Source organism: Vicugna pacos, chromosome X (assembly GCF_048564905.1).
Source record: "Vicugna pacos chromosome X, VicPac4, whole genome shotgun sequence".
NCBI classification, from domain to species: domain Eukaryota; kingdom Metazoa; phylum Chordata; class Mammalia; order Artiodactyla; family Camelidae; genus Vicugna; species Vicugna pacos.
In genome coordinates this window covers 16203349-16275437 of record NC_133023.1, presented here as the reverse complement: position 1 = coordinate 16275437, position 72089 = coordinate 16203349, and the positions used below count along the sequence as shown (strand labels likewise).

The following is a 72089-nucleotide window of genomic DNA, read 5'->3' as shown; positions in this document are numbered from 1 at the left end:
AGCATTTCCATAAATTGGTGATGAGTCACAGCATTTGCACGTATATGCTGAACAGTTTTAACAACTGTATCCATGATGCTTTTCATAGGGTCTGTTTCAGAGGACTGAGCACAAATATTTTCGGTGTGTATCATACAGAGATATGAAGTCACCAGAAAAACATCGGTCTCTTGTTTTTAAAATTCCAACAGATCGAGAATTTTGACCTAACAGCTGAAGCACCATCCGTTGTGATATATTTTTTTCATATCTAACTGAATTTCTTCTTTAACAAATGTAAAAGATTTAAGAATATCTATGTCACAGTTTTTTAGGCTATGAATTGGTACTTTTTGCAAATATGGCAGTCCTTTGAGACAAAACTTACCCAAAATATCAACTAGGCAGTGTCTAGTATTACATGAATCACCTAAAGCTATAGAAAAGTACTTGCACTTTTTCCATAACTGAAATAATTTCTTTTACTATCACCATCTAAAACATTTTTCTTTTATGTGCAAGAATCCAAGCCATTATAAAGCTGGCCAAAGTTACAAGTTCAGAGCCTGTTACCATTTTTTAAAACAATTTTCATTGGACATTTCATTTTGAATGTAGGCAGCTAATTTTATTGATTCTTTTTTGACTGTTCTCATCAAATTCACTCCGTGCTTGCTGAAAATGTTCCTTACTGTTATCAACTTTATTATCTTTAAACAATTTTTACACAACAAACAGCTTTTTAAATTTTGGTCTGCTGCAGCAGATTACATGAAAGTACAACATATGTCCTTCCAATCTCTGTTTTTTCCTCTTCTGGTATAGTGCTAGTATCCACATCTCCACTCAATTCTGCCTCAGTACTATGCTTTCATTTTAAATTTAAAAGTTAGTCCGTACTAGTACTTAAAAATAGTTTAATTATAATTTAAAGCATAAGAAGTATTTTAATTTAGTTACCAATTACAATGCACATAGGTATCACTGTAAATGGTGCTGTCTGTATAAAGTGTTCAAATAAACACTTTTCAGTGTTAAATTAATGCATAGAAAAAAATAATTTGAATTGATTCAACTGGTTGACACTAACTAGAAAGATGATGAGTTTACATGTAATATTGGAAACAACTCACAAATTACAGTATAGCAACATCCACAAGATACAACAGTTAAAGTGAAATGTAGTCCTAACAAAACAATAAAATTGAATTTAATGGAAAAATATTTTACGCTGCTTCAGTTTTAAATTAAAATTGAGTAAAATTAAATAAAACCAAAATTTCAGTTCCTAAGTCACACTAGCCTTTCAAGTGCTCAGTGGTCACTTATGGCTAGTGGCTACCATATTGGATAGTGTGGCTCTAGAGAAGGGTAACTTAAACTTACTAATTACTATTGATAAGGGTCCAGACTCTATAAAGTCACATTCTTACATGTTAACTTGTAGAAAAGACCGATAAGGTTGTGAATGTTTTATATATATATATTTAGTCCAGTAGAATTGCAAATGATTTCTGCCTGGTAAAAATGATAACACTAACATTTGCATTTGTATCTAACTTTGTAGCTTAGTCAACAATTTTATTCCAACATTCTCTCTTTTCATATTGTGCTACCCTTACATTTTATATCCTAGGAGAATATTTGATGCTGTAGAAAGATATTCAGAATGTATTAAGTGAGAAAAAATAGGTCACAAAAGAAAATATAGATTAGTCTACTTTCATATATTTTAAAGTATGTATGTTCTAGAAAAATAGGGTATAAACAAAGATGCTTACCATCACCTATGGGTGGACTTATACATGATACTAAAATATTTTTCTCTTTTTGACTGTCTTCATTTTTAAAACTACAGTTGACACTAAGAGAAATCTCATTAAAGTATTTTATAATTTTAACTCAGGTTAACTGCAGAAGACCTTTTCTCACCCTAGTTTAGCAAGACTGGTAATCCTAGCTACTTGACAGCTAATTCAAATTCTACTTTTAAAAAATGACGGTGATGACACTGAGACCGTGGGGTTCTCTACGTGTCTTTTCTATAACTATGCTAGGTTCTTTTGCCTGCTTACTGAGATACTGTGCTTTTTTTGCCCTTCCTTGTGAACAATATTTTGATGTGCCTAAATTGTGAATTAATTGACAATGCCTTATAAATACAACAACAAACCCAGTGCATATTTATATCGGTGCCTGGACCCAAGGTTTAGGATCCATTGTTTATGTGTCTCTCTTCCTCTCTAGCCTGTGAGTCTTTGAAGCAGGGGCTGCGTTTTATTAACCTCTGTGGCTCAGTGCCTAGGAAAACTTAGGGCATGTAACAGGAGAGTGGGCATGCTGTAAATCTGTGAGTAATGAATGAAAAAAAGGGAATCCCCTTGTATTCATTTATCTGTGCGTGTACACACTCTGCCCCTACTATGTGCCATCCTTGGCATGAGGGATATAGCCATGAACATTTATAAGTCTGGAATACAAGAAGACCATATTTCAGTATGATCAAATCATATACTTAGAAGCAGAAGTTAAAAGACATGAAACCAAGCAGGCAACATAAGCCTGACTAGCTTTATACAGTGGGATATTCCTCCTAACCAGGAAACAATTGCATTGCTGTGAAAGAGAGAAGCAGTGTCCTTAATAGACTTCTTTCTCAGCAGGCATGTGCTCCTAATTCCACAGGAAAAGCTTAAAATAAAAAGATGGCTCTTTGCTCCTTTCCTTTCTCCAAGTCTCGTGATTTGGGATCAGAATTTCAAGTTGGCAAACTACACAGAGTTTGTAGCATTCTATTTCATTCTGTTTTAAGTACAGACTCTGTTTAACTACAAATAGAATCAAATATTTTCATCACAGCTGGATGTCCACCTTTTTACACCAGCTCTGGAGTCCACTAGCTGGATAATCTGTCAGTGGTGCTCACCTTCTGTCTGTGTTCCCATGGCATTAAGGCAGGTATTTCCACAGAGAAAGACTTAACTCTGAAGTAGAGTCCTTTGATTGTTGTTGTTATGGTGGTCTTAAATCTGTGTAGCAAAAAAAAAAAAAAATCTGTGTAGCAAACGTTATTAAAGAAAGTAGACACTGCTCAGATTACTTGTTAATTATAATGAAGTAATCTGGTAAACAAGCCTTTAACCAAATGATACGACTTTTCATCATTGATAATGGGACAAACTAAAATCATGTGCCTTGTGATACGATGCCATGGTGTCTGGGTTATCCATTGCTGCCAGATAAAGCAACTCAGAAATTAGTGGCTTAAAATAATAATTGAGGGGATCTTAAAGTTGAATACAAACAGAAACAAATGAACTAAAGCATTTTTCAAATAAATAACATAGTAACGTTGGGGTGGGAGTATTGATCCAAGTCACTCTGATACACAGAATTTGTACCACATGCCCTCAGGCTAAAGAGAAAAAGAACTCTAAACAAATATTGAACTCTCTAGTAGGAAAGCTTCTTTTGGATAGGCAAGGATTCACAATTTTGAAACTACTTTCTATGCATTCTAGGATTAAGCAAATAAGTAAATATATTGTACGTAATGGGATCCAGGTTTTTCTGTTTTGGAGAAGGTAGTCACACTTATGGAAAGAAGGAGGAACAGATCAAACACTACTGTGTTGGAACTAGAGGTATCAGTTTATTTATATATATTATATGTATAATAGAGAGAGAGAGAGAGAAAAAGAGAGAGAGAGAGAGGCAGAGAGAGAGGGAGACATGGATATAGATATGTGTGACTGTGTATGTGTATTCAATATGTATTTATTTCCCACTATTTCCCAGCTCTGTCTGCTGAGAGCGTCTAGAAGGAACGACACTCCAGTAAAAACGAACATACTGAGAACCCAAATTACAGTTTCTAAATTAACATTCTCTACTAAAAGGAACCAGGGATTCTTGGAGAAATGAAAGCTGACCCGGGATCATCTTGTGCTAGAAAGTAAGGGAGAGCTCAAACAATGATGGGGGCATGTTAAAAGTTCACAGAAGCCAGCTTGAAGCACTCCCACTGGCTACAATTTGAGCATAAAAGTAAATAATAACATTAAGGGTTATAATCTATTGAATAAAATAAGACTCCATGAGTCCGCACTTAAATAAGCAAACAAACAAACAAGTAAATAAATAAGATGAGAAAGATCTTTCGTACAGTAGAAAACCAAATAATAAATAAAGAAGGAATAATGGAAATATAAAAATCAGCATTTGGCTGCTATCATAATAATAGTTGTTTCAGACAAGAATCATCAATGTGTGTTAAAACAAGTGGGTGAAAGTTGAGGTAGTAGCAGGATAGTTACAAAGTCTCAAAGCATCTCTCCAGAAGAAATTTATTTATTACTAGAGGAAAGCAGTAACTTTATAGTTACTTGCAGATGTCAGCGTCACCAAACGATCAAAATTAACATTCTTGAAGGGTATAGCTCAGTGATACAGCATGTGCTTAGTATGCTATGAGGTCTTGGGTTCAATCCCCAGTACCTCCGTTAAAAATAAATAACAAACCTAATTCCCTCTCCCCAAATACATAAATAAAATAAAAATAAATTGTACTAAAAATAAAATAAATGTTCTAAAAAATTTTTTTAAGTATCTCCAAAATTAACATCCTCAGTAACAGGTCTACTCGACAGGATGTGCCTACTGGTAGGACACAGTGAGAAGAACTCAACATGACTCCTAGGGATTCATGCCCTAAATACATGATCTGAATCTAATTACGAGGAACAGCAGACGACCTGCAACTGAAGGACAATCTACAAAATAATTGATCTGCACTTATTAAAAAATGTCAGTGTTATGAAATACAGAGAAAGACTTAGAAAGTCTTCCAGATTAAAGGAGATTAAACAGACATGATGACTGAAGGCAACATGTATCTTGGAATTTTCTGGTTTTCTGGTTTTTTGCTGTAAAAGAGATCACTGAGACAACTGGTGACATCGTAATCAGGTATATAGACCAGGCTATAGTATTGTATCAGTGTTAGTTAACTGTTTTTTATAATTCTACGTAATTACACAAGAGAATTTATTTTTAGGAAATACAAACTGAAATATTTAAGGGTAAAGGAGCATCGTACTACCATTTACTCTTACGTAGTTCAGAAAAAAGCTAGAGGGAGAAATACAGATAGAGATAGATGATGGAAATTGAGAGAGGAATAGGTCACAGATAGTAAAGCACTTGGGGACTCGACAGCTGGGAATTCATTGCACTATTTGGGCAATTTTTCTATAAGTCTGAAATTATGTCAATAAAATGTTTTAAAATACATTATTACCTCTTGTTTTGTAAGTTGACTGGGCTCTGTTGAGGAGTTCTTTCTTAAGGTCTCATCTGGAAGAGTCACTGCATGGTCCTTGACTGGATCCTGGGTTGGGAGAAAAATAGCTGTAAGTGACATCTGGGGGACAGTTGGGGAAATGTGAATGTGGTCTGTACACGAGACAATATTGTTGCATTAATGTTAAATTTGTTGGATATGATAATATTGTAACTTTGAAGAAGAATATCCCTATTCTCAAGAGACACAGGATAAAGTATTGTATTTCGGGACATTGTATCAGAACGTCTGCAACTTTTTTCAAATGGTTCAGCAAAAGTAACAAAAGTAAACTTAGTTGGGGGAGGGACAAATTAGGAGTACAAGATTAACAGATACAAACTGCTACATATAAAATAGGTAAGCAACAAGGATTTACTACATAGCACAAAGAATTGTACCCAATATCTTGTAATAACCTATAATGGGATATAATCTGCCCCCAACCCCCCTCAAAACCAAACCAAACCACTATGCTGTGTGCCTTAAACTAACACAATATCATAAATCAACTATAATTCAATAAAAAAGAATAAATTTAAATGTGTGTGTGTGTTTAGAGAGAGAGAGAAAGAGAGATGCAAATGTGGTAAAATCATTGCCAATCTTGGTGAATGGTATAGGGCATTTATTGTGCTTTTCTCTCAACTTTTCAGTAGTTTTGAAATTTTACAAAATAAAGAGTTGGAAATAAACACAAGAGCATTTTTTTGAAAACATTTGCCCTCTCTAACACTGTACTTATTTCTGTGATCCACATATACATTACAGAATCTCAAAATTTGACAGTCCTCGGAGTTCATCTGGTTCAGTGTTTGTCAAACTATGAGTTGTGACTCAAATCTTGGTCATAAATACCAGGTCACTGGCCAGCATTTCTTTGAAAGGAATGGAATGGCATAGGACAAGAAATACCAGTGGGCCCCATCACTTAAGAGAAGTTTGGGGTAACTTTTGCTTGAATTGTATATATGTGTACGCATGCATGCTTGTGATGAATTCCAATGGGAAAAAAAATCTATTTCTTACCATGAGTTGTGCTCAAAAAGGTTTGAAAGATTCAGCTGCTCAGGACCTCTAGACAATATCAGTTCAATTCAAGGCTGGGCATTCTGTTCTTTAACAGGGATTTTAAAATACTTGTTTTTTGGATGATGATGATGATTTTCTTATTATTATTATTGTTCACATGCCCAAAATTTCAGAGATGTAATTAAATGAGTCAGTGTAGCACATGAGTGGAGTGGCACAAGAATTAAAGAATTATATACTCAATTTTGATAGAGGTTGCACTGGATCTGTGGATTGCTTTGGTAAAGGTTGCACTGGATCTGTGGATTGCTTTGAGTAGTATGGCCATTTTGGTAATGTTGATTCTTTCAATCCAAGAGCACAAGATATCTTTCCATTTCTTTGTATCATCTTCAATTTCCTACATCAATGTTTTACAGTTTTCAGAGTATAGGTAACCTCCTTGGTTAAGTTTATTTCTAGGTATTTTGTTCTTTTTGATGCAATGGAAATGTTTATGCCAGTTAGTTCTGGTTTTTGAAGTGGAAAAAAAACTGAATGAAGGGCTGCAAACGGCAAAATATCCTTCTTTCTTGTGGGTGAGTTGTATTCCATTTTTTATGCTGTATCTTCTTTGCCCATTCATCTACTGATGTGCACTTATGATGTTTCAATATCTTGGCAATTATAAATAATGTTGCTGTTAATAGCAGCGTGTATGTATCTTTTTGAATTGTTATTTTGTAGTTGGCTTTATTCCTTTGATAACTATGTAAGTTTAAAAAGCTAAAGCTCTAAATGTTCTTAGAAACAATGAACAGTACATGTATGTAAATTTTTAAAAATATGTGAAGTATATTGTGTATATGGATTTATATGCAATACATTACATATGTGCAGTCAAATTGTAACAATTCTAATAAAACTGAAAAATGAAAAAAATAACATAAAAAGGCAAAAAAAATGCAAAAAAGGAATTATATACTCAAGAATCAGATACTAGTACATTTAATAATCTAATACATGATAAAGGAGGCATCAATAGTAGAGACAGGAATTCAGTGAATTTTTGCCATATTTAGTCAATTATTTGGTTTAAATATTAATATTAAATATTTTAAAGCCTTATTCCACATCCTGTAAAATGTATATTTTTTAAAAAGCCAAATTAAAAACAACCAGTAGACATTCAGATTGATTTGTATCCCAAACAATAGTCACATTCTTCTTTTTTTTCTTTCTAGTATTGAGGTATGATTGACATCTTAATATTATATTCGTTTCAGGTGTACAATATAATGATTCCATATTTGTATATATTGCTTGGATATTTCTTATTGTTGGAATTTATTCAAAACTTGCCTCATTTTTCTTCTGGTTCTTAGCACAGTGGCAGGATCATTTACTGAGGTACTAATATGAATTTGGTTCTTACATCTCCCCTCCCCAAGAGCCTTTGCACCAAGCAGGCCTTAGGGACCAGGAACATGGAGCAGAAGGCAGAAGTGGTTTAAGAGCAACCTCCCTTTTCCAAGTCTGTTTTTAAACCCTAGCTCTTTGAAGGAGATATGCTGAGTAGAGAGACGCCAATTGCACAGACTCCATCGATGGTTCTCTTTGAATTGATTTTATTTGAACTCGTTTTACATATTTCATATAAAAGATTCCTCACCTTTAAAGTGAAGACACTGTACTAATCCAGGCATCTTCAACCTGGAGTTTAGCAGACCAGTGAACTTGAGAGAAAAACATTTCCTCTTTACTTTCACTGATCTCTAACAAAAGCTAAGTGTTTCCTTCAACTGTGAATGTAAGTATCAAAGTATAGTTGTATTTAGAAGGACCTGTGACTTGTCACCTATAGAAATCACAAATATTTTCATATCACATGACAGTTGCTGCAGATACCTTGAAATATCATTTACACTCACTGTCACTTCAAAATCTGTACTTCGACTAACACATCGTAAATCAATTATACTTCAATGAAAAGTTTTACAAATAAAAAAGTACATCTATCACACACTTAGAATTTTTAATATTTTGATAATCACATTTGCAAACTAATTGGTTTCCTTTGTATTCCTATGTATGACGTTTTACGCATTCAAAAACAGTATTCTGAGAAGCCAGATTGAAAGGGCTCCTGGGTCAAAAAAACATGTAAAGCCTCTGGACTGGATGCTTTCTGGTTTTCAGAGTGCACATAGGTACACACACAAGATCTCTATCAGTCCTTCTTGGAAAATGACTCACAACTTAGATAATCATCTCTGTGACAAGGTTACAGTAACATTTTGATCATTCCATATATGACTTGAAATACAACTTTAGACTGAAACATCCACAGTATGAAACTTTTAAACTCAACCTTCCAGACAAACCCTTCTATTAAAATTATCCTCTAGTACTTTCATAGTAAAATATAGGAAAGCAGCACCAGAAACTGAACTAGAAAACCCATGTCTTACTCCCAGTTTTGCTGTCTGATTCTGGGAAAGTCATTTAACTTCTTTGAACCTCATCTATAAACACATTTAGATGATTTTTTAAAATCTATAAATTCCTTTTACTGTATGTACAGAATATAGTACAATTCTAGACTTCTGAATTTTTCTGCTTTTCTGCTGGGTGTGTTCTTTGGGATTTGGTTCTTAGTATTTTGTCTTTAATTAATTAATTGATCAAGTATTGAGGTGAGAATAACTCAGCAACTAAGCTAGAGAATTCTGGGAAAATATTCCTATGAGTCATATTTAAGCTGGGATATGAAGGCTGAGTAGGAGTCTGTTAAGTGAAGAGAGGATAAGGACATTCCGGGCAGAGAGGACACTGCCAGTGCCCAGTGTGCTCAGGGCCCACAGCGCACTGAGGGGCTTGGCTGGGTTTCAAGGGAGCTCAGTTGTGTACTGATTCTGGGCTCCTTGGCTTATAAGAAATGGGAGGGAAGTGCACAAACAGGTGAAGTGTCATGTTCAGGTTTCTGTTTTGGAAGAACAGCCCTGAGAGGAATGTGAAGCATGGGGGAAATTGAAATCAGAGAGATCAGTTTGAAAGCAGGACACTGCCACATTTGAGTTACGAGGTCGTGGAGAACCAAATCAAGGCACTGGCCATGGGCATAGAGAAATGAACACACAAGAATGGAAGTAGGAGATCTTTATGAGAAACTGTGTGTGGAGATGAAGGAGAAATCAAGGGCAACCCTAGTTTCTAGTGAGGACAACTGGGTGAAGGGTGATATTCAAAGGTGCAGTTCTTAACCAGAACAGGGGCTACAAGAGGAGGAAAAAGTTCTCTGGGGAAGAAAGCTAAGCTTTGAAATGTTAAGTTAGTGGAGACTGACTTCCAGAGAGAAACTCTGACCAGCCTTTGGAAATAGGGGCATGGAATTCTTGGGAAAGGTAACACCTGGAGATACAGAATTATAAGCATCATATGAAGTAGCTGAAGCCATTTCATCTGCTCCCCTCTTGCCACCAGTGGCACCACCATCTGCCTGGTCTCTCTGCAGGGCTTCACCTTTCCCAGCCCCTCCGAATGCTGACTCCTGAGCTTGCTATTACAGCTCAAAACAACTGCTTCTTCCTCACTCCCACATTTCCAACTCACCTCTGTTACTCCATAACACATCTCTGAATTAGTTAGGGTACAGGGAAAGTTGCTATAGCAAAGGAACCCCAAAGTACAATAGCTTGTATACGATAGGAGTTTCTTTCTTATGTAACAGTCCAGGGCCTGCAGGGCAGCTCTGTTTCATGAGGACAGACAGGAACCTAGGCTGGCGGGCAGCTCTGCCATCCTCAGCATCCCGCTTAGCGCCCAAGCGATTGTTTCTATCATACATCGCTTCTGCTCACATTCCATTGGCCCAAACTTGGTCACACGACCACACTTACCTTTGAGGGAGATGGGAAATGTAGTATCTTACTGGGTGGTCGCGTGGTAAGCTCAGACTCAGAGGCTCTGTTACTGAAACATAGAAAGGGAAAATTGACACAGGACAACCAGCAAACTCTGACACATCTAAAACCCCTGGCCATTGAAATGTCCATGCACACTTTATTTGCAAGCATAGAATACATTCGTCCCTCCCCTCAGGAGATAACCAAAGCAGAATCCATTTACTGAGTACAAAGTCAAGTCTAACATCTCTGGGTAGTGTGCAGTCCTCTCCATCGAGTCTAGTTCCAGCTATCTATATAATAACAGAATGGTATTACCCCACCACTACTCAACTTTCAGTATGCAATGTGGAGCAGAAACAGGGTATCTACAGTGAAAACTCCATTTGGAAAAGGGAGAATGGAAAGCACTTAGCAATCACTGGTACATAGCAAAAATGAACTATGTTGGACAAGAATTGCAAATTCCCTGCCCTGGAGTAAAGACGTTCTCATGTCAGGCCTTGGTTCTGCCCTTTGGGAGGAATGTTCTGAACCTGGTCCTCTCTGCACTTTGGCTTTCTCCTTGTCCACTATTCTCCATGGTCATACCTGAAGTGGGATGTAGAGAGTACCCTGGTGATATTAACCTAGGTATGTATCAGCTTTCTTTTCATTAGCAATTGTGGTGTAAATGTCATTATTTTCTACCTTTCTTTATTCTTATATTTTAAATGTATCTCTTTATAAAACAAATAGTTGGGTTTTGTTTGCTTTCCATCTCATAACCTTTGTTTTTCCACTGGAAAATTTAGTTCACTTATACTCGGTGTAATGACTGATACATTTATATTTAAATCTACTATCTAATTATGTATGTCTCTTTTCCTGTCTATTTTGTGTTCCTTTTCTTTTTTTCCCTTGCCTTCTTTTGGATTGCTCATTTTTATCATTCATTTTTAAAAATCTCTTTTAGTTTAGAAATCATGCGCTCTTCTTTTATTCTTTTGGTGGTTATCCTAGAATTACAATGTGTACCCTTCACTTATAAATATCTAATGTTAATTGGTATCTTTCCTCTCCTCTAAATCTGAGAAATTTAGAACATTTAACTCCATTTAACCTCCTTCCAAACTGTTATGGTATTATTGTCATGCATTTTAAATAACTATCTAATCCTCCCAGGACATTATAATAATTGTTTCACATAGTCAATGTCTTTTAGATTTACCCAGTGGAGCCTCTTTGCATCTGTTTTGGTGCTCATTTTCCCTAGTGGTTCTTGCTCATGGTTTTCTGTTTTCTATTAAGGCTTAGTCATTGACTTTGTACAAATTATTTGTAGAAATAATTTGATGTCCAGGTTGATGTTATCTTCCTCTAGAGAGGATGTTCATTTGTTTTTTCCAGGCTTGCCTTATTTCAAGTTCAAGATTTGAGATTCTCTAAGCAAGTCATTTCCAGTTCACCCTTACTTCTAGAGGGTGTGTGCATATGGGACAGGGAACAGTTTACCAGGTTTCCACCTGGATGGGTCCTGATCCGACTTTTGTCCCCCTTGTCCCACAAGGTTGTTATAAAGACAGCTCACCCTCTCAATTGTCTCTTCAAAATCAGCTAATAACCCTAAGGCAAAAAAGTCCAAAATTAAGTAGGCTCTCTGAATGTCTATTCTCCTTTGGATCTCATCCTAGTAATTTATCAGTATTTTGTTAGCTTTTTGATGATTTAAAAAATGTTTAATAAATTATGTTCAGCAAGAAGGTTGATCTGAATTAGCTAGTGTGCCATTACTGAAATTGGAAGTGTTACTTCTTTAGAGCTCCTAGAACAATGGTTCTCAAGATTGGGGGTGAGGGGGGTCCATGGACCATGTGCATCAGAATTACATTATACTCCCTAAAAATTGAGATTCCAGTGCTGCCCTCTCAGACGTCATTCAGAACCTATGACACTAAAACCTAGATATCTGCTCTTTTGATAGGTTCTCAGGCTGTAATTATGAAGGCTTAAGTTTGAAAAATTTTGCCCCAAAGCTTAGTAACAGGTGTTCAAGGAATTGAGTTGATTCTTGTTTAAAGGTGAGGTAGGGAGAAGAAAGCTGAATACATGCTCCAGTCAGAATTTGGTCAATGTTTAAATCTCCTATCTCCCCATCTTTTGAAAAAATCCTCCGTAAAGCAAGAGAATCCTAAAGAAAAGCTCTCAAGAACCTAACCATTATCTGGAGCCAGAGTCTAATCCTGTCACATTCACCTGTCTCATTTTGATCACTTTGAGTAGCATTCGTTTTGATCAGTCATGAATGACAGGTACTTCAGTATGCCTGTTAGTCACTAATGAAAGGTTTGAGAAAGAAGCTACCTAAAGATATCTTGATCCCAAATCTGCTGGTGAATCCAATGATGAACTAGCCTCAGAAAAACAGTGTGTGAAACCCTATCTTTTATGAACTGATGGCAATTATAAAAAGTAAAGATTTCCCCCCAGCATTATTATTTGGCAAAATAAGAAGTTAACACCATGTTGGTTTTCAATATTATTTTGAAATTTTACTGGTCCAAGAAATCTGTAGATTTCAGATCACTGACTTATAATTCCTCAAACCACCCCAGGTTCCAGTATTCAAGAAAGCTCTCAGCCTGCCTGCTAAAGTCTCTGCAAATAGCAGGCGTATCTGCATTCCACACTATCAGAAACATGATTGATTATCTATTTGCATTAGCCAACAGAATCTATGTTTTCATGTGTCTGAGACACAGTTACTTAAATTTCTTAGCTTTGGTCATGTTTTGGAGTTCCAACGCTTTTCCAAATGTTTGTCTTTGCTTTGTTGCAGAAAACAAACCAAAAAAACCCCCCAAAAAACAAAAACAAAAACAAACAAAAACACACAAAAAAACCCAATAAAAAAACAGCCCAGGAGCAACACCTTCAGATTTTTCATTTCTGTACCAACATGCGGTTTCTTAGATTTCTTCAACTGTTAAAGGAAAAGCTTTATATGAGTTTTTCACAGGTGAATAACTTTAATATGGAAACATGCTCACGTTACACACTGTAGACTTCAGCAGGTTTCAGAAAATTTGAGCTTTTTAATCAGATAATCTTGCTCTCTACTCAGAAAATGAAATTCCACGGGGAAACTGCTACTCAGAGCAGGATTTGTTCTTTTATACTATTCTTCTTCTTCTATTTCTCGTTAGCCAAGAGCATACTTCAAGAACTATCTGAAAAAAAAAAAAAGAAAAAAGAAAAAAAAAGAAAAAGAAAAAAAAAAAGAACCATCTGAATAGGGAGGATAGTGTTACAAATGAGCTGTTATGAGTTCTTTAAAAATCAGAACTATCTTGGAAACTATTATCAATTGGAGAGTGGTTTATACCTGAACTGTGCTCAACTCCTTAAAGTTAAGCCAACTCTGAATATGTCTTATCAATGAAATAATGTTTGTCACTTCAGTAACCTAATAGGCTAGCATACATTTCATAGGCCATGGTAACCTAAGTAACTAAAGATGATTGAAAATTATCATATGTGTTTATGGTTTCATTTAACCAGATTAATCTGCTTTGGTAATGGAATCATTTAGGCCTAATTAAATCTATCTAGATTAAAAAATCTAAAAAAGGAAAGGGTAATTTGTGAGTCATAAAATATCTGTAAAAATTTAGGTTTGGAGCAACATCACAATTAGGTTTTTAAAGATACCTAGTCACTCGAGTCTCAGAGACCTGGACTTGCTTTAAAACCCCATCTTTTATTTCTGTAGGCTCTTTATAAATTCATTCATGGCTCTTTGTTTCATCAGCTCTCACCAGACTGGGTTTGTGTCTGTTAAGGTAGCTGAGAGGTATGCAGTGTTTGACTATGTTAAGAAAAATTACCTAACACTTCGAAATAAGGCAAAAGGATGAGTGCTTGTCTTTTCAATGTGAGACTGAAGCTTTATTTAAAGGCCTTTATCTAACAGGCCCACCCAAGGATTCAGTTATCCATGGGGACGCCCTGTGGCTTGATTAAAGCTCAGACTTGTTAACTTGTAGATTTTTTCCCAGTGAGATGTAAAAGATTTCTGTGCAGAAGTGATAGCCCCAAAGGTTAGTTTTATTGCCCTATTTTGCTTCTAATTTAGCAAAGTTATTTCAGCATATTCTTCCTTTTCAAACATATAAATCTCTGTCTTTTGAATTCCCTTTGTACCAGATTCACCGTCCTGCTGGCTCCCTTATTAATAGATAAAACCTGTGACAAACATGCACTCTATATTTTCATTAGGGTCATGTTTTTGAAAATTATACTTTGTCTCCATGAAGAAAAGAGATGAATCTCACAAGACACCAAGAAAATGAATCTCATTACTTTAGTTCATCCAATTTCACCTCTCTGGGGAACACATTTTTAAGAATTAAACCAATGCATTTTGATTCTCTCCTTTAAATTCTATTTCCTGGTAGCCTTCTGACAGAGTCATCAAGCTTATAGTCCCAGGAAAGAAAGGACAGACAGGTGCTGCCCAGAACAGAGAGGCCATTCATCAGTTGTGAATTTCAAAGCTGATTTTCTTGACCTCTTTTTAGTAAGACAATGTACATAAAACCCAGGCTTTTTGGAGAAAGGGATTTCTAAATAACAAAGCTTCCTTTTTAATGCATAGACTCTGTGTGCAGAATAGAAGGAAGGCCCCCCAGGCAGCAACGAAGAGGGGGGAAAATCACCCCCCTTCCCCATCATTCTGGACTCAGTTGTGGGGAAAAGAGGGGGAGTAGAATCCAGGAGGGCGATCACAGGATGCAATTGTCCTGCTCTCCCCTTTCCAGGTTGAAGTACGAGGGCAGGAAGTATGGTCATTTGAGTTGCTGGGTAAGCAGAGGATGGGAAGGAGGTGCCGGGTCTGGATCCTGCTTTTCTTTGGCAGGATTAACATCTGCCCTTTGCCACTTTGAGATCAAAGAAGCCACATCCCTCCTTCACACTCCCAGATGCCTTCTTGGAGAAGAGAAGAGGGAGGGGCAGAATGCTTACCGTTTGAGCACTTAACTGAGCCATCCAAGTAGACTGTTAACCTACAAAAACATTTTAAATTATGGGATTGAATTGAGGTGAAGAACTTGGATTCAATCTTGTTCCCCCTCCCTGCTTCTGCCTAGAAGAGGGAAGCTTGTAAGGTCAATCAGAGCAGACTTAGGGAAATAAGAAAGCTACATTTTTAACCCTGCTGAATGATGGTGCATAAATCTGAAAGGTTGTCACCTATGTATCTGTGGCCTGCTCTTCTGTCCTCTTTCTGCCATACCCAATTAACAAATGCATTGCTACCTTTTGATTTCACAAAAAGCATGTGCTATTTTTTTTTGTGACTTCTGGTCTCTACCTGACACAACTCTGCACTTTCTACAATGCTTATATCTAACAAGAGCAAGTCAGCCACAGACTCCAGTAGCAGGTGCCAGAAGTACAACCACTGTGATTATAGATTTACTATAGGAATGTGAAAAATACATATAAGCATAATTTTTTAAAAAACCCACCCTATAATCCCACTCGAAGTGAGTAGCTATCTTTGAGGAGAATATTCTTTCAGACTTACATTTACGCATATAAACATTCTTATCTCTTCCTATTCTTTTAAGGGATTTTTTAATATTTGGACTCTTCTTAACCTGCATTTTTTTCACTTAATATATTGTGAACATGTTGTCAAGTCAATAAACATTTTTCTACATTATTTTATTGACTGCTCATTTTTATATTGTATATTTGTACCATAATTGATTTCACTAATCTCTTGTGCGTGAGTTATTGGACATTTTAGTTGTTTCCACCTTTTTATCAAAAAAACCATTGAAGTTGTTTCTATTCTTTTTTGCATTGTGATTAATTTCCTTATAACCAATCATTTCCCTAGGATCATCTCTTAGAAGTGGAATTTCTGGGTAAACAGCTTTGATTATACCAGTTTATAGGATTTTGCTTGACTTCTTTTCTTTTCTTTTCTTTTTTTGACTTCTTTTCTTCCACTATTATAATCATTCAGGGAAAAAAGTTTTATATCCTGTTTCCTTTTTTAATGAAAATATTTCCCCATGTTATCACGTATGTTCTGTAAAAACAACTTTTAATAGCTTTATGTGAACATAAAGATAAATCAGGTTAATCATTTTAATCTAACCATTCCACAATTTTGGTTGCCAGTTAGGTAGTTTCCAGGTATTCACTGGGGTAAATTACACTTTTAGGAACATCTCTTTGTAGAAAGCCTAGTGTATACTTAGGATAAATTCCCAGAAAAGGAATTACTGCCTCAAAGGCCATAGACATTTTTGAGGTTAGTTGATAAATATTGTAAACTGCTTTCCAAACTAGTTATAACAATCTACACTGTAATATGTCATGTCTTATCATGACAAATTGTAGGCTAGATATTGAAACAGCCTGATAGACTGCAGAACAATCTTCCTCAGAGATCTTTAAAAAGAATTTTTCTTCCCTGTGTTCCAGGTCAGACTATCAAAGACATAAAGGGTTGCCAGCTCTTAATTAAAAAAAGACATTTAAACTATAAACACCAGGAAGGTTAACATGAACTTGGTGTTCTTTGTTTTCTCTCTTATCATCTCTTCTGATGATCTTAGATTTGGATGGTAACTTTCTTTCCAAGTGAAATGTTTTCACATTATCGCTATAAGCAAAGTAGGTGCCTATTCTATGGATAGGGAAATACTGAGGCACAAAGAGTTTTTAAGTGACTTTCCTATAGCCATATAATTTACTTTGAACTCGCATCTATGGTGCACACCTTGGGGAACACGCTTTGCGATGTTAGTCAAGTTCAGGTTCACCTCCAGAAAGACTAGATAAACAATATTTTTTAAAGAGGGAGGTCCAGGAAGGAAGGCTTCATCTAAGTTCTGTTAAAAAAACCAAAATTTAACCAAGTAGATTTGAAGATCTAATTGTGTTTACTCAATGATTCATGAATCAGGAAGCATCCCATCTAATAAAGAGAAGAGCACTCTGAGGGGTTGTACAAAATGGAAGGTTTTTATAGGCAGAGGGAGGGTGGGGCAAGAAGGTACTCGCAAAAGAAAAGAAAGGATTGTTTCAGGCCAGAGGATCTTCTTTCTGGGGAAGGGAATGGCTGGGATCTTTGTCATGCAGATTACCTCACTAGGGTTGATCAAGAAATTTCAGATTGTCTGTTTAAAGGTCATATTCTTGGGAGAGGTTGAAATTGCCAGTAGGTCTTGGTTTGCTGTTGTGGAGGGGCAAATGGCTCTATTCTGGGACTGTTATTTCTTTTTGACAGTTCTATCTTTGCATGAAATGAAATATTATAACATCAAAAGAAATTTCTCATACAGAAAAGTCAATACATAAAAGTTAGATTTCAACCTAATGTTTTACAGTTTATAAGAATCCAGCCTTCCCCTGAGAAACTGTTGAGATGACTTTAAAATGATAATAACCTACTTTTTCCTCTGTAGGAATTCTAATAAACAAAGAACTGTTGTCGAACCCATGTTCGTGTGTCCAACGCACAGTGAGGCCAAACTTGAAATATCAGAGTTTGGAGCAGGGAAAGGATTACTGGAGGGCCAATCTAGGAGATCTGGCAGATTGTGCTCAAAAGATCTGAACTTCCTGATGGTTTTCAGGGAAGAGTTTTTAAAGGCAAAATCTGAGGTGAGGGCTGTAAGGTCTGACTTTCTTCTGATTGGTGGTGAATTAACAGGGTGGTGCTAAGCCTGAAGTAACCATTCTCCACCTGGGTGAGGGCCTTAGTTCCTGCAGAACAACTCAAAGATATGTATCAGATTGCTATGTATATCTCTTGAGTAGGAACTACACTCTGCACTTTTGCTTCTTGCTTTCCTTTGTTTCTGCATTCTCTCACTTCCCTAATTAGTAACTGTTTGAATCTGCCCTTTGGATCTCAGGGAAGGCTGAAACCTTTCTCCTACAAACAAGAAACAGGGGACACAACACGGAAAGGCTTTGTACCTAGGAGGGCCCCTGCCGAGTCCTGCTTGGTTTCACTCACCCTCCTTTCTTTGATACTCCTCAATCTTGAGGAGAATAGGTCTGGGACAAAAAAGGGAATAATGTTTTTGGATAGATAGGTTATTCATAAACTCAGCAGAGGAACTCAGTTTTAGGGGAACTTGGTTTCAGAACCAGTTTGTGTTATGTTTTAAATCAGAATTTCTCAACCCTGGAACCACGGACATTTTGGAACGGATCATTCTTTATTTTGAGGGACTGTCCTGTGCATTGTGGGATGTTTAGCAGGATACCTGGCTTCTACCCACTAGATGCCAGTGGCACCTTGCCAGTTCCCCAGTTGTGATATTCAAAAGTGTCCAGACATTGCCAAATGTCCCCTGGGGGACACAATCATCCCAGTTGAGAACCACTGGTGTGGTACATATGGTATATTAATTGTATTTAAATGAATTGTATTTAATAAGCTCTTGTTATGTCCAGATGAATGACAGGTGCAAAAAGATGGGGAGCTTGGACACTAACATCCTTTAACAGATGTTTCCATATTAATTTCATTTTTCAACTTGACACATTTTGAGAAAAATATATGTCTTAGCAAATAAATGGAAAAGTAAAATGGACATCAATTGTTAAGTATAGTGTTCCAAATCTGCAAATCAAATGTGTGTGTCCCATATAAATTACAGTAAAATCTTAAATGTTAATGCAGATAGCTTTCTAGCAAAATGCTGGGTAAAAATAACAGATTTGTTCATTTTGTAATTACCTGTGAATAACAATGCTTTATTAGTAAATACTTTTTTTTTTAAAGAAAAATTCAAGTTCAGATATCTAGGTTTTTTTTTTTTTTAAGTGTTACAGAAACAACTTCAAAGCTGCTTCATTTATGAATTCTACTTTAAATCTGAAGAATTCATATGGTATTTCAAATTGGACAATTTAAAACCCTCATTACAATTAGAATAAATGACACATTTGAATTGGGATCCTTAAAAAAAGCCTTGACTAATTCAGATTGGCAGCCTTATCTTTGCCCTTAAAATTGAAACCAATTAATTTTGGAGTGTGTTCTAATAACTGTGCCAATAAATTTGGCCCCAATTTTTTCCCAATATACATTTCCACTCTAGTAGTATGTCTTTCCTCATACATTATGATCAACTCTTTCTCATGGTACAATGCCTGAAACATCACAAGGGTAACCCTTGGGCTGTATCCTGGGATCCTCCATGTATTCCCAGTCTTACAAAGATTTTCTCGTGTATTTATGTTCAGTAATATGCCCTCCTAATATCTGAGGGAAAATTAGTAATATTGGGTATAAAATAGTTTCTTCCTGGACTGTACTTAAAATATCCTTGGATCAGTTAAGAAGCTTTCAGCTGTGAATAACTATATCCAACTTAAAGTGGCATAAGGAACAGAAAGTTTTATTGTCTTACCTACAAGAAATTGAGAGGTAGGTGGTTGTCCCAACATAAACAGTGTCATCAGTGACCCAGACTCTTTCCATCCTTGTATGTTGACATCCTCAGTGGTTCACTTTTATCTACTGCTTAATGGCTACAGTATAGCCTCCTCAGCTCTCATGGCCTAAGAAACGACAGAAAGGAAGAGGTGGGAAAGAAAGTTCTTGAATATCTTGCTTTCATCAGGATGGAAAATCTTTTTAATCTTTTTAGAAGGCTCTAAACGGATTGTTGCTGAAATGCTTATTGACCAGACGTGGGCCATATGGTCAGCCCTCCCTGCAATGAGGGTAAAAGAGACAGTATCTGGCATTTCTGGCCTCTCTTATGGGAAGCACGCCCTGCCAGAAGGGAAAAGAGGGCAATGGCTTTTGGGTAGGCAACCAAATGTGTACACCAACTCATATTTTGGGAGAATGCTCCTCAATTAAAAAATCTGTGATATTACAAACATTCTATGAGCATTCTAAATAGGTACCTCTTCCCTATATTTCTTGTTTCGATTTGAAAATGAAAAATGTAACCCAATTCAGTATGAGAAATATTTTATACTATATAAAACTGCAAGTAGGTGAAGGTTATAGTAAGTTCCCAACATAGAAGCCTGCTGATTTCCCTTTGGTAAGGGAGATCCTTTGAAATCCTGGGTGTTGCCTTATTTCCACAGAGCTTGCATGTTCAAAAAATGTGCTAATAGTGTTTTCAAAGACATACAAAGGGAAATCATTTCGTATGTTCAACCCCTTTACTTTTCAGGTTGCATCCAATTACTTCATACTAACCACTCTCCAAAGTGTGCTGGAGGTCCTGGTTCAAAACACGTGAGTCAATCTCTCAGGTTGCATCTCTTCTGAGTTCCCTTGCCTGAAGTAGATTTAGGCTGGTTGAAGCATAGGCTTTCTTCCTGGAAGCAGGTGCCTTCTGATTTTCGGACATACTCCTTGAACATCTTCCTTCAGGAATGGGATTGGCGGATTGTGCTCCAGCAGAAGCTCCTGCCAGACAAAGAGATGAAGACCTGTGAGTTTCCTGGGGCTGCCCCTGACCTGCCAACATTCCCCACTGGGCTCTGAAGCCAGGTTTGTCCTTGAAGCTCTGCTGCTTCTTAGAGGTGGAGGCTTGGGCATGTTAGTGAGAAGGGACTTGAAGGCTTTCAACTTCTGACAGTCACCAGTGGGTGGCTAAGCTAAAACCTGGACCCCAAATAATTCTTGTTCCATTTCTTCTTTTTATTCTTTGTAGGAATTATTTAATAATCATATAGTATGACAAGGCAAATGCATCTCCAGTACATTCAGACAACACCAAAGATTGATGACGAATTATCTGAAAAGTTCATTCTTATCATAATGTGACAAGCCACTTTCATTTTTCTCAGAGGTGGAAAAAAATTACCTAACTCTCACTCACCTTATATTAGTAAAAGACAAGATCTTTTCTTTTCTTTAAACAATACTGCATATACATTTTTTACAGTGAGCAGGGAGCTAACTCTACATGCCTAAAATTCACATGCTTGCCGTACTCCAACCTGGGGAAATGCCTTAAGTTATGTGTGGCTCCCATTGCAACAGTAGAAAGTACAATTATGCTCATCCATCTCCTTGTCTCCAATAGCTGAGAGGAGGAGTGCAAGTGGAATGTACAACTATAAGAGAGGATCATTTTCTACTTTATAGTGGCCTGTATCCACCCACTCAAGATAGCTCGGTGAGTATTACTATGAGAGTCGCCATACCAAGAGTAAGTACAGGATCACGGCTCTCAAGGAATTCATAAACCAGGAAGGGAAATAGGACACATGAAGTCATAGGGGAATGTCATGAGCACAAATGTTTTTAAAACTTGAGGACACATGCTACAACATGGATGAGCCTTGAAGACATGCTAAGTTAAATAATCCAGTCACAGAAGGACAAATACTGTATGAGTCTACTTATATGAAGTACTTAGAGTAGTTAAACTCATAGAGACAGGAAGTAAAATGGTGGTTGTCAGAGGCTGCAGGGTACAGTTACAGTCTTGTAAGATGAGAGTTCTGGAGATGCTTGCACAATGTGAATGTACTCAGTGACACTGAACTGTACACTTAAAATGGTTAAAATGGTAAATTTTATGTTATGTATATTTTACCGCAACTAAAAAAAAAAATCACTTGAGAATAAGTATAAAATTATGATGTAACGTACAGAACACAAGACTTGGGGCTAAAAGAACCCTGAGTTCTCATCTTTGCATTTCTACTGACTGTGTGGTCTTAGCCAAGTCATTTTTTCTCTTTATTATTCACTCTTTTTTAAAATTGAGGTAGAGTTGATCTATAATATTATAAGTTTCAGGTGTACAACATAGTGATTCACAAGTTTTAAAGGTTATACTCCACTCACAGGTATTATAAAACATTGGCTATATCGTTATGTTGTACAATATACCCCTGTAGCTTATTTGTTTTATACATAGTAGTTTGTACCTCTTAATCCCCAACCTCTATCTTGTCCCTCCTTCCTTCCTCCTCCCCACTGGTTTTGTTCTCTATATCTGTCAGTCTGTTTCTTTTTTGTTATATTCACTAGTTTATTTTTTGGATTCCATGTAAGTCATATCATACAGTATTTGTCTTTCACTTATTTCACTTAGCATAATACCCTCCAAGTCCATCCATGTTATTGCAAATGGGAAAATTTCATTTTTTTTTTTACAACATATACCACATCTTTATCCTTTTGTCTGTTGATGGACACTTAGGCTGCTTCCATATTTTGGCAATTGTAAATAATGCTACTAAGAACATTGGGACACATGTGGCTTTTCTAATCAGTGTTTTCATTTTCTTCATATATATACCCAGAAATGGAATTGCTGGATTGTATGGTAGTTCTATTTTCAGTTTTTTGAGGAACCTCCATACTGTTTTCCACAGAGGTTGTGCACCAATTTTACATTCCCACCAACGGTATATGAGGGTTCCCTTTTGCTCGCATCCTTACCAACATTTGTTATTTGTGGTCTTTTTGATGATAGCCATTCTGACAATTGCAGTGATATCTCATTGTGGCTTTGATTTGCATTTCTCTGATGATTAGAGATGCTGAGCATCTTTTCACGTGCCTGTTGGCCATTTGTATATCTTCTTTGGAAAAATGTCTATTCAGTACTTCTGCCCATTTTTAAATTGGATTTCTTTTTAATGTTGTATGAGTTGTTTGTATTTTGGATATTAACCCTTTATTTAGTGAAGTCATTTAACTTCATTAAACATCCCAACCTATAAAGCAGAGAAAATGACTGTAAGGGGGAATTCAAGGAGGTAATGTATGAAAAAGCCACTTAGCTAAATGTATGGTGTGATACAAAATAAGTTGTTATCATAGGGATGATGAGGGAAAGTTTCATAAGGGCAATGAGACTTGAACTGGCCCTGGAAGGGTAGGGAATAACATTTACAGAGTGCCTACTGTGTGTCTATCTCAGTTCACATTACAGAATTTTTGAAGGTATTACCCTCAAAAACAAGAAATTAAGACAGAGAGATATCATTTGCCCAAACCCAAAAAGTAGCTTTATCTTTCAAATTCCTCATTCTTTCCACTCATAGGAAGTTGTGAAATAAAAAGGTGTTCATACTGGAAATAGATGAAAATAGAAAATGAAAAAGCAGAAATAAATGCTAGAAGCTGGTTCTTTTTTTAAAAAAATCATTTTATTTTGAAATAATTTCAAACAAAAGTTTCAAGAAGAGTACAAAGAACTCCCTCATACCCTTCATCCAGATTCAACAATTGTTAATATTCTGCCATCAACATTCTATGAAAATAGAACTACTACTAATCTCTCTCTCTGAACCATCTGAGAGTATGTTTTGAATACCATGTCCCTTCACTCTGCCATATAGCAAAAATTTTCCTCTACCCTCTTAGGTTAATGACTTGGGGCCTGCAAAGTAAACTGATAAAAGACAGATAAGGAAGAGAAAAAAACAGATTTAATTACATATATAGCACAGGAGTTCACAAAGAAATGTGACTCAAGGAGACAGAATTTAGGGCTTACCTATCATCCTAATAGGGGATGGGAAGGGACAGAGGAGCACTTCTGGAAGAACAAATGACTTCTTAGAAGCTGGGGAGAAAGGGCACTTAAGAAAAATAATCAACTCTTTGGAAAGATTAAATGGATCCTTAGGAGTATAGGTGGGAGATAGGATAGTTTTGTGACAATGTTTGTTTGAGAAGATTAGAGGTGTTCCTGGGGAGACCATTTATGATAACAGTTCTTCCGGGAGGCTCTGCTTTTAGGTAGATAGAGGATCTTAGGAACTCAAACTCCTTCAGCAAAAAATCACAATGCCTTACTCTGGACCCCTTCAACTTCAGCCCTGTATTTTCTAAGAATGTAGGTAAACACAGAACATTCTTGAAATCATGAAATTCAATGCTATTATTCCAGAGCTAAGCACTCTGTGCCTGTTCCACAAGTGCCTCTGCTGGCAGGTTTTATGTAGAAGTGCGACTGGCTAAGCTGCTTCTTGCAGCTATGTGAGGACTCCATCTCACTCAAAAGACTGTCCTAAAAACTTCAGACTCAAGTGATCTTTGATGGAGAACTTCACCTGAGGTTCTCCATCAGACCTACAGATAACTACACTTGGACCCATCTTTCTTCTTTCCCCACTTTGTGCCAAGAGGTCATTCCCTCCTGCTGAGGGCAACTGCTCTATTTGTGCGGTGGATCCCGTCTACTCCCTTGATCTATCTTTCTTTCTCTCGGGTTCTTCCCATTAGCACCAAAAACATGACCATGATCTTCCCACTGCTAAAACAATGACAAGAACAAAAACTTTTCACTACATACTTTAGCAAGTCCCACACTCTTTCTCAATGCCCCTTCCAAACAGAACTTCTTGAGGGCATTTTCTGCACTTGTAGTCTCTACATGCCCTCCATCCAGTACAACCTGGCTCAGTTTGCCCTGCTCTCTCATCTATGAACTCCTGTTAAATCCCATGGGCACAACCACATCTCATATTATTGACATCTTCTTGACACATGCTCTTCGCTTTGTTTCTCTAATACCAAAATCTCTCTTATGGTTTTATTAATTTTTCTGAAGTTCCTTCTGTTTCCTCTTCCTTTTTACGTAAATGCTGGTGTTCCTGAGAGCTCTCTTCTAGGACACCTTCTCTTTCCTTTCCATTCTTCTACATTCTCCCTGGACTATTTATCCACTCCCACGGTTTCAATTACATATTTGGTGTGCATCAGCTCATCCATGGACCAACTAATTTCTTCTGAATTCCAGACCTGTACATCCAATGGTCCACTTGAAGTCCTCCCAGGCATTCATACTCAGGAGTTTCAAACTGAACTGCTCATTTTCTTATGTTCCTAGCTCTATTAAAGTCAGTGACATCATTTAGTTGTCCAAGCCAGAAATCTGAAGTCTTCTTGACTCTTTCTCGAACATAAATTACATGTGACCATCAAATACAGTGGATTCTACTTTTGAGTTGGTCCTCTTCTCTCTTTTAATCTCTACTGCCACCATTCTATTCTGTATCATCATCATCTCTTGCCGAGATTACTGAAATAGTCTCCTGATCAATTTTATTGCCTCCAGACTTGCTTTTCTCCAATCTATGCTTTTGGAACATAGTAGGCGTACAATAAATATTTCTTAAATGAAGGAAAGGATATATATATCAGTTCTAGTGACTGCAGAATGAGGATGAGCAAGGAAAATGGAATATTTTAATCCAATAAGCATTTCTTAGAGTAGTATATTTGCAAGAGTCATACTCTAAAATTTGGCAAGTTAGAAAACCAACTACAATGATCTCAGAAGAAAAGCATTTTAAATGGGAGAAAAAAAGCACACTTAACCAACTTTTTAAAAACTGATCATTTATTATAAATAGAAAAATTAAAATTTTATAAGAAATAAAATACAAATCCATAGTATCCAAATCTCTTATTTTCATGATTTAAAGTCATGACTAAAATTAATGCATATATTTTAACAAGTAATCAAGAAATGCAGTGTTCCATACTTAATCATTTTATGTCTAAAATAGATGAAGATACCTACTTTAAAACCAGGACATCTATTTCAAAGACAGATTTTTTTTTAACCTTTAAAGCTAATATTTAAGATTTCAGAGTGAGAGAAATTGAAGTTTGAAAATCTAAGAATCAAAAAATATTTTAGTTAAGAAGGTGATGAAAACAATATCTTTAGGTAATGATATATATTAAGGATAATTTCCAGATTGCTAATCTATATTGTTTAGGAATGAGAAACACTATTCAGTAAAAATAAAAACACCTTAAGGAAAAGAAATGATTTAAGTACTCTGTTCAATTAAAACACATGAGATATACTCTCAGTTCATTATATTACTGAATTGAAAAAGTAAAATAATAATTGCCTCTTGTTAAATAAGGATAATGTCACTTATTACAGCTATTCTCTCCAAAGGATATAAATTTATATCCTGGTTGGTATGAAATTCTCTTAAGATGAAACCATCTCCTTTGAGATGATTGGTTAATCATTTGGGAATAACAAAACCCAAGATTATATCTCTTCTTTGCACCAACATCAAAATAATTGCATACAGGTTAAAGATTTGAATGATTGAAAAATGAAATCACAAAACCATAAGAAAATGTTTGTGAATATTGATAAAGTCTTGAGAAGACTTTCAAAACATATCATGAAAGGTGGAAAGCATAAGGCAAAATTGACAGAACATGATATATGAAAATATAAAAATAAGCATAATTAAATGAAGTTCTAATATACTCACATGTAACAAATCAAATGGTAGAGCTGAGCTTATGATGAAAAGCAGTAAGAAGAGCTTATGATGAAAAGCAGTAAGAAGAAAAATGGGCAAACGATGGGGATAAACAAAAAGAACACAATGGCCAATAAATACATTTAAAAATATTCAAGCTTTTTTCTAATCAAAGAAATGCAAATTAAAATGAGACGCCATTTTTCCTTACCCAATTAACAGAAAAAAAAAGTAAATGCAACAAGTCTATATATATATAAAAAAATATGAAAAACTCTGTTCACAATTTAAGATAGCAAGACTTTTCTTTCAGGATTATCTTAAGAGGTTCTAGAATTATCAAAAATCATAGATATGCCAAAAAAATTTAGTTATACAGATACACCTCATAGCTTTGCTTATAACATTGAAAATCTGGAAATAATAGAGATTGAGAAAATGATGGCATATTTAACACTGCAATATTTATAGCCATTAAAATAATACTAGAATATTAATAACATTGAAAAATACTTTGAATATTTTATCAAGTTTAAAAAGCAGCTTACCAATTAACTACAATATAATCCTATTTTTCAGTAAATTACAATTTACTTTCATTTAACTTGTTTTCTATAATGAACCTGTATTTCTTTTCTAGTAAGAAATAAATTGTTTTCTATAAAGGTCAAAAGATTACATTGTCTATCTCTTTCGGTTCCAATTCCTTACCCCCCAAGTAAACTCCTTATTACCAACCTCTTTTCCCCAGGTATTTCCATAACAGAAAAGGAGGTGCCCCGAACTGGAGAAGTGAACATTCTGTAAATTGCTAAGTGCTACCTCCCATTGTAGGTTTCTGGTGATGCATAAAGCCTAGGAAGAAAATTAGAAGCCATTAAAGGAGGGAAACAAAGTAGATGAAATGGAAGAAAAGAACGCTAGGAATAAAGTAAGAAAGTTAAAGAAGCTAAGGTATGGGCCAATATGTTTGCAAATCCTTGATGAAAATGTGAGTCCTAAATGATGACAAGGTGATAAACATTACAGGGAAATATGGGTAAAGGATGTGGATACAAAATCTACAAAAGAATAGACATAAAAAAAAAGTTTAGCCTCTTTTCTAACTAAAAAAAATGCAAATTAAAATATGTTGGAAAAAAAAGATTATCAAGATGCAATATCCCAGACTATGTACAGAGTAGACAGCTTCCTATTGTCTGATTTAGTCCTCAAAGTTCATCCTACTCCGAATTCCCATAATGGTTCATCACAGTGCCTCCTTCTTAGTTATGATAGCTTAGGTGAGACCAGATTGATTTTTTTTAGAGCAATGTCTCATATTGTTTAATGCTGTAACCTATACATTATGAAACACAGTACATGCAAACAGCACAAAGATTCTGAATCTCCTATTTTGTAACTAATACTATACGAATGTGGCACATACATAAGCTTAAAACCTTAAAAGATTATGCTTTCTTCCCCACTTTTCATTTTCTATTCATTAATCAGAAGCTAGACACTTTAATCTAAAAATAAATTAAAAAATATATTTTAGATCCTTCTGGGTAACTCACTCCTAAAATTAATAAAGTCAGTTTAGGAGCAAAATCAACAAATCCAACTCACTAGGTGAGACCAGATTTAAATGCCCATGTTACAATCAATGAATACACCCGTGAACATAGGTTATTTTGAGTAGTTTCAATGAGCAAAATCCTTAGCCAACATCCTAAGCATGATTTTAGGTTTACTTTGATTGGGTGAAGAAATGTTTAAAAGAGTTAAGGCTCCAGGAGATACTCTGGACAACCAGAACTAGCCCCAAGGCATTGGAAGCCAAAAGGCATACCAAAAGGAGGCAAGAGCTAATACCAGTATGGACTGAGATACAAGGGCAAATGTATGTCATAATTCTGTATTCTGAAAATAAATACAAAAATAAGTACATAACAGTAACTTGAAAATATCAGGCACCATATTAACAACTTTATGTAAACTGTTTAATTCAATAATCTTATAAAGGAAAATACTATTACGTCTACTTTAAAGATAGTTCATTCTACATAGAAAAATAAACCTAGATTTCCTACCTCACACCATATATTCTAGAAATTAAAGATCTCATTGTGAAAGCACAACTCTAAATCAAATAGAAGAAAGTATAGAGTATTATTTGTGACTCTGGGACAGGACAGAACTTTTTAAGATTCACAAAATACAGTGAGTTAAGAAATTATAGATTTCAATACATCAAACTGAAGATGCTTGTTCAACAAAGCACCTCATAAATAAAAATTTAGATGGGTGATAGTTGGGGAAAAATTATTTGCAACATCTAAAATGGACAAAAGATTGATATCTAGAACATGGGTTGTTCTGTAAATAAATAGTAAATATAGGTTTTGTGGGCCATATTGTCTCTAATGTAACTGTTCAATTCTGCTATTGTACCATGAAAGCAACCATAGACAATACATAAATGAATGAATATGGCTGTGTTCCAATAAAATGTTATTAGCAAAAAATGGTGGTGAGCAGGATTTGGCCTTCAAGCTTGTAGTTTGTCGACCCCTAATCTAGAATACACAAAAACTTCTTACGGAACAATAAGAAAAATTTAGGACACTCAATGGAAAACTGAATAAAGGATATCAATAAGCAACTGGCAGAATGAAAATCCAAATGGCTAAACAAATATATGGAGTACGAGTTTATTAATAATATGAGAAATGAAAATTTAAAGGTAATGCCATTTTGCACCTTAGGGATTTGGCAGAATATGGAAGTCAGGTAACTTAGATGGAGGTTAAGGGTGTGGCGAAACATGAAACCCTCATTCCTTGGCAATGAAGGGAGTATCAGTTACAGAGAGCCACTCTGGAGAGCAATCTGGCAGTGCTAAATGAAATTAGTGTCTTTCCAGACTCCAAATAAAGGAGAGCTCTTTGATAAAGGGCAGCAGGCAGCCTTTTAACAACACACATACATTATCTTTATTTTGTAATTAGAGATAATATACATTATCTTTATTTCACTATGGATCCAAAAACACCAACATAGACTGTCACTAGTCCACAGACCAGCTGTTATAAACTACTTTCTACCAATATGCTTTAGACATGAAAATCTTAATATTCTTAGCATGTAATTATTTTACAGTTTAGAGTTTCGTATCTTTAAGAGAACTGACTTTATGATGCCTGATTAATGGAATGTAAAATTCACATGAACTTAAGATAAAGTGAGATTTAATTTTATAAGATGGAGACCCAATTACAGGGTTCTACTCTTAGATACTTCTGGGTTTTCCTTCTCTACAGCATCAGGAGCACTTCAGTAGAAGTCTGAGAAGCATTCAGATAATAAGAAGGGACAATTATTGAATATCCATCAATCTTTAGCTAAATAAAACTAAGATGTAAGGGTGTTTTTTTCCTTCTTTAATAGGAAATCAAATTACACAATATAATCTGCTTGGTAATTAGAATTGCAACTTCCTTTAGCCATTTTTTCCCTACCTCTACCCTGAATACAACCTATTATAGCATTAAGTTCTGAAATAGAGGCCTTCCCCTCATTGAATTCATTGAATTCATTTGCCATGGTCTGATAAAATATACAATGGATTATTCAATGGATTATTGTGGCCTAAACAGCAAGAGTAGCTTGCAAATGCACTGATTAAAAAGGCAATAAAGTATATCCACATGCTTTACCTTAAAAATAAATGTGTTATTCAACTCTATTCCAATGCAGAAAACCACTCCAGAGTTAAAATAGCTCTGAAATACATGTTTTTTTCTTTCTTTTATCACATATTCGATACTAAAGCATAAATATACTATTGTTTGACAAGTTATTAAAAGAAAATTAGTTTGTACTGAATTGCACACTTTAAACAGGTGAACTTTCTGTTATTTAATTGTATCTCAATAAACTGTTAGATAATCAGTCATCTAGTCTTGTGGCTCTTAACTGTAGTATAATAGGATCAGAGGTAAAGAGGAGGTGTGAAATAGGATTAGCCAATCAGGAACTGGGCTAAATTCTTAACATATTTTGTCTGGCTCTCAGTAGCCTAGAAAGAAAGAGAGGAAGAGGGGGAAGGTGAGGGAAGGAGAGGGAAAGGGAGGCAGGTGGGGGGGGGGAGAGGGAGTGTTTGTGTGTTTTAAGGAGGCTGGCTCTGTGGGACAAAAGAAGAAGTGCTATGGCAAAGGGTGAAGAACCAAATGTCATAGCTGAAACACTTTCTTTCACAAATTCCTAAAAACATAGACTAACCCAGAGAAGACTTCTGTCAGACACTAATGAAATGAGACATGGTGGTTCTCTTTCTTCATCTATGAACAGGTTATTTCCAAAACGTAGTGAGAGCACAGGAATTTCTTTTAAAAAAAGACTTCTTTCCATTGCCTGCCAACAACTTTCTTATACAGATTGCTTAAGTGAAAACTGAAGGCTGCTTTTAGAATCAAGAATTTAAAAACATCTAAGATTGTACTGTATATAAATGGAACAACTTTGACAGAAAAGAATACAAGTTAAAAAAAAAGACAACACATAGATGCTAAAACAGAAAATGCTGGTACACATTCTTTTATTGCTAAACATCAAATGCCAGCAACTGTTATCTTCAAGTTAAAGCCTAAGAATGAATTACAGCTCAATTGAAAGATCTATAGAAAAAATACCTATGCACCATTATGATGTGGACATTCAATAAATACTACTGGACAAACTGATGACTGAGAGCCACATATCCATGAACCACATGTTTACAATTTACTTTTAGACAGATAATGACCTTAAGAACGAATATCAAAAGGTCAAGTTTAACTGCATGTCTTTTCAAACTGAGATGCTGAAAATATATACATTCTTTACAGATCATAGATGACTTTAAAAAACACTCAAAAATGTAAACAACGCAGAATAGGAAGACTGAAAATAAAAGTTTCACTGCTGAACAATGTGACAACACAGAACACTTTCTTCAGATCCTCAAAATAATTCATTCTTCTGATTGCTCTACAGAAACCAAAATGGATTATTTTTGTAAAGATGATAATATACCAGAGACACAAAGACCTTCTAAGTTATTTTTTTATGTTAACATATATTTATAGTAAATATTCAGTAATACTTTTTACAGCTTTCTTAAATAGAAACATGCTTTTCTAATCCATAACTAACACTAATCACCATCCATTCAAGCACATTTATTAAGTACTTATGATGTCTCACGCACTGTGCCAGGGATGCAGAGATGAGTATGACACGGTCCTTGCCCTAAAAGTGCTCACAATCCAGCTGAAGAGACAACATGTAACATTTCCTTTCTTATATAATGAGGCCATTTCTCTAAAAATGGGACTGATCTGCTCAATATCCTAATACAATGTTCCCAAATCCTGACCCAATGGAGCAAAAGATCAAAGTGTTTAAAAGCTACAAGAAAACGAGGTGTTTGGGGTTTTTTTCCACCCAGAAAAAGAAGTTAACAAGTAGGCTTTGATCTGTTAAAATTTTTTCTGTTTCAAAAAAACTGACATGCACATATACATTTTCATTACTAAATCACTCAGTAATCGAATTAATTATGTATTTCACGGCATTCCCTAAGCTCTACCACCTGAACAAGGTCTGAGCATTACTCTGCTGATATACTTTAATTCTGAAAGACTGACCGCCTAAGAATAGAACAAATGCCTTTTTCCTAGGAAAACTGATACTCTGTATGGTTTTAACTAGTGATAATAACTGATGACCTTGAGTCATACAAAAAAAATGTTAAAATTATATTCAACATATAATTTCTGTTTAAGAAGGCAGGCAGATTTACAAAGCAATCTAAAGTTTCCTTAAAAATTAAAAAGTTTTAGTGCCTAAACAGCAACTCAGTGATCTCAAAGAAGTGAACCCGCATGGAATACCTCACTTAGTGAAGAAGTTAGATACATGACTGTTAATGTTGAGTGTATGAGAGAAGCACATATTTTTCACCAAAGAAACACCATGCTCATGCACTTCTAAGACCAATAGCTTCACGCTGGCCTATTGAATTCCCAGATCTCCCAGGGCTGCATCTCTGGTCCCAAAGACCTCAAAATAGGTGGGGCTCCTTCGGGTTCAAGAGTCAGTTTCCAGGCTCTGGCAGATCCACATGTGTACTCACATGCAGTCATTCTCACTGTACTACCAAGTCTTTTGTGGACTCACAGAGGAAGCTTAGGGGAAAGATGCAAAACAAGGACTACGTATTTAATTACTCAACACAGAGAAACATGGGAGCCACTGGTGAGGACAGAGTATGGTTCAGGGCTTCAGGTACTTGCTTCTTGAAGACAGGAACCCAGGAGCTAAGCCCCGGATAGCTTCAGTAGCACAAGACAAAAGGTCTACCCCGGTAGGTTTCCAAGCTTTGAAGCTCTGTAGAGAATGGTAACCAGGACTGCAGAAGGGCCTGTGATCTGTCTTGTAATATGCCACAAGATTCACCTGGCCCAGTTCTGAGGTTCAACCCTAACTGCCTCAGCTCACATGCTGCAGGTGAGAGATACTTCCTGTAGCTCACTCTGAATGAGGGAGGGTATGGGAATATATCATCAAAAAGGCAACTTTTGTGGGGCAAACCATGTCTCATGATTTTATAGGCCCTACTTCCTATTTGTTCACTTCTTTGTTTATCATTTGACAAAGATTTTCCCTTTTGTGTCAGCAGATTCTTTTATAGAATTTTATTAATTTACTTGTAATCAGAACTCAGTTGTCAGAGTACAAAACAATACACTACTAAATTTTAAAATACTTTTCAAACAAGACAAAGGACAAGAAATATAGGCCAAGAAAATGCTCACCTTTCCACTTGGCCAAAGTCTGGTCTCCTTCAAATCTGGATTGACGATGCTTTTTCAAGGTCTTCCCAATTTATCCCACCCAATCTGTTTTCCTTTACATTATATCAATGTGATATGGAGTCACACAAAAATGGTTTAATATAAATTTGTACTTGTTAAGAAATTGTTCCACAAGCATCTGAAGTTTGTAGGTTCAGTCTTCAAAACTAGAATGTAATCAGGGACTATGCCTTTCATTTCTTCTGTTTATCCCCCATCCCAGAGTTCAGAAACTCTGGATATAGGAAGAGCAAAGTTTTTGGCTAAAATGTAATTTTAAGGAAATACTTTATATGTCATAACAAGTAAGGTTTTCAATATTGTATACTGTAACTCAGAGATTCTATCAGATGAGTGCAAATATTACCGTGCTGTAACCATCCAGAGTCCCAGGGTCACATTGGCAGCCAAAAGCACACTGCCACCAAGCAAGATGAAAAATCCTATCAGGTCTTTGACATCGCTGTCTCCAATCACTGAGGTAAGAGTAGCATCTAGGAAAGAGTTTAAAATCCACTGTCCATCCAAAGCAAAGCAGGGCACTGCATTAACAATAGCCAGAGCTCCTGAGAGGGAAATCAGGTACCTGGTTAAAATCAGTTAAGGAGCCTACTGTGAGGTCTGAGTGCAAAGCACATTTCTGGGAGTCAAAAGCACGTATTTTATTAGGACTGGATTTGAGATTACAGGTGACTCTGCCTCTCTTTAAATCTCTGCTCACCAGTACAGGCCATTCCTTTTTAGATCTCTACTATTTAAAACAAATATTATTTTGAAGTCCAAAACCTTGACTAGTAAAATAAAGGCCAAACACTTGTAAACCAAGGCAATCTGTAATGAACTCCTAGGAAGCCCAACTCTAACCCTGTAATGATACAACAAGGGAAAATAATACATAAGGAGTAAGAAATAAGGGAAAGTTACTTTTTGACCCTTACAAAATATACCTTATATTAGATTTATAAAGATTTTGGCCCCTTAAACTCTATTGTACTATCATCTATAAGGTTATAGTGTAAATATTTCTGAGATAAACCTGCAGTCTACAAAGTACAATCTTGATTGTACACATTTTTAGTAACTCATTTGTTACTAATTTGCTCATTTGTTTTCCATTTCATTTTCTGGCAAATCATTAAGGAAAGAAATGAAAACTCTCTCCTAAAAGTGACAAAAATAAACTCTCCAAACTGTTCAGTTTATTCAAATTCTATATAAAAATAAATTTAAGATGTCACCTTTTATATGAAAACGTAACATGCTAAAGTACACATGAGATTTTGCCTTCTGAATGCTATTTTAGTAGTGGAAACCAGTTTGATCTCCCTTATGCATTTCTCCATTTGGTCAGAGCTAACAGGCTCAGAGAGGGAGAATTCACCTCATTAGCAGCTGAAGTCTTCATCCTTTATAAACTTACTAAAAGGTTTTAGACCTATAAATTCAACTCTCAATTTGTATTCTAGGTTTCTTCCCTTTCTCTCCTCCTGATCAATCTCTCTCCTCCGACTTCTTCCTTCCTAGGTATAATCTGATCTTTTTCAACTTTAAAGTCTCTTTTTTAAGTTATCAGCAATTGATATGTGTAAGGTCTATACATGCTCTTTATTCCAGGTAAGACTGATCAAGTTCCAAGTAGCACACTTTTAAAAGATTTTTCATACCAAAAAGGATACTTGACAAATGTCTCCACAACCACAGGCAGATCTATGCTTAGAAAGTTGAAACGTGGGATAAAACTGGTGATGCTCACTAAAAATGAAAAACAAGAAACAATGAATATTATACAGATAAGCAAAGCACTATGAATCTTACCATATGGCTAAAAATTGGGCTAGCCTATGAAACTGACTAAGGAAGCCCTTCCCCAACATATGCAGGCAGGGTATATGCCCCACATATAAAAGCAGTCAAATTGTAGAATACCTAATTAAAATAGAGGAATACGGAAATTCATTTTCCAGTGTGTACTTTTTATTTTGAGGTGATAATAAGATAAAACTAATTATATACCAAGTATGACTACCAAATACAGAGAATGACTTAAAAAATACACTAGAATTTACATCAAAAGAGTCCTTATCCTTTTGAAGAAGTACTACCTTAAAATCACATTCACTCCAACTATCATGCCACTTGATCTCTTTCCGGTCTTGGTTTTTTCTTCATTGTTAAAACAAGGATTAAGACTAGGGGAGTTTTAAGGTCTTTTCCATTCTGTGGATTCCATAATCCTGTTTTTGTTTAAAACATTAAAGAAAAAAAAACCCAAACTCTCTTGTAATTAGCTAGAACTCACAGCACACATTTCTGAATTATCCTAAAGAGGGACATTTCTACATTTGTTGAGGGTGTATTTAATATTTGCACTCTAGAGTCACTTGGTGTCAAACTAACAAGAATGACCCAGGTTGTATCTTAGGATATGACTATGGACCAATGACAGAAGCTTTTATTTTATTTTGTTTTTTTTATAGGGGGAGGTAATTAGGTCTATTTGTTTATTTATTTTTAGAGGAGGTACTGAGGATTGAACTCAGGACCTCATGCATGCTAAGCATGTGCTCTTCCAGTTGAGCTATACCCTCCCCTAGAAGTTTTTAAAAAGTACCATAAAGCCCACATGTCCATTAACTGATGAAAACAGAAAATGTAATATGTCCATACAATGAAATATTATTTGGCCATAAAAAGGAATGAAGTATTGACACATGCTACAACATGGATGAACCTTGAAAATATGCTAAGTGAAAGAAGCCAGCCACAAAATATTTCATTTATATGAAATGTGAACAGGCAAACTTAAAGAAACAGAAAGTAGTTAGTGGTTTCCAAGGGCTGGCTGGGGTAGGGGGGATGTTTGTTGAGGAGCAATGAGGAATGACTTCTTAAAGAGTATGGGGTTTCTTTTTGGGGTTATGAAAATATTCTGGAGCTAGATTGTGGTGATAGTTGCACAACTCTGAATATATTAAAAACTACTGAATTGTACACTCTAAAAAGGTGAATTGTATGGTATGCAAATTATATTTCAATAAAACATTAAAAAAGGAACATTAGAAAACCTTGTACAACAAAATGAGCTAGATTATATGATCTTCAGCCATATGGGGAAGCTATCTATTTAGTCCAATCATGTGCCACTGTTAAAACAATTATGTTGGCCCAGTTTTGAAATTATATTCATATAAAATTCATGTGTCATACACAAATTACTTCATAGTCATTATCACTATGATTCCTGGCATTCTTTGGGGTATGCTACTCTTGGCTACTGTTTTGGGAGCCTGGATACATTTAATAAATTCTTAGAGAATACCTGAGAGATCATCTATGTGACTTGGACATAAAAGATGAAGGAAAAATGCATTACTCTCCGTAGGCAGACATGGGGTTCAGCCCCATCTTGCTTTATAAATTCAGATTATTTTTCTACTACTTAAATTTCATTTAATATATAAGAACAAGTTAACAAGACTTTGAAAAGTGATCAAATATAATAAATAAAATTAATGCAAGATTTGCACTGAGTTTCTACCATTGAGAATATATGCCATCTTAATGATGTTCTGGGGTCTACCACAATAATACCCACCTGTATAGTGAAGGTGCAGTGGATGTCCTACATACAACATATCAATTTGAGGTGGGTGTTTCACTTTTATTAAGCGAGTATGAGTTTCCAAAGAAGGTATTATACAGAAACTTGAACTTGAGCTTTTTTTACAGTCTTTATTGGTTCTACAAACTTGGGTGGCTTCAACTGCTTTCCGGGCAGGTAGACAGGTATGCTAGGGATAAAATATTAGTTACTCGATACTAAAAATGACTTAGTAACAAGAAAAACAACACTAAGTTACATGTCTTCTATATTTTTCATGTCAACTAGTATATTAGGAACGAAGTTCACATAAAGGAAATGCCATTTATGTGTATCTACTATAAATTAGATTCACGTACTCCACTTTGGCCAAGTAAAATATTACCACTATAAAATTTTTAAAGATTTTCAGATGAAATATAACATGTGAAATGTAAAGATTTTAATAAATGATACAAAGCAAAAGGGAGATGTTTTCACAGATGCCATTTTAGTTCTATGTACTTATTTTGTAGTAATTATATCAGGCACGCATGACTGCTTCAGGGACAACTTACCAAACGCTTATTAAAATTATTTCTATAGGAAAAGCACACATCTGTAAGGCTGTGATTGTTACAGCATTCAGTCGAACCATCTAGCCGTTTGTATGCTAAAGAGAAATAGTTTATGAGAATCCGTTATAAAAAAAAAAGAGTCCATTATATAGAAGTACATTTGTAATAAGAATTTTGCTTTCAAGACAAAAAGAGTTAAGTAAAATGCATAGGAATTCAGAAACAACTGTATAATTGAGAGTTCAGCTTACTGGCTGCTTGCTGCAGAGTTTGATTTTATGTTACAAAAAGAGATATATCCAATTTGAAATCAAGAAGCAGCAATTACCCTAGGTTAGTTGTCTTCATATAAACTTACCCACTCACAAAGCTGGAGTTCCAGAGTCCCAGTAGATTTTGCAATAACTCCAGCTGGTCAAGCACAAATATTTAATGAACCACAATTAGATGCCCTAATGCTGCTGATCCAGTACCACTGCTGGTAAACTCCTGAGCTGTGATGTTAGCAGAGTGACCCAGAGGATGCCTAAGAGATATCCCTAATATATCAAATATCTGTCCCACTTCCAGGCTTACCTTAGGCCTCTCCCCACAGAACCGGGGCAGCCCAATTTGACCCCATAGATGTGCACATATATGCAAGCATACCAGTAATCCAGTTACCATTTTTGGAAGGCAACAGAAACAGGACAACTATTTATTCCCATTACTCTTTTTTTTTTTCCCCAAGTTTCTTGGTAGACTGCACTTGTACCTGGGACAGCTAAGGATGAAATAGATATTGAAGAAGAATTATTCTGGGATTGATTTTTTTTTTTTTAGCGTGGAAAGAGTAATATATGCTTCAGGTTTTTAAACAAATATCTTCAAAATACAGCACTTGATCCATAATGGTGAAATATTCAAAAAGTTAATAAGGAAAGGGTTTCAGAGTATTTCAAGAAAAATTTCACTTGCATTCTGACAGGAAAAAGACAAACCTTAAACATCTGAAATGCAGATATCCTAATAAAGCAATCCTGTTAGAGAGAACTTTATTTGATTATTATGTCATTTTGGCTTTTGTAATTCAATACAGATTATACCAAATTTAGAGAAACCTAAGGAAAATAATATAGGACTTAAGGAGTATGAAATAATGATTATTTTTCTTACAGAAGAACACACCGTGGATTATATACCCAACTGAAAAGATGTAATACATAGAAAAAGATGAGGTGTAATATGAAGTACTGAGTGCGAGCCATAAAGTATTTTTGCCCCTGCCAAAAATGGATTCTGCATCTAATCAAGCCTCTAGACCTAACCACCAAGTACAGGAAATTTGGGAGACACCTGAGCATGTTAATGATATCTTGTGGATAACATATAACTAGACAAATTCAGAATATGGGAAATTTGACAAATAAATAAGTCAGTTTCTTAAATAAATAATGTATAAGAAAGTCAGGGGCAATTATTACAGCTTAAAAGAAACTTAAAATCTGAAAAGAAAAAGTATATATATGTATGTACATATATAATTGAATTGCTTTGTTGTACATCTGAAACTAACATTGTAAATCAACTACACTTCAATAAAAATTTTTTTAAAAAGGAACTTAAAAGATAGACCATCCAACTTAAATTATTAAAAAACTAGGGAAGATGGGGGAGGGTATAGCTCAGTGAGAGAGTGCATGCTTAGCATGCACAAGGTCCTTGGTTCAATCCCCAGTATCTCCACTAAAAAACATAAAAATAAAATAAAATAAATTAAAATAAATAAACCTAATTACCTCCACCAACCCCCCAAAATAATTAAAGTGGTAAAAACAAAACAAAATAAAAATTAAAAAAAAAGGAGAGTGCATACAAACTAGATATTAGGAATTATTGCTAATTTTGTTAGGTGCGGTAACAGTACTGTGGTCATGTTTAAAAGGTCATCATCTATTAAAGATATGTTAAAGTTTATGGATGAAATGCAGGATGCCTGGGATGTGCTGTAAAATAATTCTGTCAAAGGTAGGCAGGTTGGATGAAAAAACTGGCAAAATACTGACAACTGCTGAAGCTAGGAGAAGGATTCATGAGGTTTCATTTATACTACTCTCTTGACATTTATGTACATTTGAAAAATTTTTACAATAAAAAGTTCTTATAAATGAGTTATACGTGGAAGGTTTCACTTAAAAATTTTTAAATTAATTCTTACTACTTTGCCACTGTTGCACACAGGACTTTAGTAACATTATTTCTGATAACAAATCATATTTTTTTAACCCAGTAGATGTGTATACGCACCCAGGCACTTCTTGACTTAAAGATGTAGTCTGTGAGCATTAACATGTACTTTCCAATACTTTCAATAATTTGGGACCCCATGATTTTGTATAAAGAGTTGGGAGACTGATTTTTCAAAGCTGGAAGAACTAAAAATAAATTTGGCAGCTTCTGAGAATAAACCTGCTTCACCCTGTCTCCTACTACACAGAACAACAGATCTGACTTAAGGGGGTATTTTCGGACACCAAGATGACTTCCTCTGGATTCCTGCCACATAAAATAACTCTATCCCAAATAGCTCTGGACATGCCACCATCCATACAGCACAAGGATATTTAAATACTGGAATTTAGCTGGTTATCGTTGAGCTTGAATGCTGACTTAAACACAAGTGTTTTTTAAATGCTGAAAGAATTAGATACTAGAGTTCTAGAAATCAAATATGAAATTAGCTAGAAGTTCAGTAACAATATATAATAAACAAAACATATATACTGGTATCTAACTTACCAAGAAGAATGTTTACTAGTTTAGGCCTATCATTATTTTACTGATTTGTTTAAAAGAAGTTAGAACAAAATAAATCTATAGCGTTGATCTAAGTATTAGTGAATGGAAAGTACTGCTGCTTGAAGCATTCTATTATATTGAGAAAAAATACACACCTCTAACTGGGAAGCTTAACTGCTGTAAAGTTGATGCACTTATACAGTAACCAATTTGGGGCTCATAGGCGATGGTATCTAGACATTCATTCCAATCTTGTACATTAGTAACAGGACAATCCTGTAGATGGGTGACAAGGTCTCCCACAAAAAGGCCTCGGGGTCCAATGGCAGGTGAGTCCTTGGGAAGAGAGCAGAACCAAATCAGATAATGTGTGAAGACAAACTATGCTTAATCTGAGCAAATAACAGACAATGAGCTAATTAAACAGAATATTTTGAATAATGCAGAAAATAATCCAGCTCTGAATTTAAGATTTATAGTCCTAGCAAATTAACAAAATAATACCCAGCAATTAGTTATTTTCCTACTTTGCTAAGATTTTTAATTTTTTGCAAGTGAAAAACAAACAAAACCCACTTGCTAACAGTTAAGATTAAAATGATAAAGTTTTTTCCAAACTGCTAATTAAAATTTTTTTTGTGAAAGTAGTCATCAGGACTACTTCATTTTCCTGTATCATCAGTGGATAAAATTATGAGACAAGTCCTTATCTAAACACAGTCCCAAATATGCACACACTATCAGCATAATGAATGTGTGACCCAGTTGCTCACAGAGGTGATTTTCCTCTTCCCAAAGTGTGAACAGAACACTTGATACCATCAGAGTCTACAGGAGTGAAATACAGAGTTGAAGACATTAACAAACTCCCACAAAATGTTCTGGCTGGCTAGCCTAGGCCTCATCTTTCTTATTTCTTAGGAGTAAAGACATTTGATTCAAAAGCAGAGTTACAAAAATAAACGGTAAAGGTAAATGATGCATTTTATCAATAAACTACAGGTAGAAAATCTTGATATTATCTTTGTAACTCAGAACTATTTTCAGCATTTTAAAACAGCCAATGTGCTTCACTAAACTATTTCTTCTATTTAAAAGGATTACAATAATTTCTTCAGGACAAACTGAGCATTCTGTATACGAGAAGAACTTGAGTAAAAGTTCCTGACATAAAATGCTAAGTATGACATCACGAAATCTGGTGAAAGAATACCCCAAGTAATCTATTATTTACCTCAGCAACTTCAGTGATAAGCACCCCGACTCCAGTGTAGTAAAATGGCAATAGGATTACAGGGAGGAGAACAAGAGCTAAAATACCCAGGAGTGCAAGGACGAAATTATGCCAGATACCTGAAAAAAGAGAAAAAAAGGAACAAGCTCAACCAGGGGCAGGAGAGATACCATTCCAAGTATCTGTACTTCATAGCACCTAGGCATTTGGATCAATTAGTAAAGTAACCAGAAGAAGCTGTAAGGTAGATAGATTTACTTAGTAGTAGTACAGCAGACAGATGTTCAGTTAAAGAGGCTTCTTCCATTTCAGATACTGAAATCTAAATGAGCATGTTAATATAACACTAGGAAGACTACATGCTAATATGATTTAACACTATTAGAATCTACAGTCTTACATATATACCTCTATTACATATAGAGAAGTGTGTGTGTATATAAACACATACATAATTAATAGAATATCTTCTACTTACTACACCCAGTTTTCAGAAAATGCATACATATTATTTGAAACATACTTGTGATCTTTGAAAGGAACTTCAGAGCTACCAAATAAAAGTTAAGATGAAGTAAAAAACATTCTTGTTCAACTGACGTATGCATCTTACATTGACTATAACTCTCTCCACCACATATACAGGAATGATTAGGGGAACCCCACGGTGCGCTGGAGCCTGCTTGCCACAGCTGACTGTGCATCTTTCACTAACTCCTCCTTCGGGGACTTCAGCTTGGTGCCTTGAAATTGGCCAGGGTAGGAATATTTACATCACAGGAATCAGCAAATGCTACATACCAGAGCTCCCCACCCTCCCCTCCAGAGCCAGGTGTTCACTAGATAACCCCCTACACTCCATCCTTCCCTTCTTCTACAGCAGTTTTCCTCATGGGGCAGAGTGAGGGCACTATCAGCTTTTTGAGCAGTGCTATTAGTTCTGTAGGTCTGTCCCTTACAATACAGGATATATAGCATTCCTGACTCCATCCTCTGAATGCCACTAGTGCTCTCCAGTCACCAAGACAATCAATGCTCACCCCAACCCACACATTCTGAACATCCCCAGGAGGGTGACAGCACCAGTGGTTAAGAACCAATGTTCTACAGTGACAGAAATGTAACTTAAATACATCTCCCAGACTCTCAGGAAGGTTAGTATGGCCATATGACTGTGTTTTGGCCAACAGAATGTTAGTGGACGTGATAGGGATTGTCATACTGGCTGGAATGTAGCTATGATGGAGCTAAATCTGACTCCATGACATAGAAGCTGCATGTTGGGAATAGCACAGCTAAGACAGAAAGAGCCTGAGTCCCTCAAATCATAGAATTATCCTATCAGCGCTGAACTACTTACATTTGCAGTGTTTTATGACTGTTTAAGTCACCGTTATTTTTAGCTATTGCAGCAGCCAGATATTTAGCTAATACATGTTCCATGTACCATATTCACACTGTAAGATGTTCCTCTAGTCCAGGACACATTGGGTAAAAAATCTCTTCTGCTCTATACACAGATTTTCTAAAAACACCAATGGCATCAAGCTATTTACCAGAAACTGTATTTTGCTTTTTTATTTACATATTTTGGATCTTTTCCTTATCCACACATTCATATCCAACCCATTTCTTATATCCACCAGAGTCATCCATTTTTCTAAAAAACATACTTACTTATTCGTAAGGTTCCCTACTAATGACCACTTAGGCTGTTTTAACTTTTTCATACAGTACTGTAACGAACAGCTTTGCTCATATTGTTACGCATCTAATTAAGTATGCATCTGTGAGGGTATGGAAAACCACACAGAAAGGGAACTGCTCGGTCAAAAACTATGTGCATTAAAATTGACCTCCAGTGAATCTGCATTATGTTCTCATAACTGGCATATGTTTAGCCATCCTCTAAACACTGGACGCTATCATAATTTTTGACTTTACCATCTGCTAGGTGAAAAGTCAAGTCTTTGTCTTGATTTCGACTTAATTATGAGTGAGCTTGTATGTTTTTCAGGTTTATTAAATAGCTATTTGTATTTCTTAACATCTTTTATTTATTTATTTATTTTTTGGGGGGAGGTAATTAAGTTTACTTATTGAGGAGGTACTGGGGATTGAACCCAGGGCCTCATGCATGCTAAGCATGCACTATGCCACTTGAGCCATACTCTTCCCCTGTATTTCTTTTGTCTAAGAATTGCCTACTTCTATCCATTGTCAGTTTACATTTTTTGACTGGGTTGTCTTTTTTTTAAAACTAATTTATATGTATTATTGGTTGCAATATATACATTGAGAAATTTGGTCTTGTTTAAGAGATATTATAACTTCTTCCCTTTAGCTTGTTGCTTGGCTTGGTTTATAGTTTTGCCTATATAGACATTTTAAATTTTGGTGTGGTCAAATGGTTCTTTTGTATTAAGCTTTTCCCAAGCATAATATTATAAAAGACACTCACCTGTGTTTTCTTGGCAGTTCAAGATTATAGATGACACCTGTTTTCTTGTACTGCTTTCATAGCATCATTAAAAAAAATTAAAACAAAAAAACTAATTCTTTCACCCACTGGAATTTAGTGAAACTAATTTAGGAATACAGCTATACCACACTGTCCCCCATCCCCGTGTCCCCCACCTCCTGCTGTTAGTCTCAATACAATTTCACAAAATAATCCATAGAATAGATTTGCCACCATTACCATGTACTATATTCACCTTTCCCCTCAACTCCTCAGGATGGAACGATCCACTAGGACTGCCTAAAAGCTTGCACCTTCTTTCTCCCTTATCAGGATACCACCATACAACCCTGACTTTTCCCATCCAAGCAACAGTTAGAGGGGCACACAGCAGCACTGATTCTTTGACTCTCTGGGCAGCCTCCTATCTGCTCAGGGATGCAACTGCTATCAGACCTCCCTGCTAGATTCCAGATTTGCCCATGGTGGCTAAGTGGCAATGGCCATGCCTTTCTTTCCTTATTTAAACAACCTTTTGTTCATTAATGATTTATGTGTAAGTATACTAAATAAATATTTGTTATAATTCTTACTTTCTTTAGAGCAGGGTTTCTCAACAGTAGCACTACTGGCATTTGGGGCCAGGTAATTCTTTGTTATGGGGAACTGTCTTTTGCATTGTAAAATGTTTAGCAGCATCCCTGGCCTCTATCCATCAGATGCCAGTGGCATCCCCCGACCCCATTTTCTCTATCTTCTAGCTATAGCATTTATATAGGCAAGCTTTTTTTTTTCTTTCTTTAGAACAGCTATTTTATTTTTGCTTTTTCTATTACAAGTGATGTACGTACCAAGTGTTAAAAGGTCAATACATACACAATATATTCTACAACTGAGCACCACTCTCTAGCTCAAGAGGCAAAGAAATCATACTAAACAACAGCATCTGGCAGTATCTGGGGGCAATAAAAAGACTAAACTAGGTTTAAATTGACTATTACATCACACATCTAATATTCAATACTACATAATCCAAAGCAGCTAAAAGATAGTATGCAAAATGTGTCAATATCAAAGAATATAACCAAAATTAAGATAGCAAAAAAACTATATAACGTTTTTAAACAGTAAAATACTTTAAGTATGCATGTAACTATTCATTCTTTTAAAACTAATCTGCAAAGTTATCAACCTCCAGAAAAACCGTATCAAGAATTACTAAACATATTCCTAAAAGTATAAACATGAACATTTAGAAAATACAGAACTTTAAAAAAACTGTAAGCAATATGTGAACTTCATATTTAAAAGAATGTGAAAAGAAGTCCCATTTTTCATACAGTTGTATAAAGAACTGTCTTTTGATGTGAGTGAGGTTCATGAATTATCCTCCTGTTGGGACCAAACATTACAAAAACACGTTTTTCAAATGGTATTTCAGAACAAGACAGAGCATCTTAACAGTGTTATTTCATATAAAGAATTATTTTTTAACCTTTTAATTTTACTTTTACTACTCTATCAAAACCTGACCCTTAGATGTATAAGAATCATTAAAAAAAATTCTTTCCTAGAAACATTATACGAAAAAGGCATTTTTATTTCCAATCACATTCCTGGAAGATGCTTTTTGAGCTTGAGCAGGGTCTTCTCTCCTTTTCACTGGCTCTTCTTATTCTTAACGTGTGTTAAGATATGAGACTTCAGGTTGGTTGACTGAGCAAACTTCCTATTGCAATAATTGAAGGGGCACACGAAGGGCTTCTCTCCCGTATGGATTCGCACGTGTGTACGCAAATTGAAATCCAGGGAAAAGCGTTTTCCGCAGCCTTCGAAGGTGCACTGAAAAGGCTTCTCTCCAGTATGCACCAGTTGATGTCGTTTTAGTTTCGAGCCCTCAACAAAAGCTTTGCCACACTCTGTGCATACGTGGACTCTGGGACCATGGGTGTGCAGATGTTTTCTCAAAGCAGACTTATTCCTGAACATCTTCATGCAGCCTTTCTGGGGGCAAGCTATTGTTCTCGGAGTCTCGTCTTTGGTATTTTGGGGCTTCATTCGAGTAAATTCTGCCAGTTGTTTGGGATCTGAGAAGTCGACGCCACGGATTCCTTCAGGAGGAAGTTTCTTCTCGGTCATGTTCTCTGAAAAATTGGGAGCCGGGTGCTCCTCAGTCTGTCCAGTCTCAAGGTCTGTGTTATTGTTGGCAGACCACATGATGACAGAGAACTCGCCCTCCAGGGTTTTGATCGGCACCTGCTTCTGCTCCCACTTCTTGGTGACTACCTTGGAGCTGCTTGCCGCTTCGGCCTTGCCGCCGGCGCAACTCTTTTTACCGCTGGGCTTCTTGCCTTGGCTGCTGCGTGTCCGGCTGTGGCTGTGGGCCGAGGACGATGCAGAGGCTGCCAGGGAAGCCAAGGTCTGCTGGAAGGCGTCATCGTTGACCGGGACGAGTCTCTGGTTCTCCACATTGCCGGCCTGCAGGTTATCGGACTGGAAGTAGCCCACCACCTCCTCCTGCGTTTGTACCATGATCATTTCCTGGTCGTGGTCCCCTGGGTTTGGGCTGCTGATAACGAGAGGCTGCAGCGCAATCAGAGGCAGCTGGTGGTGACCGCCGTGGAACCAACTGCCGCTGATATCCTCACACCCCTCGATCGATTCCAACGCCATGGTCTCCACAGGGATGGAATCCACAGGGATGGTCTCCACAGGGATGGTCTCCACAGGGATGGTCTCCATATGGATCTGGCGCAGCTCCACAATATTTGTAGACATCTCCGAGTTTTCTGTGGTGATGTTGAAAGTGTCGTTTGAGGCCATGCTGACGGCTCTTCAGAGGCTCTGGCTACTGAGCAGCGACTGAGTGACCAGAAGGCCGTGGAAAAGAAAGGCTGCAGGAAAAGCACGAGCTCCAGAGGAAGGTGCGGGAGGTTGTGGTGGTGGACAAGAAAGACGCGGAAGACGCCGGAAGACGCCCGAAGACGCCGGAAGACGCCCGAAGACGCGGTAGACACCAAAGATGCGGAAGACGCCGAAGACAGACGCGGAAGACACCGAAGACAGGCGCGGGTGTTTCTGGGTGCGCCTTGCGCATGCGCTTCTGGGCACCCTGCGCATGCGCGCCCCACCCCCGGCTGGGGCGCCCCAGCCGAGCGCGCGCCCCGGTTCACGCGCCTGTGCAGGCGCCAGCCGTCCCACCCATGTGCGCCTCTCCGCTCAGTGTGCCAAGCTATTGTTTTTTTGAAATCGGTAACCAGGCTCTACAGAATTTTTCTATATTTCATTTACATTGATTTTCTTGTCCTTCCCCTACCCGCCACCAGGTATATAACAATATGTGGGGGGGGTGGTACGGGGAGCCTACTCCTTTCTAATGTTTATGCTTTTTTCTTCTTATGTAATTACACTGACCCACATTTACATACCATTTAATAATAGTATCACTGATAGTGGGATTGCTTGTCTTGTCTTTTAATAGAAATGGTTCTAAGTGTCATACCATTAGGAAGTATCCAGCCATTTCTACTTTTTTACTACACATTTTTGTTTTTTAGCCATTAATGGAGGTTGAATTTTCTTAAATACTCATTTCAGTATCTGCTGAGATGAGGATTTTTTCCCCCTAAGGGCAACGTTTACCACATGCAAATAAGATTTCCTAATGTTGAGCCATCCTTGCATTGTTTAGATACATCAGCTGTAGAATTTTTTTTGTGCTTTACAAGATTCTTTATCAGTGTTACACTGGGTTTAAAAAAAAAAAATCTTACTTTCCTTCTCTACGTGACCTGGAAAGTTTGTACCAAATTGGAATTAAAAAGAAAAAAATCCTTTCCTTCAAGATTTGAAAGAATTCCACCTATGAACATTCTTTAACTTTCTTAATTTCTCCTTCTTAATTTCTTAACTTTCTTAATTTCTCCTAATTACCCTGTTTAGAACTTTTTTTGTCTCCTCTGGGATTAATTCAGGCTATTAAAAAATTATCCAGCTTTTTGAGAACTTTTTGCAGAGATGAACAAAAAACACTTTTATAATTGTTTTAACTTTCTCTGTTATCAGTTGTCATTCCCCAATCTGATTGCTAGTTCTGTCTGTAGATGCTTTCTCCCATTGTCTAATCTTTTCTGTTCTTCAAAGAACTCTTGGATTTAACAGCCCTATTTTTCTTTTTTCTAATTTATTATTTTCTGCCTATACCCATACTAAATACATCATTGCCTACCTACTTTATAGTTCTTTTCTCACTTCTTCACTTGACTGCTTAACTGATTTATTTTATTTCATAACAACAGCCTAAGACAGTGAATTTTCCTTTAAGCAAAACTTTACACATTATTTCACTACCATTTTTAAACATACTGAAATTATGGTTTTGAATCAAATTAGTCAATTTTTATAAATTTCATGGGCACTTGAAAAGAAATTATCATGGTAGAGGGTCCGACATAACTACTGATTTTTTTATCTTGCTAATTAGAGCTTCAATAAACTTTTTCATACCTATGTGCCATGTGTTGACAAATGAGAAGAGCCTCCTTTATTACATTTGTGTTTTTAACTTGTACTTTTTCCATTTTTGTTTTGATGGCTTATTACTTCATTCAGTAAGAGACTCAATGATTACATTTTCATTGTGGATTACACTCCCTATGATTATTAACTGGCCTCATGTCTAATGTAATGCTTTAGTCATATTTTCATGATATGTTCTGGTCATTTTACTTTCAGTTTTTTAAAAATAATTCATGTTAAAAAATGAAGAAACTGGAGTGGAAATTATTTTGCTCTACTACTTCTGAGAGGCTTACAAGCTGAATTTATCAACCAAAAGGTGAGGTATTTTCATTTGTTATAGAAGTACTTCCCATAAAACCACTAAACACACAGATGAACAAAGAAATTAAGGTCTGTTACCTGCACAAAATATCCTTAGCTGCTGGACTGGTGATATAAGTTGCAAATGAGTGGTGAACAGATCAACAAATGCTCCAGGATAAATAATGAAGAGAAAAATCCCAAAGCCATTAAATCGAACTTGTTCCCTAAGAAATCATATAAGAAAAAGGAATTTACTACTAGTATTGCATTTTTTCAAATTAATAATGCATGTAATCTTAAAACTTCCAACTGTAATTCAAATTGACTTAAAAAACAAGTCTCTCTGAACAGACAAAAAGTCATATATGATATATATTTATTTCATTGTAATTTTATAATAGCATATAGATTTGGTTATCAGTGAAACTATATTTTGTAAAAAGGGGCACTCTGAAATAGACATAAAACTTCAAAATTTTTAGAAACTGACATGCTGAGAAAATAATTTGAAATCAGTCACATATATGAAGAAATAGTTAATATTTCTATAAGCAACTAAATGAAAAACACTTTTATGGTTTACTCTGAATTATTTTCAGAGAAGGACACAGTAGAAAATAGAATTCAAGTAAATTATCTAGATATTTATATTTGTTTTAGCTATTATAAAGATAGAGGTTTATCTAAGTGTACTCCGGTTGAATGTTAAAATAAGTACATTTAAAAATGCATAATGCTCAGATTGTCCTTAAGAGAACTATTCATTCTTTAAAATGGAATTACACTTAACAGCCTTGTAAGACTGAACAGCTACTCTAAAAAAAGCATCACCTAAATATACTGTGCTGTCACTTAGCATTAAATATGTAAGATGACTGTATAATTCACCTTTTCTTGGCAGTTGGGATTTTGTAAAAAATTACCCAAATTATTTCACAAACATATTGTGATTAAACTGTTAAAAACAATGCTTTGTATATGTAAAACCCTAAAAGCTGAAGTGCTAAAAAAGTGGAAACAAAGATGAAAGATTAAAAAAAAAAAGTAGCCGTCCACTTAAACCACCACACGGCAAACCTGTGTAACAGTATATGCTCTGTCAAGATGAGGGTTTATTGCCAGTCTATAGACTCTTGTTCATAAGCAACTGGAAAGTAATAAGAAGTGATTAAATCTTCTCCTCTAAAACCTTTTATCTGATCCACACACCCAAAGGATAAAACACATTCCCATCAGTATGTGGGTTCATTATAGCAGGGGAAGTAAAGGGGAATCGTGATTCACTTTCTCCTCCATCACAATTTTACAGGTTTAGGAGACTTTAAAATGCTCAGGTATCATTACAATGATACATTTGGGTAGTCAAGACAAGAACAGGGCATGATACTTGTACCAAGTCCCAGGTCTCATCCTCCCTTATCTTCTTCCGCTTGGTTTTCTAGATAGGCTACATTTGTTAACGAACCCAGAGCTTTCAGTGTTCTTGCTGTAGCCAGCAGAGGCCATGAGTAGAAGCAGGAAAGTATTTCAGATGATGAGCCAAAGAAAGTACTAAGAAGGCAGGTAGGTAGGCTTTGAGTGCAGTGGTTATTCTGATCCAATGATGAATAGAAAGATTAGGTTTCAGGATTAGATGAAAATACTGAAGCACCATGAGGATATAACCATGCTGGCAAAGGACAAAGGATAGAAAGATCCAGATTATAGATGTGCACATAGTTAACTGGGCATATTCATCAATATATTAATCTCCTCTATAAAAGAGAAGGCACCTTAAAATAATAATGGTAGATATGCACTGGGCAGCATCCACAGAAAGAAAAAGTATCAAATATAGCAGATTTTAGTAGTAAGTCCAACTAAATGAAAAGCTTCTTTGTATGGAGTAGAAAGAGACAGGTAAATATCCTTACCTGATAGCTGCTATTCCATGTCCAATTTCATGTACGACACCACTAATGAGGACTGCAGCAAAGAAGTAGGTCAGTTGGTTGACGGGTAAATTTATACCAGGGACCTGTTCATAGACACAATGAATACACACTTGGGTACCAAGAGACCACGATGTTTGCTCTGTATTAAAACTTAAACTTCCAAACTGAATGTTCTGTAAACTAAAAATAATATGAATACCAATGATCCACTTCTCAATTTCCATCACAATAAAAATAAAAACACCAGTCAGTTTTTTGAATGAGGTGGTTTTTGACCTAAGCACACCAGTCTAAAGAGAACAGGAAACACCAGGTTAAAAAGTTGAAACGTTAGCTTCCTGAAGTCTTTACCATGGGAAAGAATTATGGACCCTGGCCAAGTGCCAGGGAAGGCAGAGTGACAGTGAAGGAGTCAGCAGCTGATCCACCCTCAGGGGCTGGAAGCCTGGTCTGGGAATTCTTATTACAATTCCTAGTCCTTCCTCTGAAGTGTTATTGCAAGGTTCTAAGTACTTATGCGAGTAATACAGGATGTCCCCACCCCTCTTCAATGAGTTTCATTTTAGTATTATCCAGTTGTATGAGAGCTGATAATTAAAGGCAGTGTAATAAAGTGCCTTACTAGTATGGGAGCACCATGCCCTCTATTTCATCAGTCTGTCTAATACACTGGTCAGCAAAATGGTATCAAAGTGATATATAAATATTATATTAAAATTGAAATTTAATGCAGAAAGTAAGGCATTTGGACCATACAGACATGTTAAGGGCCAATAAAGAAGCCTTGCAGTCATGTGCTCCTGATTGTTGTGCATGTAAGTTTGCTATTGTAAGGGCTGCACAGTAAAATATTTTTAGCTACTTAAGAATCTTCCTGTAAGGTAAATAATCATTACCAAGTTATGTCATCTGTTAAAAAGAGATTCTATAAATTAGGCTAAGTGGGGACACCAGGCATCATTATCTACTTACTTACTGAGCATCTATTTCTCACAATCCAGGCAGTGGGACCCTAAAGGTATCCTTCTGGAGGAAAGTCCTTCTTTCTTTTATTAATTATTATTTTAAATTAATTATAAAATATGTTTAAAGTAGGGAAACTGGAAAACTCAAAGAAAAGTAGAAACCTATAATCCTGCTCCACAAACACAAAACAAAAAACAGTTCTCAGTGTTTTAATATATGTCCTTCTAGTCTTCTCATGTACACATAAAAATTATACTTTTATTATAAATATGGTTCTGAAACCTGCCCCTTTCACTTAATAGTATCACAAACATTTTTCCATGAGTATTTTCTGGTTCAAAATGATTTTTACTAGCTGCATTGTATTCCACGGAATATACTGTTGGGCATTTAATTGTTTTAAAGGTTTCTATTCTTATAAATACTGTGATAAACATATTTGGATATATATACACAAATATTTGGGGGGAATAAACTTAGACAAGTATGGTTGGTTCAGGCTCTAGAGACACATCATGTGGATTTGTTGTTTTGGCTCCATCAATAACTAGCTAAGGGATGTTGAGGAAGTTTGGATTATTCCTCCAACACTTCAATTTCCTCATCATAAAAATGGAAATAATGAAATTTACATGAAAGGGTAATTCTGAAGATTACAAGAGATAATCCTTGTCCATTGTTTAACATTATGTCTAACAGAGAGGGTAACAAATACTACCATACACAAAATTTAAAGGACTTTGATACATATCAAACTGTTCTCCAGAAGACCCTTCCATAAGCTTGGGCAAGCTCATTTTATTCAAATCTGCAATTTGAGAGGAATAGAAAGCATCATATTGTTTGATTTATAGTTCTTTGATGATTATTAAGCTGAACTTTCCCGCTACTTTTTGACCACTGATAGATCTTTTGTGAGTAGCCTATTCATGACTTGCCTATTTTTTTCTCCTAGAGTGTTCATGTTTTTCTTATTGTCTGTAAGATCATTTCAAATATCAATTATCAGTCCCCTGTGATACATGTCACAGATGTATTCTCATCATTTTGCCTTTTATTTCTAGTTTTTATATACAAAATTTTATGTAGTCAAATCTATCAATACTCATGGTTCCTACCATTAGTATTATGCATATGTCTTTCCCATTCTGTGTTTGTATAAGCAGAAACCTACTTGTTTTTCTTTTAGGGTCTTTTATGATTTCACGTTTTAATTGTAATTCAATTAGAATTTATTTTTGTGTATAACAAAGGAATTTCACTTTTAAGCCTTTTTTAGTAACTGAAGAGGAGATCCAAACCATGCTGCTTGAATGGCTTTCTAAATTCATTAATTCCAAGTGTCCTTTCTCTAGCTATGGAACTAGTTTTCAAAGTCATTATTTTTAATGTATGCATACTATTTCATTCACTGAGAATCCCCTAATTTAACCATTTCTCCAATTATATATTGTGGTTGTTTCCAATTCTTCATAATAATAAAAATTAGGATAGAGTTGATGAATACTATTTTTTCTATATTTGGAAGTGTTCCCTTAAGCTAGAGTCCCAGATATGGAAGTAAATGGTCAAAGGCTATGGACATTTTTATGATGCTCATTATGTGAAATTCTCTTTACCCAAACCCTACTAAGCAGTTCTTTTCAAGAACATCACTGTACCTTTTTCTACATATCTGCTCCATTCCCATGTTGTCAGTCACCCGTCTATTTAAATCTGTAGTTTCCTTTTCTCTGACCTCTCTCTAAACTTAAGATTAATTCTCACAAATTCCCTCTATATTACAAAGTATCCAGGTTACCTTACCTTTATTTCAAATAAATCAGTAGGCTTGATCCAATAGGATACTGATTCCTTCTCTTTATTATTTCAATGGATGTAATAATGAGATAAGGTAAGGATGTGAGTGTGTGACTATACCAACAGATGGTAGGTCTTATTTGCTGGCAACCATACTCAACTGCCCATCTGTTTTGGCCATGATCACACAGGGTATTAGATGTACCAGAATACTGATCTCTCAATAACACAGAGTGCCAGGTTTTTGAGAATTAATACTGAATGAAGCTGTAGGGAATTATAGAGTAAACAGAAAGTATGTTCTCCAAGCTGCAAGACCTCATGTCAGGAGATAAAATAAACTTATACAAAAATATGCAGGGCAGACTACAGAGGGCAGCTGACTTCTTAATGGTTCCAAAGCTTGGCTCTCCTAACAGAGTCAATATTTTTGTGAGCTCTATGAGTAAGCTGAAAAGCAAACAGAAGAAATAATTTATTCTCTAAACAACACTTTGCCATTCAGGCAACGATTTTTTTTTTTAGATATAACACCAAAAAGCACAAAAAACAAAAGCAGCAAAAAATCAAAAAATGGGACTACATCAAACTCAAAAGCTTCTACACAGCAAAAGAAACAATCAATAGCAGCCTACAGAATGGGAGAAAATTTCTGCAAACCATATACTGGATAAGGGGTGAATATCCAAAATATATAAAGAAACAACACAACTTAATAATAAACAAATAAAACTCCCAAACAATCTGATTAAAAAATGGCCAGAAGAACTAAATAGACATTTTTCCAAAGGGGACATCAAAATGGCCAAAAGGCATGGGAAAAGGTGCTCAACATCACTAATCATCATGGAAATGTCAATCAAAACCACAATGAGACACCACCTCACACCTGTTAAAATGGCTATTGTCAAAAACAAAAGAGACAGCACAGGTAGTGGCGAGGATATGGTGGAAAGGGAGCCCTTATACACTGTTGGTGGGAATATAAATTAGTTCAACCACTATAGAAAGCAATATGAAGGTTCCTGAAAAAATTAAAAATAGATCTAACATATGATTCATCAATTCCACTTCTGGGTATATAACCAAAGGAAATGAAAACAGGATTTTGACAAGATATATGCACATCCATGCTTATCACAGCATTATTCACGATAGCCAAGATTATGGAAACAATCCAAATGCCCACTAAAAGATGAATGGATAAAAACAATGTGGCACATACATATATACAATGGAATATTATTCAGCCATGAGAAAGGAAGATATCCTGCCATTGGCAACAACATGGATAGACCTTAAACACATTATGCAAAGTGAAATAAGTCAGAGAAAGACAAGTACTGTATGATATCATTTATATGTAGAATCTAAAAAAGTCAAACCTGTTGTTGAAAAGCAGTAAAATGGTGGTTACCAGGAGATGGGGGGTTAAGAGTGACAATGTTTAAGGGTACAAAGTTGAAATGAGTAGTAGATAAGCCATAGAGATCTAATGCACAGTATAATGTGTATAGTAAAAAATACTGTACTATTATGACATAATTTGGTAACTATTGCTCCAGGGGCAATCATATTACAATATATAAATGTAACAAAGTAACACGCTGTACATCTTAAATTTACAAATTCTAACGTCAAGTTTATCAAATAAAAAATTAATTAAAAAACCTTGTTACACTTAAAAAGAAAAACTACTTGCCCCTGCCCCCAATTTTGCCATTCTAATCCTAGCAGGCAGACAGGCCAGTGATATTTCCTGCAAGCCTGCTTCTTTTTCTACTGTCCTCTTTCTTGGCAAACAATAACCAATCATGCAGCCTGAGAGTCACCCTAAATTCTTCCTTCTCTCTCCAGCATCACATTCAATTAATCACTGAGGTCTGAGAACTCTACTCTAAAAGATCCGCTAAATCTAGCCCCTTCTTCTTACCACTAATTTAGTTTAGATCTTTATTGCTTCTAACATGAATTATTCCAAATGCCCTCTTAAATGGTCTCCCCATCTTCAGTGAAACCCTACTCCAGTCCATTTTGAACAGACACGTTATCTACAGAAAAAAATCAAAACTTCTTAAAATGGCCCTTCATAACCCAGACCCTACCTATATCTCCAATCTTATCTCCTACACTGTATACCTTTACCATTCACCTCTTAGACACAGGTCAAAGTTACTTGAGAATTCCTTGAGGAATTATTAGTCTTTCTTAAGAAAGTAGAGCATAATGTGCATAGGTTCTGAGGTCAGTGGTGGGTGAGTGATGGACCCACCATTTACTAGAAGTGACTGCAGGCAAGTGACTTAACATCTCTGTGCCTTGGTTTTCTCATCTGTGAATCAGGGATAATAATAATACTTACCTCCAGATTGCTATAAGAATAAAATAGGTACAAAAAACCTTCACATGGGAAACAGTGTATATTAACTAGATTTTATTATTAGTATTATTATTCTCTCTGCCTTTCCATGTTATATGCGCCCTCTGTTACTGGCATGCTCAACAGCCATCTTCCTTTCCCAGGGTATGTGGACTCTCTTCACCCTTCCCTTCTTCTCTACTCTCATCCCAGTGCCAGGCACACTTCAGCATGCCTTCTCTTTGTTTCTGCAACTTTGTACTCTGTCCAACTGTAGCACAATCATAGCAGCTCTCCCTCTAGACTGAAAGCTCTATGAATGCTAGGATTGGATACTGTTTCCCAAATATGCAAGACTCAGCACAAGGCCAGTAGGCAGAATACACTCCATAAATGACTGCTGAAGAAATAAATCATCTCTTCTGAGGCCTTACCCACCTGAATCCTTTTAACCTCTAAGAAAGAGCTATTACTATAGGAGAGATCCTCTATTTTTCTCTACAAATGACTTGTAATTTTCCCATAGTGATCCAGTTAGTAGAGGCCACAAAGAGATGAGCTAAAAAAACCAAAAAACAAAAAACTCTCACCCTTGAGTAAACATTTTTCCAAAAAGACATACAGATGGCTAACAGGCACATGAAAAGATGTTCAGTATTGCTAACTATTAGAGAAATGCAAATCAAAATCACAATGAGGTATCACATCACACCAGTCAGAATGGCCATCATTAAAATGTCTACAAATAAGAAATGCTGGAGAGGATGTGGAGAAAAGGGAATCCTGGTACACTGTTGGTGGGAATGTAAACTGTTGCAGCCACTAGGGAAAACAGTATGGAGGTTCCTTAAAAAACTAAAAATAGAACTACCAGTGATCCAGCAATTCCACTCCTGGGTATATAGCCAAAAAAACTAATTCGAAAAGATACATGCACCCCAGTGTTTATAGCAGGACTATTTACAATAGCCAAGACATGGATACAACCTAAGTGTTTATCAACAGACGACTGGAAAAAAAAAACAAACAGATGATTGGATTAAGAAAATGTGATGTATACATGCATGCGCGCGCGCGCGCGCGCACACACACACACACACACACACACACACACACACACACAGGAACATTACTGAGCCATAAAAAAGAATGAAATACTACTATCTGCAGCAACATGGATGAACCTAGAGAGTATTATGCTTAGTGAAATAAGTCAGACAGAGAAAGACAAAACATTGTATGATATCACTTATATGTAGAATCTAAAAAATAATACAAATGAATGTATATGCAAAGCAGAAACAGACTCAGACACAGAAACTTGTGGTTACTAAAGGGTAAAAGGAAGGGGGGAGGGACAAATTAGGGGTATTAACAGATATAAACTACTACATATAAAGTAGATAATCAACAAGGATACACTGTATAGCATAAGGAATTATACTCATTATCTTGTAATAACTTACAATGGAATATAATCTACAAAAATACTGAATCACTAGGCTGTATACCTGAAACTAACACAATACTGTAAATCAACTATACTTCAATTTAAAAGAAAATCTGTCACTAACTCAAACAGTCCATTCCATTAATAAGAACATGATTAAAAACAATGTCCATGACTCATGGAAATGGAAACTATTAATGTAAAAATTTAAAATAAGTTAGTGAGTGATAAAGCACCCCTTCAAACTCTGGAGACATGAATTGATACGGTATAGGTCTACAAATTGTACTTAAAGCAGGAATTAGTATAAATAGCTTACAGTCAAAGTAGTACAACTCAGCACATTATTCTTCACATCAAGAAATGACAGTGACCATTCAAAACGTCTTTTACCTTTAATTGAAAGGGTATTATTGGTTAGAGTCTGAAAGCCATGAAGAGAAAAGGGGAACACTTTGCATAGGGTTAAGATGCAATTTATTTATACATCATAGATATCTTAAATCGGCATGCTTATTCCTTCACAGTAACAATCATTTAACACCTCAAGAAGACAACATGAATTAAATCAAATACCTGGAGCGGTCCATTTGTTCTATTACTACTTCTACTACTACTACTATATATTGTAACAATTCTTTGCTATATTCTTACTAATGATTTTGTTTAAAAAAGTAATTTGAGAAATTGTGTGGCTTTTAATTTACTTTCATATTTATATTATGGATAGGAGTTAACGCTATCCAGAGGAAATAGATGTTTCAACAAAGCTACTTAAAGCAACAAGAAGGCACTTACCACGACTTGCAGCACCTGTTCGTTGTGAAGTGAGGAAGAGGAGGAGGAAGAGGAAGAGGATGAAGAGGAGGAAGAAGAAGAGGAGGAAGAGGAAGAAGAGGAAGAGGAAGAGGAAGAGGGAGAGTCAGCCATCATTTGTGCTAAAGTCTGCATCAGCGTTTTCCCCAGGAGAAAAAAAGAGCTGAACATGGCAATTACGCCAAACACCATTCCAAAATTGAACCTGTCAAGAGGAAAACATTACATAAATGTACAATTCCTCACAATCCATGGACTAACAAATTTATCAACCAGCCACGTTTCATAGCTTCAAAACAGTGTCCAAATATTTCAATAACTCTGCTTCTTTGTCCTACCTGTACTTCAGATACTTGACTGAAGCACGGACACCAGTCTCTCTAAGCAGTTCTTAAATTCTGGAGATTGCAATTCTCTCAAAACTCAACAGGCTGAAGATTGTTCCCAATAAAAAGTTTGTTTCCTCTCATATTTTTTGCTCACTTACATAGCATTTTTTTTGTTTGTTTTTGTTTTTTGAGAAGTTGAGTATTTTATTAAACTGTTTCTTATTTTCCTGCAAGGCTGTTGCTTCACTGTATAAAAACAGCACCAGCAAACACAGTATATTGCAAAATTAAGATAGTATTGTTTGTTCTTCATCTGACACGGTATAACTAACAAAAACTTTTCTCAGTTAAGTATTTTCACCCAAATCCAGGGATGGATGTAAGCAAGTTACAATATTATATAAGGCTTAAGATGACAATGTTACCCTTGAATTACATACTTTTTATAACTGTAACTAATTTTACCACAGATAATTTCAGGAATTCTGAATGTTGTAACTGGAGCCTACCCTAAAAATCATAGGGTGCTGTGAAAAAGATGCATAGTATTTATCTGATGCCATTAGTTAAGGGGTATTTTTCTTCTGGTAACATTGTTGCAAGTAGTTTCTTTTACTAAAAGCTGCTTTTTAAAAATCTGTCCACCACTTATTTAAGACAACTATGCTAGATTAAGTTGTTTCAAACTAGTTTATTTAAGGGTTCCATTTTCACTCTTCAGTAGATTTTATGCATTGCTTATACTCTTCTTCACTCATTAGTTCATCTAGTTCTGAAGGATTACTGAGTGTCATCTTGATCAGCCAACCATCTTCAAAACAAGATTTGTTAACAAGTCCTGGATTTTCTGCTAGAGCTTCATTGATTCCAGTAACTTCTCCTGATAGAGAATAGAGTTCATTAGCAGCTTTCACACTTTCCAAAGCACCAAACTCCTCTTGTCTGTTCAATTTTGTCCCAACTTCAGGCAGACTACAGTAAACATCACCTCCCAACGCTTCCTGTGCAAAATTACTGATTCCCACTGTTGCAACACCGTTTTCTGTCGTTATCCATTCATGTTTGTTAATTTACGCACGGAGAGCAGAGCCAGGCCGGCGCGCCCGCAGCCCGCAGGGCGCGGCGGGCGCAGAGACGGCGCGCAGGCTGCAGACCGCGGCCCGCACGCTCCCTGTGGCTAGCAGCGCCGTGTCCGCAGGGGTGCCTACACAGCATTGTTTTGATCTTATTCTCATGTAGTTATGAAAGCTCTTTTGACATCAGAGACATCCATTCTTCTTCATCTACCAATTCAATTATTTGCATTTTATTTTAGCTAAATTATGTAATAAGCTTAAATATTAATATGGTAAGACTTCATAGTTTCTTCTACTGTTTTAATAATTAGAAGTTACCCTTCTATAGTTGGGAATAATCTATTATATTTTCTAACTTTTTGATAAGTTATGCTTTTCAAGAAACTTGTCCATTTCATCTAAATTGTCGAATTTATAATAGGCACAGCACTGTTCACTGTAGGTTCATATTTTTAAAAATGAGTCCACAGAATCTAATGTTCTTTTTTCTCAATTCTGATTTTTAGTAATTTTGTCTTCTTTTTTCCTTGATCAGTCACGGTAAGGGTTTATCAATTTTATTAATCTTTTCAAAGACCAACTTTTGGCTTTGCTGATTTTCTTTACCGTATACTTTCTATTTCACTGATTTCTGTTCTTATCTTTATTATTTCTCTCTAGTTTGTTTGCTTTATTGTTACATTTTCTGCTTTTAATGGTCTATTTGTTTACATCTAGCTCTACTGCACTTGAAGCTCAATTTTTAACAAAAAGTTATTTAGACAAAGGCCTCCTACTCCCTTACTAGAAATTCTGTCAACTACAGAACCTATCAGTCTCTAGGGTGTGCCAGAGATCACTGTAAATCCCCAACCATAAACACCATAAACTATGATTTAAAAATTTTTTTAAACTAAAGGGATATGTCTGACATGGCCAGGGGGCTCCAGGACCCTGCTGCTGCAATCTCGCTGGCCACTTTCCCTCATACACCTACTGAATATTATTAAATATTTTTAATATCCTTCCCCTGGAGGAGTATTACAGAAGTATAGGGGAAAGCCTAAAGACTTCTGGGAGTCCTATGACTCCCAGGGCCCTTGTTTCTATGTGTGATGATGGGGGGGAGAACTTTCCAGGATTATTTTCCTGGTGGAAAATGCTCCACATGTTTTTTGCTTTTCTATTGGTGTATAACTTACACAGGAAAATGCACGAGTCTTAAGTGTATAGTGCACTGAATTTTTACATATGTGCACCCATGCATGTATCCACCACCCAGAACAAGACACAGCCCTGATTTTGAATATATGCAAAAGCACAATGAAGCAATCCCATAAATTTATATAAAGTCAGAAAGTTTTTATATTGCCAACATTTGAAAACTCAGTAAATTGAAAATGATGGAAATAGTTCACTTAAGAAGCATTTCTCATGATCACAATGACTAATCTAAACCAAAAAGAGAAAACAAAGAATACCACTGGTAAAGCATCCTCGCTTTCCGCCGTCCCCAACTGTAAAAGGCACGATTGAAAATAGCAGTCTGCCATCTTATGTGAAAAGGGGAGATGCTCAATCCGTTGTTTTCCAGCCAGTCTTCATAAGAATGCTTAAAATACACAGATGACTAAGAGAGAAAGAAAAGTTCCCCATCACTCAATTTTGAAGAACAATTTATAATGATTAAGAAAAGAAAAAAAGAAGTATTTTCTACAGGAAAGCAAGATAGTGACTGACCAAATGCTTATAATTTTAAAGCTTTATGTTTATTCTTCAGGATATTAAACTAAGTGTCTTGGACTAGCTGGTCTGCTGAGGTTAGGGTTTGGCAAACTATGGCCCCTGGACCACAAAAAAGTTTGCTGACCTTTTGCTTAGAACAGCATTGTCCAATAGAAATATAATGTGAGCTACAAATGTAAGCCACATATGTAATTTTAAAATTTCTAATAGCTGAGGTTAAAAAAGCAAACAAAAAGAGATTAACTTAAATACATTTTAAACTCAAATGATCCAAGATAGTCATTCAACATGTAATAAATATAATTATTGAAATACTTTACAATCTGTTCATTTACTTACGCAGAGTCTCTGAAATTCAGTGTCAGCTTTACCCTTATAGCACATCACAATTCAGACTAGCCCTGTCTCAAATGCTAAATGGCCACATGTGCTAGTGGCTACCATAGTGGACAGCACAGGTCTAGAAGGCTTGTTACCATAGATCTTGTGCTGTAATTTAAAAAGATCCCCAGCCAGTCCAAGAGAGGGAATGGGTTAGTTGGAATCAGGGCTTTCTATACTCTTCTAAGCAACAACCCTAAGAAATTTGGCTGAATTTGATCATGTAAAAGTACAAAACTTATCTAACCCCATCCTGGTCTCAGTAATTTCTTACATTCTTCAGGGTTGTGGGGGATAGCTGCTTATACACAGCCTAACAAGAGTTTTATCTTTAGGGAAGTTTGAAGTCTTTGAGTAATGTAGGATTTTGGATAACGCAAGCCTGTTATATATCTTTACTGCCGCCGACCTCTTTTACCTCAGTTTCAGCACAGTAAGTATTTTGTTATACAGATGTTCATCTATGAGAAAATTTTGTCTTTAGGATATTTCAGCCCTATCAGTCATAAAAAATGACCTGAGTCTGAATATAGGTATCTGTTTGCCTTTAGATCTGTAATGTTCTCTGCTCTCAGTCTTCAAGTAAAGCTTTTAAAACCTGTTTGTTTTCCAGAACTTGGAAAGTGACACACCTCTTACTGAGGAAATCCTAGACAAACTAAGGGTGGAAGAGCAGACCATGATGGATGCAGAGAAGGTGCAGGCTCCTAAAAAATCTCGGGGTCTCTCCATTCCCAGGCAGATACTCTGAATGAGAGTTAGGTCTTTTGTTTAAGGAATAATGCTCTCCTAAGGAGCTAGGGGCTGTATGGAAATTTAAGTGACATCCTGATGGAAATAGTTCACTTAACAAGCATTTCTCATGATTACAATAACTAATGTAAACCAAAAAGCCTGATCACTTCACACACCGGACCAGAGACTATGAAGGTTTGAAAAATGTGGTTTATTTTGGATTTCTGTCACATATGCAACATGAAGAAATCATATGGCTTTGTTTCTTCTAAACAATAAAATCACTGTTTAAATAAGCAATGGCCTGTACTGCTTATGACATGCTAAGCACCATGCCAAGTATGTGCAGAGGAAGCAGCTGAGGATTTTATGAGGATGCAGATTCTGATTCTGCAGGTCAGGAATGAGGCCTGAAATTCTACGTTTCTGACAAGCTCCCAGATGATGTAAGTACTGCTGGTCTTTGAATCTCAGGTTAAGTAGCAAGGCTCTATATGGATGAATGAGTGTAATCCTCTCTATCATCTCAGGAGATTACCCCTATTTTAAAGAAGAAAAAATGGAGGCACAGAGAGTAATTTGCCCAAGGACACAAGAAAGTGTTCCTTAGGAAGTGGCAGAGGCCAGTTCTTGCTCTACGGACTCTACTGTATACTCTCCTCACTTTGCAAGTTTAAATGCAATAAAGCACCATAAGTATCCTTTCATTTTACTGTTAAACCTAAAACAATACTAAACTACAGTATTCTATTTAAAACAGTATTCATAACATAAGGGTTTTGCTATTCATAACTAATTTTTATTAAACATTTAAGAACTTATATGATTTTATTCCACACATACAATATTCCCACCACCAATATTTAATTCCAAAAGACTGCTTGAAGCATGCGGTCAGACAATTGTTCGTATTTGCTACCCTTCCCAAATAACGTGTGTGTGTGTGTGTGTGTGTGTCGGGGAGAGGTGGGGGACTAAGGGGGATTGGTGTGAAGAAGCAGGGTTCAGAGTGCAAAATAGAATACGAGTAGTCAGAAACTAGCTACCTAAATCCTCGCTACTTGAGTATGCTACTTTGAAGTACGGTGTGTAGACTAGCACCACTGGTAGCACTAGGGAACTGGTTAGAAATGTAGAAGTTTAGGCCCCACCCCAAGCCGGCAGAATCAGAATGTGCATTTTAACCGGAATCCCAGATGGTCGTACGCACTTTAAAGTTCGAGACCACTGATCTAAATCACAGCTTGATTTAGATTCATTCCAATACCGAAGTCTGTGGAGGGTCGTGGCCTTAAGGACAACGAGGGCAAACAATGCCTTTCCCAAGCGGACATTTTCATTTCCTCCCTGGTGCAATGCCGCGGGGTTTGGCAGGGCCCCGGCCCTCCTGAGCCCACTACCGGCGCCTCCGGGGCCGGACCCGAAGGCTGCGAGACCTGCACCGCCCGCGCAATTCGACTGCGGCAGCTGCGCAGGCCGCCACACCCCTCCCGCGGCCCGCCGCGCTTTATTTACTCCACGGGACAGCGCGCCACGCGGAAGGCCGCACGTGGGTACCCGCCGCACGGCTTCCAGCTTGGGAGGCACGAGGCAGGGGCAGAGAAAAGGCCTCGGGCCTTGCGCCCCGGCCCTGGGCGCCGCGGGCTTGGGGCTTCGGCCCGAGGCCCTCACCTTTAGCACCAAGTCGGTCAGGTAGACGGCAGTCCAGCCGCCCACCACCACCACCACCAGCGACACCGGAATCATGGCAGCGGCGGAGGCAGCGTGGGGAAGGCGAGCCCGAGTGTCCTCCCTGCGAGCCACAACCAGCCGACCGCGCGGCGCCTATAGCCCCAACATCTGCGCAGGAACCAAGCTGCCACCGGCTCCTTTCTCGTAGTGGCGTCGTTCCCTTCCGGATCCTTCCGGTGGAACACACGGACCGCTTGTGTGGACCGGAAAAGGGCGCGGGGGCTTATTTTCGCGGGACACTCGGGCGCCGCTGTCTAGGTATCAGCTCGACTGCGGCTGCCAGCTCTCTAGCGATTTCTTAGGCTTTGGCCCTCCCTGCTGTCCGGTCTGTTCTCTCCGGTTCTGGTCTGGGGGTTGCTGTTCCTTTTTAATCTAATGAGGGTTTGGGGTCATCTGAAGTAATAATCATCTCCGCCACCCAGACGCTGTCATAGGTATCCAGATTTAAGTTAATTACATTTATTCGTTCTTTTTATTGATGTGTAATTTACATTTAGCGAAAACATAACACACAGCTCAGCTGTCCGTTTCGATGAGTTCTGATAACTATATATCTGTGTACCCTAATCAAGATAGAGAACATTTCCATCTCAGGAATTTCCTTCGCGTCCCTTCCCAGTTAATTCCCCCTCCCCCGTTTTAATTTTTAAAAGCTTTATGTAAATAGGGTCATATAAAATACTCTTGTGTCCGGCTTATTTCGTTCAACATATTTTTGAGCTTTAAATTAGGTTCTTAAACTCTAACATAAACTTTGAGATGGGTGCTATGGTTAAAAAAATGGACTTCTGAACATCTGTACATGTTTTTATGTTGCCGTGTACTTGATTATACATTGACTTGGAGTAGTGGTTCTCAACATTGGCTGTTAACATTAGGATCACCAGGGAGCTTTAAAAATTCCTGATGCCCATTCTGTAGCCTAGACCAGTTGAATCAGAATCTGAGAATGGGACCCCAGGCATCAGTATTTTTTAATCTCCTTAGGTCATTCCATTGTGCAGCCAAGATTGAGAACCATTGAACTTGCTATCTCTAACGGGAAGGGAAACTAATATTTATGGAGTTAAAAAAAATTCTCTTCATGTCCAAGTCTTTAAAAGTTATTTGTTTTAACTTTTCTGGAAAAGCATCACTAGCAATAATAAAATTAATACTAAATATCCAGAACATAATACTATCTTAAGAACAAATATCTCAAATAAAAATGCACCCTCAACCTCCTCCAAAGTAAAGGTGTAGTATAACACCAGAAACCTGTATTACAGATACTGCTACTAATTTGTCTCATACTCCCATACTTTTCCTAAAGTTTTAAAAATTTAGCACCGTATCTCTCTAGCTTAAAGAAACTTTATGCCTCAGTCTTATATCCTCTGGCATATATGTGTGTATATGTGTTGTTATGAAATGTTTCAATTTATTTTGGACATAGCTGGGTGTAAATTATAAAAATTTATATTCAAGCACCCTGTGACTCCAGTTTTTCAAGTACAGGTGTCCCAAAAGTCTTAAGTGCAGTTTTAGGTTGATAATTTCAGGAGCATCAATGCTACAAACTTGCAAAATAAATCACTTGAATGTTTATTTAAATTTCTTTTACATTTATTTAATTTGGTGAATTTTGAATAATTTTAAATTTCAAATTTTTTAGTCTCCCTAACTGAGGATGGCAAACATTGACTGAAACAAAAGTTGAAATATATTTACTGTTCAAAAATTCCCAAGACCAAATAAGCAGGAAATAAATTTAAATAATTTTATTTTTCAAGTGACGTTTTATGTAGAGTTTGTACTTCTGAAGTTATTAAAGCTTAAAACTACATTAAGACTATTGTATTTGAACTGATCTTTGTTTGGTTTTGTATAATGACTCTATTTTTTAACGCTGTTTTTTCCTAGGATGAGAATATTAACTTAAGAATTAAAATGTCTTCTCTTTTGTTAGCCTGAAGGCTTGTCTGGACCAATTGCTGGGACAAATACCAGTTACTATGTGGCTATCTGATTACCCAAAATATGTAGGCCATGAGTTGACTGTGTTTTTCTGTTTTCAACCTAAAATTTTAGTTATTCAACTGACTTGGTGTTCTCATCAAGGACCCAGCAGTCAAACAAAACACTGAATAGAATCCTGCTAGTTTCTGGAATCTATCAGTAGTGGAAGCCAGCTGGTGGCAGCAGAAGAGACAAGACAGAGGATGCAACGTGGCAGCAAAAAATACTTGAATTCCAGAAGATCAGGGTATTCTTCCTTAGAATAAATGTGACCTAGTTTACAAATAGTTTCAGGTTTCTGTCAAGTAACTATTTTAAATAAAGGACACATAGTCAAGCTTTTATTCATATTATTTTTATTTAGTATATATTTTTCAAGGGGCACCAAGATAAATTTTGGCTGAACGCAAAATAGCTACATGTTAAAACTCAATATTTGGCTTAAGCAGAATATCACCATTATATAATAAACTTCTGAGATACCAGAATCAACATGAAATATAAAAATTAGATATTATGAATTTAAAAATATCATAATTTTATTATTAAAATTTAGTATTCAGATTTTTAAAGTTTAACTTTCCATTCAAGAATATTTATTTCTCATCAGTGTAAGCTGATAGTTTGTTTCTGGGGTCATTATACTCTACGTTTATGACACTAAATTATACCAGCTACATTATTCTTGGGAGACAAGCCCTAAAATCCCACTGGTTTAAAATGACAAAGATTTATTTTTTGTTTGTGCTGCATATCCAACATGCGTTGGTAGACTGATGGAGATTCCACCATTTTATCATGCCCACATCTTAAAGTGAGGCTCAGGGTTCACTGCCGCAGAGAAAGAGAACTGGAGTGGAGTGTTTCCCTTTGGCAGCAAAATGCTATGGCCCAGACATGCACATGTTACTTCCACCCATGTTTCATGAGCCAAAAGTGGTCAAGTAGCTGTGCCTAACTTAAAGGGCAGAAAGAGTATGATCCTTTATATACCTAGAAGTAGAGAAGAATATACCTGGAAATAAATAGTAGTGTCATCTACCACTTCAAAAGATGCTCTCTTTCATCTGTGGAGGGCGGAGTAGCAGATAATGTTTGGATAGTGCTGCCATGTTGGGATACTGCTAACATTGATGTTGCCACAAAATTATTAAGCTTTCCTTTCTCTTTAGTGAGAACTGGCTAAAATAAAGGTTCATCTCTATTTTTTTTTTCATTTTAACAGTTTTTAATGAAAGTTGTATACCAGATTACTTTATTCCTGGGTCTTCTCAATTGTTTCTTCCTTATATTTGCCTTTTTCCTTTTCTACTTGGGGAGATTTGGCTTTCCATTCGAGGGTCTTTTTGCAGTCTTTGTCCAGTTTTAGTCTAGTGATAACCAGCTTCCTGGGGTGAATGCCCACATGGACAGTCATGCCATTAGCCCTTCCTGCTGCACTCGTCCAGTGTAGATGACACATCTCTTCCTGTAAACCTGGACCACTGTGCCAAGCTGCTGCCCTTTGTAGTGTCCTCTTACAACCTGAACTTCATCATCCTTTCAGATGGACATAGATTGAACATTGTACTTCTCTCTCAGCTCTTTGGAAAGAGGAGAAGACATAATCTTCCTGCAAATCTGGGAAGGTACAATGAAATATCTTTTACAGTTCTCGCTTTGGGCAGAAGTGACAGAGGGATTGAATTTCATTTTGGCCGCTGGTGTTTTGGCGATGGCTGCAAAAGGGAAGAGACCCACATGCTGCTCTCATCTTTATTAAGTCCTAGTTTTGGTGTGGTTGTTGATGATGGTGCAGCTTGGTTGAAGCAGTTCCACAAATGGAAGCTTTTGGTACTAGCTGAAGAAAATGTAACTGAGCAGGACCCTATGGGGCTTTCCTAGGACAGACCTCTCCCCTGTTATTGTCTGCTGTATGTAGCTCTTCTTATCTGATGCACATTTCCTGAGTTGTTTTACAGCTGTGAAAACTCCCACCAAATGGAAGATGTTAACTCCTTGATGACCATGAGCACAAAGCCCCCAGGCCTCCTGGAGCCTAAGGACTGATTACATTAACTCCTGTGACACCGCCCGTTACCTCACCATCAACCAATCAGAGGACTGTGCACCAGCTGATCACACACCCTGTGGACCACGCCCCCCCGCCCCGACTTTTAAAAATGTTTTGCTGAAACTCTTTGGGGAGTTCGAGGTTCTAGAGCACAAGACACCCGTCCTTGTACTGGCGCCTTTACAATAAATACTGCACTTTCCTTCACCACAACCCAGTGTAGTAGATTGTCTTTACTGCATGAGGCGAGCAGACCCAAGGTTTTTTTTGAATCTTTTCTGAAAATGTTGTCCTCACTTATATTTTTTATTCCATATGTGTATTTTTGTCATATGAATAAAATCTGTTCTTGAACCTTGGTTCTAAAATTGTGACAAAGGAGCAATATAACTGGCTTTCAAGAAACCAGTCATCTTACTTTTTCCATCTGCACTTCAGTTTCATTTCGGGTACACCAGTATCAGCACCCTCCTGGAGTAGAATGAAAAGAGAATCTTTTCAGCTGCTATCATGTAAGAAATACTTGTACTCTGAAAGCATCAGTTTGTTTACTTCTTTCTCAGGTTCCAGCAAGCAAAGATTTTTCTGCAAGCAGTTTAAGTAAGTTAAGATATATTGTTTTCATCTAAAAAGCATATTATTTTGGCTTTGCTCAAGATGACTTTTTAAATAGTAGTGGCTGCTATTTCATCTTGTATAAACATCTTGTTAAATAAATGACAAGGGAATTCCAAAACCTTTGGACATCATGTATTTTTGTCTTTGACTTTGAAAAGTCCGATGCAGTGGTACTTTCCACTATCTTTCTGCTTATAGGCAGTTATAATTGCTTTCAGATTACAGTACTGAAGCCTGTCAGAACAAAACATTGTATGCTTATGATTCTTCAATGACTCTTAACTTTGTTCTAGATTAATGATTGACATGTTTTGAAACTGATTTTCCATCCTATTAACAGTTCTTCAATCAGAATGCATTTTTTTGGTAGGGGGAGGTAATTAGGTTTATTTATTTATATATATATATTTAATGGAAGTACTGGGGATTGAACCCAGGACCTCATGCATGCTAAGCAGTGCTCTACCACTGAGCTATACCCTCCCCCCAGGATGCATTATGTTGATAGCTTTGATAGCTTCTTCCTCAGAAGGAATCACGCTTCTGGTTTCTATCACCACAGATTAGTTTTTGTCTATTAAAGTCATAAAAATGGAGTTGTACAATATGTACTCCTTTGTGTCTGCCTTCTTTCACTCAACATTACATCTGTAAGATTGATCAATAATGTTGTAGGTAGCAAAGCATTTTTTCACCACTGTGTAGTATTTCACAAATTATCTGTTTTGTGCTTGATGAACATTTTGGAGTTTACAGTGTTTGACTATTATGAATAACAGTGCTATGAACATTCTTGTATATATGCACTGGTGGAGGTTATCTCTAATTTCTGTTGGGTATATGTCCAGGTGTGGAATTACTGGGTCACAGATTGGACATATCTGTGTCTTTAGTATTTACTGCCAAATAGCTTTTCAAAGCAGACGTACTAATGTACATTCCCACCCGCAATGCAAGAGAGTTCTGGTTGCTCCATGTCCTTGTCTGAACTTGACATTTTTGAAGTTAAAATTTTTTCCTGGCTTTATTGATATATTACTGACATAAAGGTACTCGATATTTTCAGTCCTTTAATTTTAGTCACCTTTAATGTTATTTGAGGGGCACAAGCTGACATTAGAAATCTTTTCAAATTATTTTTGTTGTTAAACTCTGCTTCAATTTTTTTTTGGGGGAGGTGGTAATTAGATTTATTTATTTATTTATTTTAATGGAGGTACTGGGGATTGAACCCAGGACCTTGCATATGCTAGGCAGGCACTCTACCACTGAGCTACACCCCCCCCCAACTTCAGTATTAAAGAGTCTATGCATAGACTGGGTACATGAAGCATTGGAAATTATCAGGGTCACAGGAGGCCTGAGGTTTTGGATTTGTGCAGATCCAGTTCAGGTGTTTGAGGGAAGCACATATTTGAGAAGAACTGGAGAAGATTACTGTGTTCTTGAAGGTGAAATTTCATTCCATAAAGATGGAAGAATGACTCTTAAAAGATGGATGGTTCAGTAGAGACTGTCTGAAGTCGGCAAAGCTGTCAGGAGACTGGATGAATGCATCTTTCTGTTAGGCCAGTTGTTGAGTGTGCATCAAAGTCCTCTGGAGGGCTTATTAAAACACAGCTCGCCAGGCCAACCCCCAGACTTTCTGAGTCAGCAGGTCTGGGAGCTGGGGCGCAGAGAACCTGCATGTCTAACCAGTTCCCAGGTGATGCCCATACTGCTCATCCCAAGACCAACACTGTGCCATGCGAGCCACTGAGGTCCCTTATTGCAATGTCCCAGTGAGTGGTGAAGGCAATGACAGGTAAATTGGATTTGGGATATATTTGGAGAGGGTGAGCCAATAAAACTTGGTGTTAAACATTTTGATCCTAGAGTGTTCCTTAAGTAGGTTTCTTACTTATGTTTTTGCTTTTTAGTGTATTAAATTTAAGGGCCATGAAATTTTATTTTAAGCATACAGGCTCTAGAGTTAGAGTAGATGATTTTCATCTACTTTTTTAGTTATCTTTCCAGTGACACAATTAAAAATTGCTGAATTATTATCCAGTCAGCTGAAACACTGCCAAAGGTCAAAATCTCTGATACTGGTTTTCAGCATATTGACCGGACAAAGCAAACGATGTACAAGTTTTAAAATGTTCTCAGAGCCCAGCAAAAATCTGACGAACGAGTTGTCATGCAGGAAGCATGACACAAACATCTATTTTTCTTACCCTTTCAGAAAATGGAATTCTCCACTATATAATAATACATAATTTCAACAAAGTCTTCTGCATCCGATTAGTTATAAAAAGAACTAACCATCAAAAAGCAATCCTCTGTAGCAAAAGCATTTTATCTTTGTGGATGCCAATAAAAGTTTCATTTCTTTTGAAAAATAGGCAAAGAATATATTCCTACAACATATAAAGTCTCCATGAAAAGATAGTCTCTTCGGCAAGTAATGTTGAGAAAGCTGGACAGCCGCATGTAAATCAATGAAGTTAGAACACTCCCTCAGACCATACACAAAAATAAACTCAAAGTGGCTTAAAGACTTAAACATAAGACAAGGCACCATAAATCTCCTAGAAGAGAACACAGGCAAAACATTCTCTGACATAAATCATAGCAGTGTTTTCCTAGGTCAGTCTCCCAAGGCAATAGAAATAAAAGGAAAAATTAAAAAATGGCACCTAATTAAACTTCTAAGCTTTTGCACAGCAAAAGAAACCATAAACAAAACAAAAAGACAACCAACCTATGGGCTGGGAGAAAATATTTGCAAATGATGAGACTGACAAGGGCTTAATTTCCAGAATATAGAAATAGATCATACAACTTAATAACAAGAAAATAAACAACCCAATCCAAAAATGTGCAGAAGTCTTAAATAGACATTTCTTCAATGAAGACATACAGATGGCCAATAGGCACATGAGAAGATGCTAAATATCGCTAATTATCAGAGAAATGCAAATCAAAATCACTATGAGGTATCACCTCACACCAGTTAGAATGGGCATCATTCAAAAGTCCACAAATGATAAATGCTGGAGAGGCTGTGGAGAAAAGGGAACCCTCCTACACTATTGGTGGAAATGTAATTTGGTGCAGCCACTATAAAAAACAGTACAGAGATTCCTTAAAAAACAAAAAACAGAGTTACCATATGATCCAGCAATCCCACTCCCTGGGCATATATCTGGAGAAAACTCTAATTCGAAAAGATTCATGCACCACAATGTTCATAGAGGCACTATTTATGGTAGCCAAAACACAGAACACCTAATGTCCATTAGACAGATGAATG

At 36.5% G+C, this 72089-nt stretch overlaps 2 protein-coding genes and 2 pseudogenes across 7 annotated transcripts; all 4 read right to left on the bottom strand.

Annotated features, from left to right (window-relative positions):
• Window positions 1-20530: 20530 nt before the first annotated feature.
• MBTPS2 (membrane bound transcription factor peptidase, site 2) lies at window positions 20531-64311 on the bottom strand. 6 transcript variants are annotated; one of them, XR_012067632.1, is made up of 14 exons: window positions 64066-64310; window positions 61014-61162; window positions 58131-58353; window positions 50737-50840; window positions 48920-49047; window positions 41539-41657; window positions 40460-40640; window positions 37527-37621; window positions 36964-37159; window positions 35045-35120; window positions 33736-33954; window positions 27226-27342; window positions 26497-26550; window positions 25309-25363 (listed from the first exon to the last, which is right to left on the bottom strand). XR_012067632.1 is itself a non-coding variant. In XM_072956785.1 (12 exons), exons 1-12 carry the CDS (start codon window positions 64138-64140, stop codon window positions 20647-20649), a joined length of 1605 nt encoding a protein of 534 aa, XP_072812886.1. In that variant the 5' UTR covers window positions 64141-64310; the 3' UTR covers window positions 20531-20646. The 6 variants fall into 6 exon arrangements, 5 of the variants coding, with proteins under 5 accessions (XP_072812886.1, XP_072812887.1, XP_072812888.1 ...); XM_072956785.1 differs by lacking the exons at window positions 25309-25363; window positions 26497-26550; window positions 27226-27342 and adding an exon at window positions 20531-20686; XM_072956786.1 differs by lacking the exons at window positions 25309-25363; window positions 26497-26550; window positions 27226-27342 and adding an exon at window positions 22902-22956.
• YY2 (YY2 transcription factor) lies at window positions 45579-47082 on the bottom strand. The gene has a single exon (XM_006213013.3). The coding sequence runs from the start codon at window positions 46820-46822 to the stop codon at window positions 45659-45661; it is 1164 nt and encodes a 387-aa protein (XP_006213075.1). The 5' UTR covers window positions 46823-47082; the 3' UTR covers window positions 45579-45658.
• LOC116278262 (glycine cleavage system H protein, mitochondrial-like) lies at window positions 59188-59712 on the bottom strand (annotated as a pseudogene).
• Window positions 64312-67378: 3067 nt separating the features above from the next.
• Window positions 67379-67815, bottom strand: LOC102536527 (large ribosomal subunit protein uL24 pseudogene; annotated as a pseudogene).
• Window positions 67816-72089: the final 4274 nt, after the last annotated feature.

What these genes read in the sequence shown, in the direction of transcription:
- YY2 (XM_006213013.3), bottom strand. Translation starts at nt 46,822, where the DNA reads ATGGCCTCAAACGACACTTTCAACATCACCACAGAAAACTCGGAGATG.
- MBTPS2 (XM_072956784.1), bottom strand. Translation starts at nt 64,140, where the DNA reads ATGATTCCGGTGTCGCTGGTGGTGGTGGTGGTGGGCGGCTGGACTGCC. An exon ending in TGACCGACTTGGTGCTAAAG is followed by an intron (nt 61,163 to 64,065) that starts GTGAGGGCCTCG and finishes TTTCTCTCTTAG; the next exon opens with TCATCTGTGTATTTTAAGCA. An exon ending in AACAGGTGCTGCAAGTCGTG is followed by an intron (nt 50,841 to 58,130) that starts GTAAGTGCCTTC and finishes GTCTATGAACAG; the next exon opens with GTCCCTGGTATAAATTTACC.